At 31.4% G+C, this 72,089-nt stretch overlaps 4 protein-coding genes across 8 annotated transcripts in view; 3 read left to right on the top strand and 1 right to left on the bottom strand.

Annotated features, from left to right (window-relative positions):
- Window positions 1-31,748, bottom strand: part of LOC139512225 (Fanconi anemia group D2 protein-like) — a 109,516-nt gene extending 77,768 nt beyond the window's left edge. For 2 of the 4 annotated variants that reach the window (XM_071299677.1, XM_071299685.1), the window contains exons 1-22: window positions 31,385-31,575; window positions 27,495-27,577; window positions 25,579-25,701; window positions 21,924-21,991; window positions 21,061-21,113; window positions 20,613-20,660; window positions 19,918-19,978; window positions 19,080-19,135; window positions 18,508-18,595; window positions 17,790-18,002; window positions 16,991-17,095; window positions 8,759-8,859; window positions 7,708-7,816; window positions 6,893-7,066; window positions 5,904-6,038; window positions 4,763-4,894; window positions 3,898-4,005; window positions 3,566-3,615; window positions 2,295-2,354; window positions 1,714-1,876; window positions 987-1,063; window positions 431-568 (exon numbers count right to left, since the gene is read on the bottom strand). In XM_071299677.1, the coding sequence (XP_071155778.1) occupies window positions 431-568; window positions 987-1,063; window positions 1,714-1,876; window positions 2,295-2,354; window positions 3,566-3,615; window positions 3,898-4,005; window positions 4,763-4,894; window positions 5,904-6,038; window positions 6,893-7,066; window positions 7,708-7,816; window positions 8,759-8,859; window positions 16,991-17,095; window positions 17,790-18,002; window positions 18,508-18,595; window positions 19,080-19,135; window positions 19,918-19,978; window positions 20,613-20,660; window positions 21,061-21,113; window positions 21,924-21,991; window positions 25,579-25,701; window positions 27,495-27,577; window positions 31,385-31,560 (2,321 nt within the window). In that variant the 5' untranslated portion in view covers window positions 31,561-31,575. Of the gene's footprint in view, window positions 1-430; window positions 569-986; window positions 1,064-1,713; window positions 1,877-2,294; window positions 2,355-3,565; window positions 3,616-3,897; window positions 4,006-4,762; window positions 4,895-5,903; window positions 6,039-6,892; window positions 7,067-7,707; window positions 7,817-8,758; window positions 8,860-16,990; window positions 17,096-17,789; window positions 18,003-18,507; window positions 18,596-19,079; window positions 19,136-19,917; window positions 19,979-20,612; window positions 20,661-21,060; window positions 21,114-21,923; window positions 21,992-25,578; window positions 25,702-27,494; window positions 27,578-31,384; window positions 31,576-31,718 lie in introns of those variants that run through there. The other 2 variants (XM_071299704.1, XM_071299694.1) reach the window with 2 other exon arrangements.
- Window positions 27,773-30,584, top strand: LOC139512253 (uncharacterized). The gene is made up of 2 exons (XM_071299747.1): window positions 27,773-27,903; window positions 28,424-30,584. The coding sequence occupies exon 2, from the start codon at window positions 28,435-28,437 to the stop codon at window positions 30,514-30,516; it is 2,082 nt and encodes a 693-aa protein (XP_071155848.1). The 5' UTR covers window positions 27,773-27,903; window positions 28,424-28,434; the 3' UTR covers window positions 30,517-30,584.
- Window positions 31,749-33,622: 1,874 nt separating the features above from the next.
- LOC139512238 (uncharacterized) lies at window positions 33,623-71,179 on the top strand. 2 transcript variants are annotated; one of them, XM_071299725.1, is made up of 6 exons: window positions 33,623-33,750; window positions 42,917-42,979; window positions 47,880-47,964; window positions 50,780-50,819; window positions 62,597-62,636; window positions 65,905-71,179. In XM_071299725.1, the coding sequence occupies exon 6, from the start codon at window positions 66,041-66,043 to the stop codon at window positions 68,900-68,902; it is 2,862 nt and encodes a 953-aa protein (XP_071155826.1). In that variant the 5' UTR covers window positions 33,623-33,750; window positions 42,917-42,979; window positions 47,880-47,964; window positions 50,780-50,819; window positions 62,597-62,636; window positions 65,905-66,040; the 3' UTR covers window positions 68,903-71,179. The 2 variants fall into 2 exon arrangements, with proteins under 2 accessions (XP_071155826.1, XP_071155835.1); XM_071299734.1 differs by lacking the exons at window positions 33,623-33,750; window positions 42,917-42,979; window positions 47,880-47,964; window positions 50,780-50,819 and adding an exon at window positions 58,349-58,444.
- Window positions 33,746-37,785, top strand: LOC139512235 (uro-adherence factor A-like). The gene has a single exon (XM_071299716.1). It carries the CDS (start codon window positions 33,746-33,748, stop codon window positions 37,667-37,669), a length of 3,924 nt encoding a protein of 1,307 aa, XP_071155817.1. The 3' UTR covers window positions 37,670-37,785.
- Window positions 71,180-72,089: the final 910 nt, after the last annotated feature.

Raw genomic sequence — 72,089 nt, 5'->3', positions numbered from 1 at the left:
ATATCAAAGAATTATTAAAAATGAAATTGGTAGTGTGTTCCTTCCTATATTTTACTAGCCTGATAAATATATATTTTACTCAAAGTCTCATTTCAAAGAGACCCGAAAAAGGAAGTAGATTTCTGTGCAGAAAGGGGAATGAAAAAAATAAAAATAAAAAAGTTAACGATTTAGAGTTCATTAGGATTTTTTCTTTCTTTCTATTTTTCTACTGTAATAGGGACAAAGTCCCCTTATTATTTTTTATTGGAGACAGTTTAAAATATGTGGATGGACATTCATGACTCAGTAAATGTGAACGGTACAAAGTATTGCATGTGTTTTAAGTACATATATTTCAATGAAAAAAGACTTAGATCCAAAGATAAACATTTATCTCTAAATTATGTTAATCTAACTTGACATTTCTTTCAATGTCTAGTTATGTTACCTTTCACTGGAGGAATCCTTAATTGCTGTCTTCTTTTTATCAGCAGCAGATTTTTCTACCAGATGTGACATGTATATTGCAATAGGTTCTTCACTTTCTGGGTCAAGATTATATTGTAGCTCTCCAGAGGTTAAACATCTAAAAATGTACATAATGTAGTCAACAAACTTTTATTTTTGAAAAAAAAATGTTCTTTTTTTATAATCTGATACCAATTATCAATATCTTAATCACAATTTATTCGATATACAATTTATTATATATATTTTATAATCCCAATAAAAAAACTTTTATGCACATACTTTCATTAAATAAACTGCAAATCTTAAGGCCGTCCAAATTATGTTCAAAATTAATTCTTCTCAAATATACATCTGATGTTTTCTATTCTTTGGTCGGGTTGTTGCCTCTTTGACACATTCCTCAATTTTAACATTTGAATATAAATAATATAAGATAATTATGATGTGTATAACTTTAACAATTAGAAATCTTTCTCTCCTTGCTATTGAATGTTTCAGTCACAATAAATGGTAACCAAAAACCCAATACTTACTCCTCCTTTGGAGATTCGTCCACATATAATACAAAATTCCCTTGGAAATCTGATATCACTGTCTCATCTATCCAGGCCTACAAAATGATAACAATGTTAAATAAGAAGTTAATCTCAAAGTTTTACTACAATTAAAACTCTACTAATAAACTGCAAATTACAAACTAATTGGAAAATATTATCATCTACTCAAAGTGTATACACATTTTTTTAAACTTTAATTTTTTTTCAGAGTATAGTGCCACGACACAGATTGAGTTTTGTCCTATCAGTTTTTAAATCCTTTCAAAATTTCCTAATGTCTGTATATATATTAGAAAGACTGAATAGAATGTCCTTATTAGTTGATTCTGCAACTGTTTAAAAAAATCCTAAAATAATTTCTTTACGATATTTTAGAAAATGTAAGGTTATCCTCTCTGAGACATCTGTCAGGAGTCTTCAATCCTTCAAGAGGCTCCTGACTAAATATGCAGAGTAAGATTTGATTTGATTTTTTGTGCTTTTTACACAACTTTTGGTGATGGAATCCGGAGTGTTCAGAGAAAACTATAGACCTTCGATAGGAAAACTGACAATCCTAGTTGATTAAGATTTACGTCAAGTGCACCTACACTTGTGGGGTTCCAACTCACATCCTCAGTATTGACTGGATGGTTATTACAGTAGTAACTACTTAGATCACTCTGCCCTGCAGCATTAGAAGAAGAAGCACTGTTACACAAACCTCTACTTTAGGATCCAGACAACCTTTTTGTATAACATTAGCGAGTTCATCCATGAAAAGAGCAGCTGCCTCTGGTATCCTGTTTATACTGGTTCTTACAAGATTCAATAAGGCTACAACCTGCTTGTATGATTCTTCTGTTAACCCAGACTGTCCATTATTACTGACAAAATAATAAATCTTTTAAGAAACTGTTCATATACTGTATGCAGCTTAACATTAAATGTAAACATTTGCAGGAGTAACATTATTTCAACTAAAAAATCTGGGAATAATGCAGGAACACATGATTAAATTTCACAAGGGATAATCTTTACAGACCTAAAAATAATCCAATTTGTAACATATTTGTTTTCATTCATTATTTTGTAAATAAATTAGGTCATTAATATTTTAGTTTGAACTGTCTTACAGTTTTCATTTTTTCTCATTGTTAAAGGAAAGTATGGTAACCTTAAAGTTGTTTATTTCTGTTTCATTTGTTGTCTTGTGAAGAGTAGTCTCTTTTGAAATCATACCTAATCTTCTTTTTTATAATTAATAGTATAATTTATCAATAAGAAGTGCCACTATTACAATACCTGTTATAGGCTATACTTTTAACAATCATAATAGCACCAATTATACCCATTCTTTTGTACCTGCAAAGAAAACATACAGAAATTATGTTCCTCAACATGAGCTGTATTCATTTAGGATAAACTGAAAAGATTAGCTGACACATTACCCGATTTTAGTATATGCACCTATGTTCATGATCGTTGGTTATAACATTGGGATATCTTTTTTCTTCTTTAAATAGCTCATAATATTAAGGATAAATTGATATAACGCATGATTAGTTCTCATATCCTACTAGTATTAGTGCTCTGCGTCTCATGCTCATCTTCACAGTGTTCAATTTTGACTTTTGAATGTTTTGTGTCCGACGCCAATTCACTCTGCTTTGTGACATTTTTTTGCCTACCTCCTGCACAGAACGGTTTTGGGTAGAAAGAAGCTTGGCTGTAACACTCTTCATGAGTGTCTATGACTTTCATCTGCAAACTACATTTTACACAACTCTTATACTTATCTTCCATTACTTTTTTTTCACTCGATGTCTATCTTTTCTAAGTATCTATAATACTAAGATTACGAGGTCCAATTTGTCAGCCGTCATCACGTAAAAACGATGAATCAAAGAATTCAACTTTATATATAACTAATATAGTACAATGGTGTTGATTAAAAATTACACCACTCTAGGCCCATTTGTTTTCCACTTAATTAATATTGCCAATAATTAAGAAGTTCCGGATCGAGTCCGACACCGATACCAATAGTATATTCACCTGTTACCTATTACCTTATCTGTACGTTCCGCATCTGACAGGCGCACCACCAAACAGTGTATTTAGAATTTAACTGTATACTGTTAAGTAAAAAATACTCCATTCCAGGCCCTTTTGTTTCCCAAATTATTAATATTACCAATAATTGATAGGTTCCAGGTCGACGGGTTCAAACAGAAAGATTTTGAAAGCAGAGAAAACTGTGCACCTTATACATGTTATAATCGGCATCACTTTATCCGATGACAATACCAATACTAAAATAAGGCATACGCATAGTTATATATCAGTCACGGATCCGCGATATCACGGGTGTGTTCTAGTTTTCAATTAATTGTGTGAGGTCAAAATTGTGGTTAGAGGGTAGCCATTTCCTGCTAAAGGGAAATAATTCAAAAGTTGGCGAATGTGTGGGGTTACCAAGGGTGAATTGCAAATGTTTTTTCAGACAGGTATTAAAGTAAAGATATAAACTAATAATATAAAAAAGTCTGACATAATAGTGTAACAATTCTTACTTTGGACTGTTGTTTGAAAGCTGTTTCCTTATAATAATGTGAAGATCATCCTATAAAATAAGAAAATTATCAATGTTTATGATGCAAATATAGGTCTTGAGAGTATATACTTTATCATATTTTTTCACACTTGTCAGTTAATTTTTAATCAGCTAAAAGCCTTGAACACACAAAAGATATAAAGACAATTCACATTCAAATGCTTTACTGATAATTCTAATTCTAACTTTCATTAAAATAAATATGGCTGTTAATTATTGGGAATGTTAAATGTATCCCTGAAAGATGTAATATTCCTCATCGTAAAATTTCTAAATTTAAATGCATGCTACCTGTATCATTCCACCATCGTTGGGGTTTCTGAAAGCCAGGATACTCAACATAGAGTAAAGTTTTCTTATCTGCATAACTGATAAATTATCTAAATAATCTAAAACACCCTGAAATAAATATTTGTTCTAAGTACGGATATCTGTAAAATGAACCATCAAAGTTTTTAAAACCTGAGAAAAAAAAACATTCATGCATACAGGACACAAAAAAAAGAAAGAAACAACAGGCTCGCCTCTCAAAAGATGTAAATGGAGCTTATACTGATTAACATTCTGAAGAAATATAATTTCTGTCATGATTATTTAGTAGGATGTGTTAATGTTTTTGTGAGCCATTCTTTCTTTTTACAACTATTTATTGCACTCAAGGTGTTGTCATACTTATCTGATTTTAATGTTTCAGTGCTCCTTCACATCTTTCCTTGTGGTATAGATGACATGATTGATTGGTGTTTAATGCCACTTCAATCACTATTGAGCTTTTTTCATGGCAATCAGTTTTTATTGGTATAGGAAGTTGTGCCCAGAGAGAACCATGGAATTTCGGTAGGAAAATTGACGATCCTAGTCAATTAAGATTTGAGTCAAGAGCACCTGTCAGGTGCAGGATTGGATTTGAACTAGTAACCTCAAGAGTTGACAGGTAAGTGATACAGTACATCTAGGCCTCCTAAATGCCATAAAGGAAGGATGATACTCATATAATTAGTATAATATTTAAGGACGTAACTTACAAAATTCACACTGAATATATTTTCAATTGAAAAAGTTGTATCATAGATTCATAAAAAAGTTAATGACATGATGAGTGTCAAATGATCACATAAGTTCACACTAGCTCTAGGTCAAGATTTATCAAATTTACCTTTACAAATATTGCAAATGGTGCCATCTTTGTGAGATAATGTTCCACCAGATCAGACAGAATATCTAATGAATGGTCTATTTCACTTTCAAACCCACTGCCAATATGTGTCACCAGGTTTCCTACTATTTCCTATAAAAAGATAATAATTTTGACATAAATATTAAGATATAACAGAAAAAAAATACATATTAAATGTACTAATAATGTATGATTAGTATTTTCGTTTTACAGAACACAATGGTCATGTGACTGCAATCTGACCTGGCTGCTTTCTGTTTAGAATACTCAGAGCTTAGTATAGAGTTTTCTCATTGTTGAAGGCTGTACAATTGCCAATAATTGCTAAAATCAACTTTAATTGAACTTTGATGGACAGTTATCTCATCGGCATTATGCCACATTTTCTTATTTTTATATAGAAGCAAAAATTACCAGTTTTAAAATCTGTGTTGTAAAGAGTGAAACACGATCAAACCCTTGAACTAGGACATACAATGTATACTCTTTTTTAACAAAGTAAACTTTGTTAAACAGACCACATATCTAATCAAAAACAAAATCTTCCTTTTGAGAAGTGAGTAATATGTAATGAATTTTATAGGCCAACTAACAAACAAGGTGATTGAAATATACCATGCTCTCTTTGAGGCTGGTTACTCAAACTAAATAATCTGTTGAATAATGGAACAAAATGCAGAATTACATTAGTGCCCTACAAAATGCAAGAATACTGAATTCAGGCTTGTATAGTCTACAGTACTCTCACCATATTTATTTTCATTTACTTCTGCTATTCAAACTTCTAGTTCAAACTTAAACTCAATTGTTTTTTTTCAGGGATTTTTACTTATTTTTACACTTTTGAAGTGTTCTAGAATCATTTACAAGCCTTTGCAACTTCCATTTGTTGATGGGAAATGATTGAATTTACCGGAGTTTCAATGAATTTTTTTGAACATTTACAAAAAAGGTTTTTTACCTGAATTCTCCTAGCAAAAGGGGATGGCATACAATGTACCAGCACCAACTATACCAAGTCGATAATGGCCTTTCTTAACAATGACAGTATTTCTGGATCATTTGTTTTTAATCTCAGATCAAAATCTTTAATGCAACAGTATCAGTTTTTATAACTTACCTGTTGACAAAATGAATCAAATGCTACAAAGGCTTTTGTGTATAGTGTACATGCTATATACGATACAGCTGGTTCTGGTGATCTCAACAATACTTCTGCTAAGGATAAAATGGAGGGAAAAAACTCTCTTAGCACCTAAAATGAAGCAAACACATGTAGTTTTAGTGATTTCTACATACATTTTTTTTATCTAAAAAAAAGTTATTTACACTTTGGTTATTTAGCTGAGCTTTGTCTCCAATAAAATTTCTGAGGTCATGCAACAATCACTTTTAATAATGATGTAATTTTTTTAATAATCAAGAAGCAACAGATAAAGGGAACTTCTGTGACTTACAGTAATACAAGTGTCAATATGTTTATTTAAAAAAAAATAACAAATTTCTGTCAATGAAATTCATAATTTATTCTGAATAAACAAATAACATGGTAAATCATACATTTTCTCACGTTAAATTTTGAAAATAAATTGTGTTCTCGGTTTCTGATCTCTTCCACAGTTTCTACATTTTCATGGCCCGTTATTTTTTTTATTATCCACAATTGTCATTTACTTTTGTTTTAGCTATCCATATGTAAACAAAAATTAATCTCGACATAAAAATCCTTTTCTTTATTTAAACAAGAACCCAATAATTCTCTCCTTTCGATAAGTAAATTTAAAATATATAAAACATCTACATCAAGTGTTTAAAATTAGAGAATTTACTGATCATGTCTCAAGCACAGAAAATTTTGTACAGAAAATTTTTTGTTTTTGTTGCATGTTATCTGTTATTCATTTACTATCTTTTGATTACAGTCTCTTCAAAAGGTTGTTATTTTGAAACAGAGGAGCAAACATCCATAAGTATATGGCCATTTTAAATATACAATGATATATTAGAGAAGTTGATTTTCTCAAAGTAATAGTGATCAGCAATTACAGCTGAAATGGAATAGTATGAGTACTGTGATCATAATTTCAACTTTCATTTTGTCAATATTACCTCGTTATGATTTGTAAAGATATCTTGAAGTAACACCTCTGTTATACCACCAGCCCTGATCTTGTTTCTGACCAGACTTTCCACTGGTTTCTTCCTGTTTGTAGTGTGAAGAATCAGCAATAAGAATATGTCTATCACTTTATGGTCACCTGGCTGCTTTATTCCATCTATTGCCTAAAAAAGTTAAAATTTATCTTTGATTCAATTGATGAGACATTTTATCTGGAGGATTCAAATTGACAAATTTTTTTTTCTTCAGATTGCTGTGTAAGGGTTCCAAATTATTTGAAGTTAGCAGTAAATAGACAAGGTTCTGACAAAGTATAAAACCATCACCCATATAGCTGGTGTCTTCTAACCCTTTATCAGTTATTTTCTATATATCCTTCTTTTTAACAGCCATTTTCTAGTTTTCATTTGTGACAATAAAGATGCTAATTTACTAGAAAGGATGTTGGTAAAATCATCTGTATTGTTAACACAGGTAAACCTGTGTAATTGGAACCTATACAGAATAATGTTTTCATTAGACAGTGTGAAAGGTATTCAAATTTTCGAAATAATTTTTACTGTGTATACTATAGAAAAGAGTATAATTTTAGCAGGCTTCCTGTTAACAAAGTATTTGCATTAAACATGTTTTATTGTATAAATGGGTTTAAATGTATATGTGACTATTCCTCACACCGAAGTTTTCCATGAATTTGAACTAATTACTACTTCGTTTTTATTATGCAAAAATATCAATCTGATCAAGAATTTGAAATATCTGAAGATTAATAAGATAGCTTTGTTTCTGTGTATTTTTCACCAACCTTGACACAAGCTTCTGCCACACATTTCTGGAATCTAATACTAGATTTAATGGCATCCAAGGTCAAAGCTTCTGCTCCCCTGTTTACATCACCACTTATTCTCTGTAATCTGAAAAACATTCATGTGTTATAAGTTGGCCTTAAAATCGGCACTTAATAAAACTGCTATTGTGATATTTGTTTACTTAATTGATTGATGGTTTAACACTATTTTCAGCACTATTGTACAATTTTGTGGCAGTCAGTTCATACAGCAAGCTCAGGCCTCACGGTCATAAAACTTTCGAGCATGATTTTTGTACTCAGACTCGAAAATCAACCAATCAAATTGCTGGATTTCATGTTTCGAGCATGATTTTTGTGCTCCGAGCACTGAGCAAAGTTTTATGCCTTCAAGGCCAGGTGCCAGGAAAGAACTACTGACCTTGGTAGGAAAAATGACAATCCTAGTCAATTAAGATTGGAGTCAAGCGTGCCCGACATGTGCCTAATTAGAACTCACAACCTCAGTTTTGTCAAGCTATTGATTCAGTTCGACTACTTACACCAATAAGCCACTGAGGGTTGTTTGAAGATATGCCTATAGTAATACATCAGTTTGTATATTTTCCTATTACATTAGATGAAATAACACAACTTATATAATTAATAGTATATTACTGTGGATTCATTTATTTTTATGGGTACCAATTTCGTGAATAGAGGAAAACTTGCATAATTGTGGATATTTGATTTAGTATTTTTTTTCCAAAAGTCTGTGTTTAATCATATATCAAAATTGCAGTTCGTTGGACATTTAAAAATATTGGTTTCCATGTACCCTAAAAATCAATAATAATTAATCCATAGTATATTAAAAGATTCTTAACTTTTCTAAATATTTGAGGAAAATCCTGTAAAAAATATTCAGATAACAATAGATGCAAAAATAAAATAAGGATTTGAAAATAAAACTTGAATAAATCTGTATTTCTTCCAAATGAAACTGACATCTTTACATAGATTGGTACTGCCTCTCTATAATGCATATAATCAATCTGAATAAATCTACCTTTTATCCCTGCTCCTCTGTAAGGACTGGTGAGGTGTAGATGATATTGGAGGTCTAAAAGTTGTACTGAAATCAAGGTTTGCTCGTATTTCTGACACAACCTATAAACAAAGAACAGACTACACAGTATAACATAAATCAAGTCATGCTTAAATATGTTTAGTTGTTTTAGATTTTGAAGTACTTCTATATTCAGAAGAATAAAAATAGAACTTTTTTATATATCTGCAAAGGAAGCACTACTCTGGATTAACTCACATCAAGAATGCTCAAACTTATCATTTGAAAGCCGAGGATAAGGAAATATGAAGAAATATTCATGTATGAAAATTTAAGAGAGAACTATTTTCTGTCAAATTTTCACTAGCTTTTATTTAAAAAAAAAACAAAACAAGGACACTTACCCATTATTTTTTTTCTATGTTTTAGTTATTTTAATTTTGTCAATTTATAACAGTCTTTTGAAAAGCTTGTTATTTTGAAATAGAGGAGAGAACATCCTTATTTTTTTTTATGTTTAACAAATGAGAAAATGTCTTATATGTATTTTCTGTAACTGTTGATGTTTGTGAATGAATATGTTTTATATAAGTGATTGTTTGTAAACCTTTTTTTAAAGAGCTATTGCTTCAATATAAATCTTGTTTGACAGCAGTATATTTGTTCTGTTACTCATCATGGTTAACTCACATACTAAAAATTATCGAAGTCCAACGCCCATAATTTCGGCAAAAATTAGCGAAGCGGAATGAAACTCAAGCTTGATCTGTTACTCATCATGGTTAACTCACATACCAAAAATCAGCCCAAAATCTGAAGGCATTTAGAAAAAAAAGCTGTGTAACTGTGATTTTCAAAAATTTATCGAAGTCCAAAGCCTGTAATTTGGGCAAAAATTAGTGGAGCGGAACAAAACTCAAATTTGATCTGTAACTCATCATGGTTAACTCACATACCAACAAGAGGCTGTCACAACGACAGCAAACCGGATTTATTAACATTTATTTGTGTCCTGGCTATATCACAAGAACCATTACTGATGAATGGTGAAAGTGAAAATCGTCAATATCAAATTTGACCTCCATTTTGTCATCAGTATCAACATATTAAAATTTGAAAAGCTTAGATTGAATGGTTCATGAGTAAATGCAACAACCTGAATGGAAACGCCATTTTACGATCTTTCAAGAACCATAACTCCTGAACGGTAAAAGTCAAAATCGTCATTATTGAACTTGACCTCTATTTTGTCATCAGTAACAACATATTAAAATTTCAAAAGCTTTGGTTGAATGGTTCATGAGAAAATGCACGGACACGACGGGAAAAACCATTTTTCAATCTTTCAAGAACCATAACTCCTGAACGGTAAAAGTCAAAATCGTCATTATTGAACTTGACCTCCATTTTGTCATCAGTAACAGCATATTAAAATTTCAGAAGCTTTGGTAGAACAGTTCATGCATAAATGCACGGACACGACTGGAAACTCCATTTTTCAATCTTTCAAGAACCATAACTCCTGAACGGTAAAAGTCAAATTCATCATTATTGAACTTGACCTCCATTCTTTCATTAGTAACAACATATTAAAATTTGGGAAGCTTTGGTAGAACAGTTCATGCGTAAATGCACGGACAACTCCATTTTCCAATCTTTCAAGAACCATAACTCCTGAACGGTAAAAGTCAAAATCGCCATTATTGAACTTGACCTTTGTATAGTTGTCAGTAATAACATATTAAAATTTTAAAAGCTTTGGTTGAACGGTTCATGAGTTAATGCACGGACAACATTTGATTGCCGCCCGCCCGCCCGCCCGCCCGCCCGACAGCCCGACCGCCCGCCCGCCCGCCCGCCGTACATCCCCAAATCAATAACCGACATTTTTGTCACAAAAATCCGGTTAAAAATCAGTTCAATATCTGAAGGAATTTAAAACTAGAGGTTCTAAAGAGCCTGTGTCTCTCACCTTGGTCTATGTGCATATTAAACAAAGGACACAGATGGATTCATGACAAAATTGTGTTTTGCTGATAGTGATGTGTTTGTAGATCTTACTTTACTGAACATTCTTGGTACTTAGAATTTTCTCTATCTATAATAAACTTGGACCTTTAGATACAGTGAAAAATATTTTGTAAAAATTTACAAAAATTTACCAAATTAGTGAAAATTGTTAAAAATTGAATAAAATGGGCAACAACTCCTTAAGGGGTCAACTGACGATTTTGGTCATGCTGACTTATTTCTAGATTTTACTTAGCTGAACATTATTGCTGTTTACAAGTTATCTCTATCTATAACAATATTCAAGATAATAACCAAAAACAGCAAAATTTCCTTAAAATTACTAATTCAGGGGCAGCAACCCAACAACAGGTTATCCGATTTATCTGAAAATTTCAGGGCAGATAGATCTTGACCTGTTACACAAGTTTACCCCATGTCAGATTTGCTCTAAATGCTTTGGTTTTTGAGTTATAAGCCCAAAACTGCATTTTACCCCTATGTTCTATTTTTAGCCATGGCGGCCATCTTGGATGGTTGGCCGGGTTAGCTGACACATTTTTTAAACAAGATACCCCAATGAAAATTTTGGCCAAGTTTGGTGTAATTTGGCCAAGTAGTTTCAGAGGAGAAGATGTAATAGATTACTAAGATTTACGAAAAATGGTTAAAAATTGACTATTAAGGGCAATAACTCCTAAAGGGGTCAACTGACCATTTCGGTCATGTTGACTTATTTGTAAATCTTTTATTGCTGAACATTATTGCTGTTTACAGTTTATCTCTATCTATAATAATATTCAAGATAATAACCAAAAACAGCAAAATTTCATTAAAATTACTTATTCTGGGGCAGCAACCCAAAACCGGTGTCATATGGTATTTTGAACCCCATGGTAAATTGACCCCGGGGTCAAAATACCGCTATGGTAAATTGAACCCCCCTGTATGGAATATTGAACCCCCATGGTAAATTGAACCCCCCTGTTTTTTTTCATCCTAGATGATTATTAGAACATTATACATTATTCTAAAGCTTACCATAGATTAAAAAATCATTCATACAAGGAGGGGAGGTACATTTTCCATGCTTAATTAAAAGAAATATCTTTGCTTGGTATATAAGTGCTCTGTAGTCTCTACCAACAAAATTTCATTCAAAACACTTATTGACACATTATAACTAGACCATATGTAGCTTAAATGCTTTAATTATTTGTAATTATAACATACGGTAGTTTTGATTTTCCATGGTAAAAAAGGGGGGTCAAAATACCATGGCAAAGTAAAATTTTAAAAATATCTTTTCCAGCAAGTTAAATACATACAAACTACTTTTGGTGTATTCTTATTACATTAAAGAGTTAGAATTGCCAGATTGTTAGAAGTTAAAGGTCTAGAGTTGGGGGTTCAATATACCGCAGGGGGTCAAAATACCATGGCAAAGTAAAATTTTTAAAATATCTTTTCCAGCAAGTTTAATACATACAAACAATTTGTTGGTGTATTCTAACTACATAAAAGAGTTAAAATTGTCAGAATTTTTTGAATTAAAGGTCTAGAGTATGGGATTCAAAATACCGCAGGGGGTCAAAATACCATGGCAAAGTAGCATTTTCAAAATATTTTTTCCAGCAAGTTTAATAAATACAAACTACTTTTTGGTGTATTCTAACTACATAAAAGAGTTAAAATTGCCAGATTGTTAGAAATTAAAGGTCTAGAGTAGGGGGTTCATTATACCGCAGGAGGGTCAAAATATCATGGCAAAGTAAAATTTTCGAAATATCTTTTCTAGCAAGTTAAATACATACAATCTTTTTATTGGTGTGTTCTAACTACATAAAAGAGTTAGAATTGCCAGATTTTTTTTAATTAAAGATAAAGAGTAGGGGGTTCAATATACCGCAGGGGGCAAAACACCATGGCAAAGTAAAATTTTCAAAATATCTTTTCCAGCAAGTTTAATAAATACAAACTACTTTTTGTCGTATTCTAACTACATAATAGAGTTAGAATTGCCAGATTGTTAGAAATTAAAGGTATAGAGTAGGCGGTTCATAATACTGCAGGAGGGTCAAAATACCATGGCAAAGTAAAATTTTCAAAATATCTATTCCAGCAAGTTTAATACATACAAACTACTTGTTGGTGTATTCTAACTACATAAAAGAGTTAAAATTACCAGAACTTTTTGAATTAAAGGTCTAGAGTAGGGGGTTCAAAATACCGCAGGGGGTCATAATACCATGGCAAAGTAAAATTTTCAAAATATCTTTTCCAGCAGGTTTAATAAATACAAACTACTTTTTGGTGTATTCTAACTACATAAAAGAGTTAGAATTGCCGGATTTTTTTTAATTAAAGATCAAGAGTAGGGGGTTCATTATACCGCAGGAGGGTCAAAATACCATGGCAAAGTAACATTTTGAAATGTCTTTTCCAGCAAGTTAAATACATACAAACTTCTTTTTGGTGTATTCTAACTACATAAAAGAGTTAGAATTGCCAGATTTTTTTTAATTAAAGGTCTAGAGTAGGGGATTCAAAATACCGCAGGTGGACAAAATACCATGGCAAAGTAAAATTTTCATAATATCTTTTCCAGCAAGTTTAATACATACAAACAATTTGTTGGTGTATTCTAACTACATAAAAGAGTTAAAATTGCCAGAATTTTTTGAATTAAAGGTCCAGAGTAGGGGTTCCAATATACAGCAGGGGGGTCAAAATACCATGGCAAAATAAAATTTTCAAAATATCTTTTCCAGCAAGTTAAATACATACAAATTCTAACTCCTTAACATAGTTTTAATACTCCAATAAGTAGTTTGTATGTATTTAATATACTGGAAGAGATATTTTGAAAATTTTACTTAGCCATGGTATTTTGAGCCCCCTGCGGTATATTGAACCCCCTACTATAGACCTTGAATTTCAAAAATTCAAAATTCAAGCTATTTTAACACCTTAACATAGATTTAATACTCCAATAAGTGGTTTGTATTTATTTAACATGCTGGAAAAGATATTCTGAAAATTTTACTTTGCCATGGTATTTTGACCCCCCTGCGGTATATTGAACCCCCTACTATAGACCTTGAATTTCAAAAATTCAAAAATTCAAGCTATTCAAAATCCTTTACATAGTTTTAATACTCCAATAAGTAGTTTGTATGTACTTAAGATACTGGAAAATATATTTTGAAATTTTTACTTAGCCATGGTATTTTGACCCCCCTGCGGTATATTGAACCCCCTACTATAGACCTTGAATTTCAAAAATTCAAGCTATTTTAACTCCTTAATATAGTTTTAATACTCTAATAAGTGGTTTGTATGTATTAAACATGCTGGAAAAGATATTTTGAAAATTTTACTTAGCCATGGTATTTTGACCCCCCCCTGCGGTATATTGAACCCCCTACTATAGACCTTGAATTTAAAAAAATCAATCTATTCTAGCTCCTTAGCATAGTTATAATTCTCTAACTAGAACACACCCGCGAAATCGCGGGCATATACAGCTTGTGAACTGTTGCAGGATGATTTTTTGTAAAAGATATTATGTATGGAGAATTACATAGAAGGTATACCTCCCTTTTTCCAAAGTCCAATATTTGTTTCCTTTCTGTTAAATTCAATTATATTCGTGTTTCTGGCCTACGACCACAATTATTTTTCTCCTTTGCTACAATGCTTCTTTTGGTTAAAGTCAAATCAAATTAAAAATTTGCACCGTTTCAAACATGAAATAAATGTGACTGCTTATATATAGACCATTATTAGTCTAAAAAAAATGCTTCTATGACAATTCATCAGTGCTTTTTTTTTTGAGAGCCTTATTAACATGCCAATTGAAGGATTTGAATCATGTATAAATGACTAATACCGACTAAGGCTAATTTGAGGGGTTGTCGATCGGAGGGGTCCTGATCCCGAAATCCCGGGCTTAAAACCATGAAACTGAGATGCAGAATTTAAAGAAATTCATATCCCGAAATCGCAAATATATATTCCCGGATCCCGTAAGGATCCATCCCCAAATCCCGAGCTTAAAAACACTCGATCCCGACGCCCCTAAAAAGGTCCTGCCTCCCTCTAATCTCTACCTTACTTTCATTTTTGCCAAATCACTATTTTCCCTTTTAACAATAAATTGTTATGCCCCAATTATGGAAAAGATATTTTGAAAATTTTACTTAGCCATGGTATTTTGACCCCCCTGCGGTATATTGAACCCCCTACTATAGACCTTAAACTAAAAAAATTCTAGCTATTCTAACTCCTTAACATGGTAATAATACTCCAATGAGTAGTTTGTATGTATTAAATATGCTGGAAAAGATATTTTGAAAATTTTACTTAGCCATGGTATTTTGACCCCCCTGCGGTATATTGAACTCCCTACTATAGACCTTAAACTAAAAAAATTCTAGCTATTCTAACTCCTTTACATGGTTATAATACTCCAATGAGTAGTTTGTATGTATTAAATATGCTGGAAAAGATATTTTGAAATTTTTACTTAGCCATGGTATTTTGACCCCCCTGCGGTACATTGAACCCCCTAATAGTATAGACATTGAATTTCAAAAATTCAATCTATTCTAGACCTTAACCTAGTTATTATACTCCAATAAGTAGTTTGTATGTATTAAATATGCTGGAAAAGATATTTTGAAAATTTTACTTAGCCATGGTATTTTGGGATTTCGATTGCTGGATTCCCTTTATAGGCCCTATATATTTGATTCGAATGCCCCCGAAGACTTCCGTTAGCTATTTGGCAACGGTGAAGTCCGAGAATAAACTGGACCCCTGCTGTTGTTTCACTGTTATCGTGTGCCGAAGTATCAATCAGCGGGTGACCAGTTTAGTCCGAGAACTCGTGTGTACAATGATGTTCCCGATTCAACTACGGAATCGTCCTTTGACATTGACTGTGAACCTGAATTGGTCAGTGAATTAACGGATGAGAAAATAATTATAAAAAGCAAAATGGCTCCACATCGGACATCTCCCAACGACGAGCGTGATTGACGGAGTGGCGTTTGATTTATAAACAAAAATGTAGCAAAACGTCTATCTTCATCTTCTTTTATTTTTACGTTTACATCTAAATCAACACAAAAATAAACTGTCGTCTGTTGTGTCACCTATTATCCCTTTTCAGTATATGCCAAAATTATTTGGTGTCGACTTCCGTTTACCTCTACAATCCGAACACCTGTGAAAACCGAACAAAACGTAAAGTCCCGTGGGTGTTCGGTTTGTACAGGTTTCACTGTATATGGCCCTGACAACCTTATTGCAGGGCCATAAAAATCATGTAGATCAGACTTTGAAGAGTTTAAAGCTGACACCATTGACTGACAAAATCTATCAGTATATAGAGTGGGGTGCGCATATTCGCCGGGGACACAATTTCGCCGTTTTATAATTTTGAGTTGTAAATACTTCAAAAGATGGCTGAAATGGAAGATATGCCGGTAACTAAGATATTTATAACAAATATGATTTTATTTTAAACTACGACAAAATTGCGGCACTTACCGCAAAGGACCGAAAAACGAATAACGATTTTCGGCCAATTTTCTGAATGAATAAAACGATTTCAAAGAAGTATTTCTTAGAAAATCTTTGACTGATTGCCCTAAATTTCAGTCCTGTACACATTTAAAATGTCTGCTATTGCCATCTATAATGAAATTGATTTGAAAAATATTGTTTAAAGCTGCAGTTATTTGGGTTTAAATAGATGTATAAAAACGGTGAATATGTGTCCCCCATTGACAAAACATCAGGCAATTTCAAACACCCTTTAATCTAACTTTTCAGATGATTATTTTCAAACAAACCCCTTTTGAAGCTTAAGAATATTTTGCATTTGAAGTTATCTTCATATAGAAATATCAGTATACTTCAAAAACATATAGACCTCAACATAAACTGTGGAAAACATGGAAAGATATGGCAAAAATGAGCACCCCACTCTACTGTAGAAACATTAATTTTTCATGGGGTTAAAATTCCGTGGTTTTGTCTCTATTTAAGATTTCATGGGGATTTAATTTCGTGGTTTCCAGTATTTGGAAGTGATATTATGTGTAGTTTAAATTTTCATGGGGTTTTAATTTCGTGGATATGTTCTTTCCACGAAATAAACGAAATTAAATCCTTCACGAAAATTTCTGCTTTAACAGTATATTAACTGTTTACCTCTACAGCATCTTGACTATTGACAGACTGTAATAGAAACTTTATTATGACTGGGAGTTCTTCTACCTCGGCAGAATGAAGAGTCTTTAAAACTGTCCCTCTCACCTAGAACAGAAAAACACATTATAGTTTATTTCAATTTCTACTATTTGAAAGTCTTGAACATTGTACAATACAAATTAAAAAAAAATTCTAAAGCAAAATTGTGCAACACAAAAAATGAGCCCACCATATATATGTTCATGTTTTCTATGAAAGAATCATTCAGATTCATCAGGATTCTTCCTTTTGTGAAATATGAAATAAAAATATATTTTATCAAATCAAATTTATTTTTACATTTAAACGGAAAAGTGCTGTTAACTGATATAAAATGCTTTAAATACATTTTTTTTTGTATGTTTGAAAATAATAAAAATTTGATACACTAGATCACAAAATTAATGAATCGTAGTTTCAACAAAAAAAATCTGCACCAGTTACAAACAGGTATCGTAAATTGTATCCTCTCTAGATAGAAAATGTTTTTGTTTTTTACATCATATACTTTCTAAACTTACTAGCTCCTGAAAAATGCAAACAAATTTCTCAAACATTTATATTTCAGGACAGCAGAATTTAAAAAAAATTATAACTTGACACATTTGAGTCACTCTTCTAGTGTTGAAGACAATATGTAGACCTCGGGTTTCTTTTGAATTGTGTTACTAGGTTGCTGTCTCATTGAAGTATATTCCACGTTTCCATTAATCAATTAGTAAGTTGTTTTTTTAAACTGCTAAAGTAATATTATATCTACCTCAGTCAATAATTCTGAAGTAAGGTTGAGATTAGCCAGGGAATCTAGAATGGGAACTGTGAGCTGTGTATTGTGTGAGAGTAAATCTCTTAATGCAGTGGCTACATCCCCGTGTTCTGAATCTTCTACCACCTCTGGTAAACAAGAAATTATCTCCCTTTGTACATCTAGTGTGACGATTCCAATCATCTCTACCATCTTCTCTGTAATTTCCTACAATATAACTAATTATTCTGAATTTATATTGATAAAAAGGTATACTTCAAATGACTCACACTGAAATATGTTAATATTTGTAGAAAATAAGTCAGTGATAGTTTCCATGGAAACTGAAATGAGCGAAACACGAGCAATTTAAGAATTTACCTCCTATTACCTGATTACGGTTGCAAACAAGTTCCTATTCTCATTTCGATTTCAGCACCTGAACACATGTATTTAATATCATGAATATATTGGCATTAAAAGACATTAAAATGGCCGTCATAAAAAGTTGAAATGATGATGTCAAGCCCAAATTAGGTGACTACAAACCTCAATTAATTGCTGAAGAGTTAAATTATATAGAGAAAACGTTTGGAGAGGTTGGAAAGTGATCGTAAGAGACAGGTTCATTTTATTTAGTAGAGCACAGTTGCACTCTTATGACACAAATCTTTTCAATGCATATCAATAACATTAAAGTTTCCTAAGTGGAGATAACAAATGTATATTGTACCTTTCCTGCTAATATTCTGTCTAGCCATCTGAATTGACTCATCAATAATCTTGGTATGTTTACTTTTTCACCATGTTCAAATATAGATCTGAAAAACAATTTAAATAATTGTATACACAAAAAGAATAGTGATTTAAATGAATTTAAAAAAATAAAAATACAATTTGCTTTTAAATGAAAAACAATATTCTAGTATATAGCGAGCACATTTTTTAAACCTGCTTTCTAAATTATGTTTTAACATCTTTTAACATTTTATTCACACAATAATTGTCAAAGTTCTATTATATAGATATAAGGAGATGAAGTATGGAGTGCTAATGAGACAACTCTCCATCGAAGCAATAATTTGTAAAAGTAAACCATTGTAGGTCAAAGTACATTTTTCAACATAGAGAACATAGAGTCTTGGCTCATACCACCACAGCAAGTGAGCCCCAAAAACGACTATTGTACAACCCTTCATACAGGAAAGCCAATGGTCCAATCAAAATAACCAAGAAACGAGAAACAATTATGAACCGCATCAACAAACGACAACCACTGAACATCAGGTAGTTGGTCTAACTTACTGGTCATCTTCTGTAAATTCTGCCAATTTTTCTAGTAAGCAATGCATTAGTTTGGTCTGAAAATAGAATAACACAGTTTTAAGTAAAAAAACAAAACAGAGGTAAATATCTTAGCTAAAATAAAAAAATAAAAATGGTGTTTAATTTCTCTTCCTATAAAAGAGTTGGAGCAAGTTTTAGTGCTTTCTATCAAAGAAGAATTCAACAGACACATGAGAGCAACTGGTGAAAAAGGTTGTCTTTATATAGAGAATGTACAATTTACAGATGCCGGGAACACAAAAAGATAACAAATATCAAGCTATAACATTTTAATATTAAAAGGTAAAACATTGTGTACTTTGGATTCACTTTTTATGGACATGACATGTTGTTTCATCAATGTTTTATTTTGGTGGTTTTGTCATTTCTCTTCAAAGAATAATGCCATTTATTTGCTTTTCTCTCAATATTAAGAAATTAGTGTTTTGCTTTTCTCTTGAAAATTAATTTCATCCTATAAATTCAAATTAATCCACAATATAATGTACGATTTACAGAGTATCTAATTGTGCTAATAACTAGATGTAACATATATAAAAATACTATTAACAGTACAAGCTGTATATGTGTGCTGCTCAAACATGGCTATTTAGCATCAGAATAACAAGTTTGTTTTCTTTTAACACACATCAAATTCTTTTAAAGAAATCCTATGGCTATGGATGTTTTCTTAAAATTTTTTCAATAGACATCATTTAAATTATTTTCTGTATATTCAACATGTATCTTGTTTTTATTCTGTTTAATCTTAATAATCAACTTGCTTGACATCTACAAACCATTTAAATAAATTTACCTGTATTAAATCAACTCCAAGAAGCAATCTGACTAAACAGTCTTGATGAACACTTCTTGCACTAGAAATACAAAAGAAAACTAACAATGATTTTTTTTATGTGAACCAACCTACTTTTCACAGATACATTTCAGCCCCAACTAGCAGACTTTGCAGCTATTTTTTCCTGATTTTCTAACATAATCCATGTAAGAGACAATTTAAGTGTGGCATTTTCATGACAATTTATGTGCATGCCATTTCTAGTTCAGAAAATTGTGTTAACAAACAACCAACTGAAATTTGTTGGTATGTCCAAGTGATTCTAAAGTAGTATTAAACCTTTTAAAGACAGTAGCGCTATCATGAAACAATTACCAATATGCATATGCTTCATAGTGGAATACATGTTTTTTATAACCCAAGTTGATATAAGTTTATTTAATAGAGTCACCATGTTTTTTTTTTATTATAAACTACATCTCAAAAATTGTGGATTCCTTTTTCGTTAAAGCAAATTGAAATTTTGATTTATGAATATCTTCTTTTTTAAAATTCCACAATTCTTTATTTCATATACATTATGCCATGCAATAAATATGAAATATCATTCAACAAATACACTGCTGAATTATTTGAAGCAAGTCAATTGTGACCTAAGAATGGCCTGAGGAGTTATCTAAGTTGAGATATTATCCATGTAAGTTAAGATTTACCTGTCACATTCTGATGCTGTAAATGTAGGAACCAGGCTGTTGTGTAATCTGAAAATAATAATCAGTATCATCAAGACAACAAGATTAACAATGTCTCCAGTTTTTCACTAAAAAAATCATTTTTTTATAACTGAAATTTAAACAAATAAAATATTTATTGAATATAATAGAATTTGGCTTGCCTAAAATGATAAAGGTTTCATGTGAAAATATCAAGCATTGCTGATCTTAGATGAATTTAAGCTATCTTTAATTGTACTACTAAAACTAGATATAAATGGTATTCATTACATGTGTTGAAGTCTTAAAACTTTGCTCAGTGCTCAGGGCACAAAAATCATGTTCGGAACATGAAATCCAACATTTTGATTGGATGATTTTGGAGTATGAGTACAAAAAACTGACTTGAAAGTTTTATGACTTCAAGGCTGTTAAGGTTGTCAAGTACCTCTTTTGGTCCTCAATATATTCTTGGAATCCTTCCACAAATTCATCTAAAACCTTAAATGATAGAAATTTTAACAGCACATATACACGATATATATATATAATTGTATTTATATTCAATTTTATTTTGACTTAAAGAAGGAAAATGTGATGTTAGAATGTGTTTCCTTTATTTTGTTACTTTTTTCTAAAATAGCATCTTTGCTTAAAATTTGTACTGGAATCACCTAAAGTTAGTTTGTATTTTTGTTATTATCATCAAACACATAATCATCTTAAGTCAGGTTACAACCTCTTTTCCTTGAATATGACCAACTGCAAGTGGATTTTTCAAAGGATTTGTTCATAAATGAGCAACAAGACAGGTGCCACATCTGCTTACCCTTCCAGAGCACCTGAGATCACCCACGACTTTTGATAGGGTTCGTGTTGCTCAGTTTTTTCATGTTATGATTTGTGTACTGTTGTTTGTCTTTTTGTCCTTTTCTTTTTTTGTCATGGCGTTATTTTCTACTTATGACTTAGAATGTTACTTTAGTATCTTTTGCCTCTCTTTTTAATTTTTACATGATTTGTATGAAATGCAATTTGCTCGTAAAATTGCATTTCAATGTATTCTTTTTTCGCTTTTTTTATTTTCTTTCATTTGTAATAAATAATTTTCCTTTCTTTTATTGGAATTAGTAAACATGAATAATAATTTACCTACTGCAAGCATATCAAAATTACTTAAAAATTTGCAAAATTAATAATAATCAGATAATTAAGTTATATATGGTGCAAATATTTAATAAGAAAAATGTCCTTTGCACATAGAGCAGGTAATATAAATATCTTCCTAAATCAAACTTTCAACAAGTTTACCTCTGGATAACTTTCATGTCTTTTTAATGAAACTTGGAGATTTCTCTGGAATACTGCTTGGTCAAAGCCTAAATAAAAATCATAAAAAATTATCCTATTTCTAAAATGATCAGCTAGAAACTAATGATCATGATGATGATATATCATGTCAGTTAAATTTTCTAATTTGTATGTATGATTACATTGGTAAAACAGTTTCAAAGATATATTTTTTCAGTCATAAGATAAACAGTAACAAGAATGTGTCCCCAGTACACGGATGCCCCATCCGCACTATCATTTTCTATGTTCAGTGGACTGTGAAAATGGGGTTAAATCTCTAATTTGGAATTAAAATTAGTAAGATCATATCATACAGAACATATGTACTAAGTTTCAAGTTGATTAGACTTCAACTTCATCAAAAACTACCTCGACCAAAAACTGTAACCTGAAGTGGGACAGACGGACGAACGAACGGACGGACGGACGAACGGACGCACAGACCAGAAAACATAATGCCCATAAATGGGGCATAAAAACTACCATTGTATCCAGAAATACAATGAATAGCAAATTCACTTATTGTTTAAAACTTTTGTCAGGTGAAACTGTTGTACAGTTGGAAAGCAAGTCCTTGGAAACGTCCGTTGTCGTCAAGCTTTATCAGCAACAATAGCAGGGGGAATTAATTAGGTGGCGCTACAGTCGTCCGTAACGTCAAAAAGTCCGCCAAATCAATCGGCTAAAAGATTGACGTTTAAAGTATTTTTTGCAACTTGTCATGCTTTTATTACAATTAAATTTTAAAATTTGTAGGTTTTGTGACCAATATAATTTCTTTACGACATACAAACATTACAAAAAATAGCTTGTTATTGCTATTCCTCTATCCTGTCCGTTCTAAAAAAAAATAGCCATCTTTTTTGTTCGCCAAAAAAATTGATTTTTTCTAATTTGACGTTTGCGTATCCAAATACAGAAAAGAACGGTTATAATCTTAAATGAAACCGGGAAACCTATTTCAAATTTATACACTGTTTTGAAGCCATCATTTTTTACTTTTATACATCAATTTTAGTGACCACCAGCCATGTCAATTCTTATCTGGTTTTAGCTACGTTTCTACTTCAAAACAGTAAAGTTTAGCTTCTTTTCATTGTACCTGTTTCAAAGTGCTCTAAAATACTGATTTTATTAAAGACATGAATGAAATTTTGATTAAAAGTTGTGGATTTTCACAATTCCATACGATACTTGTATTTTAAAGTAACTAAAACCCCTTTTGATCCCCTACACAAATTGACGGTGACATTGTTTTCTTTTTTCAACATACGTCATGTAACGTTTAACAAAATTTGTGTCAGGGTCATGTGCATAGTAAAAATTTACACATTGTAAAAGTGAAACAACAAACAAAGATCTTCTTTATTGCGTTTAAAGCTAAACGTCTTGGAAAATTCCGACAAATCTGACAAATTATTGATAGCCTACTGTATGGATGGACAAAAGCACAAAAATAGCAATAGAAAATGCATTGCAAAGAAAATTCTGTAGGAAAAAAGAATTTAGGAGTTTATTCATATCTAGATGTGTTCTTACAAAATTGAATTTATTCAAATGGCAAATTCTTGTCAAATTTAAGCATCTTTGATCATTATTGAAGTAAAATGCACAAAATTTGTCCCACCAGTTTCATTTCATTTCCTATTACTAGTATTCAGGTAAAGTATATATACAATACTTTGTTTATAAATATGTAATTATTTAAAGAAGCTGATACAGCAATTTGTTCAAGAGGAGAAGCCCCATTTTTTCCAAAAAGGTTACTTTCATAATCTATAAAATACCCTGAGAAATAAGACAAAGGGCTACTGTGCAAGCTAATCTAATAGTTTAATTTTACAATAATAATGATTCTGAAATTCAAAATTGTGTCACTTTCACTTATAATTTAAAGCATATGTTTTACAGAACTTCTGTCAATATTTTTGGTATAAAACTTATAAATCCCTTTTTTGTATTTTACTGTTCAACTAAGAAACATAGGATTGAGCTGTTTAAAGGCTCTCTTAATTTGAAGAAATTTGTTGTGACTCTTGGTCACACTTTATAGAATATAAAATATATATGATCAGTACTATTTATTTAATAATTATATCAATTTTCAGAAAGATTATTGAAATTGTATAAACTATGTTTTATTGCATTAAATATAATCAGAAATGTTTAAAAAAAATTCTGGTAGGAATGATCCCACATATAAAAATTACATGTAGTATATTTCATCCGCCAGATCTAATTTCTTTCAATATAGCTAGGTTTTTAATTTTACATGTAGGTGTCATTATCCACATTTCTGAATTGGTTTTTTTTTTACTGCAGTAATATTTTGTCTTTTAATATTTACATTTAGTCCTTCTCTGGAAAATAGGGGGAAGTATCTCTTCTTTATATTATCATAACATAGTTATAAATCGAGTTTCGTTTATTTTCTTTCTAATTTTTGCAAAGTAAACTCCTTTTTTAATTTTTATGCATTTTGCACAGGGTTTTTATTTTTGACTGGTGATATTAAGGGGAGATAACCACTTGCACAAATCGGCATAAAAACCACCGCTTCGGTTTGAAATCAATTTGACGTTTGCGTATCCAACATTCTATTGCCGAGATATTCATATCGAGTGTTTGTCTTAATGAGATGCTTTATTAAATTTAAATTCAGCCCATCATTTTTAGTTTCCTCGTAAATATTTAGATTTTTCGCTCAGGAGACTTGACAATTTTCACCCAAACTCCAAGTTTGCAGATAAAATAAAGAATAAAGGACTTTGATTTGATGTGTGAGCTTTGACAAGAATAAACTATGGATACTCAAGATTAGTTAGGTTAATAAGTTTTTATTACGACAATAGTATTCAGCGAGTTAAAATGAGGTTTGTCTCATCCGTTTTTTTACTGAATTTTCAAGGTCACATGACTCTATTGTTGCTGATAAATTTGGGGTCAAACCGTGACCTGCTTTCCAACTGTGTAGTAACTTGAAATTTACGTTATTTTATCATTAGAAAATTTGAAGGTTTAAGCTTCATAAGAATCATAAGAATCAGTATGGATTTCTTTATTAAATTAGACCAGTTAAAAAATCCTATATTCATAGATAATCTTATAAAATTGAGAATGGAAATGGGGAATGTGTCAAAGAGACAACAACCCGACCAAAGAGCAGAAAACAGCTGAAGGCCATCAAAGGGTTTTCAATTCAGCGAGAAAATCCCGCACCCCAAGGCGTGCTTCAGATGGCCCCTAAACATAAATAAAAGACCAATTTCCTCAGTGTAATGCCTTTAATTATTTCTTAAATACAAGACAAACTTTCTGAGAGTATGCGTTTACAAATATTTTCTTGAATTTCAAAGTTGGTTTACAAATAGCGAGGTTGTTTAAATGTACAAGAAATGGGATCAGTATCTTTTTTGAATATCAACATTGGAATATGACAAACAGAAGTACACACATGGTTTTTAAAGTTTTTTTTATTTGTCATTTGGAAAACATGTATAGAGATGTGATAATCTAACTGGACTATTAATGAAAGTGTATTTTGCTGATATATAATTTCTTGATGATAAACATTCCTTTTAAACTTCCAATACATTTTTTAAAATATAGTTACCCAGTGAATTAGGTTTATTTCCCTTCATTAATGTCAGTCCTGCTTTGTTCACTAATTCACAAAATGTAGAATTGTTTTGATATATATCTTCATCCTCACTGCCTTTTCTTTTCTTTTGGCCACCTAGAAATTCAACATAAAATGTCATTCAAATATAAAATGTATACAGATCATGTAGATGTTATAAACAGACTACGGTTGTGCAGAATTGTCAGTATGATTCATATACATTTGTTTCTTCTTAACATGTTAAAACTCAATAAATAGAGAGTGTGTCCATGGAATACAGATGATGCACGAGAATGCTTTTATATAACATTATAAACAGACATAATGAAAGAATGATAAAAGTGATGCAACCTAAATTCAAACTGACTTTACTGTATCTGTATTTTGTGGTAATAAGCATTAATTGACAGTTTAATTGTTTAACATGATAAAACTAAATAAATAGAGACACTCTCTATTTATTTAGTTTTATCATTTAAACAATGCTTATTGCCACAATGATGTCAAAGAATGCTTGCATAAAACTTTATAAAGAGACATAACTAAAGAATGATAAAAGTGACACAATCTAAATTCAAACTGTATCAGTGTATTGTGGTAATAAGCATTGTGTACAAGTTTCACTGCTGCGACGAGGGCATACAAACTTGTTAATTCTAAACATGTCAAAACTAAAATATTGTAGTAAATGACCAGAGAGAGAGAGAGATGAACAAATTGTTCAGTTCCCTAAAATTTTAACAATATTCCATGAAGAGAATCAAGTCAGAATCCTGTAATTCGGTGGTTTTCAGTGATCAGTCTACCATATTTGTTTTTCTTTTACTGTTTTTTTTACATAAATCAGGAGTTTTTTTCGTTCGAATTGTTGGCACTTTTTATAGCTAACAAATGTACTATATGATAATGGTTTTGCTCATTGTTGAATTAAGGCTATACTATAACCTACACTGTATGATTTGTTTTATCTACGTCACCTGGTGTATAATTGATAGTTGTCTCATTGGCATGCATACATGTACCACATATTTCTATAATGTAAAATGAATCCTCCATTTTACATATTAACCCTTTGAAGTATTTCACAAGACAAAACATAAATATTGCACATTGTAATTAAAGACACAGATAATATTTTTGATCTATATCAAAATATATAAGTGTAAATTCAGAAATTTTTGCGATATTTTTTGTTGTTGTGAAAATTACTACAGGATGTTTCACCAAAACTAAAAACTCACATTTCAATAAAAAATTTTGTAGCATTATTTGTATAAAGCACAACAATGACAAATGAATGAATCCACATTTAGGTTCATTAACAATTGAATTACATGCATATCTGGATATCAAATTGAAATTTAACCCAGGTGAAATCAATTTTATTCAGTGATTTGAGAAATGAACCAATGAGAAATTAAATGTTCAACAAATAACAAATTTTCTATATGCTTGATTGCAGACTTCAGCAAAACTGAAATTAAATATCCACAAATATGTAGGATCTCATTAATCAAGTATATTGGTACAAGAAAATAAATGACTCCACACAAATATGGTCAAAAATCTTAAATGGGAAAGCCTAGAAGAACAGAAACTAACAAATTTTTCTTCCCAAGGACCATCAGGGATTGGAACAACCTATACCAACATCAGCCAACACAGTTGAGGGATTCATAGCTGCCCTAAACATGCTAAAGGCATGCTCTGAAAGTTAGTAGACAGTTCCAGTTGTACATGATATTAATTGTATCATATTGCGAACATTTCAAATGTAAATAGCCAAGAGAGAACTTTCTGTGTTGCCTGACACTGCATTAAGTTTCAGTCGGAACCAATTAAATTCAGTTTGGAATCCAGTCCTTAATTGGAACAAGGTGAAGAAGCTATGTATGTACATGTAATACCTTTAATCTTTTCATCCCCATGTTCTCCACTAGTCTTCCTTTTCTTAGAAAAAACAGAATTTCTTTCTGCCACCATGCTGAATCTGAAATGGATTTCTTTATTATAATGAACAAACAAACAAAGCATTAGGCATCCATTTCTAACTTTGCAACTAGAGTACATAAACACAATAAAATTTATCAAAAATATACACAATTATTTACCACAGACACTTGTTTTCTATCCATGGCAAGATGATATATACTGCCTTCTCCTCATTCCGGTGTATCCCTGATTCCGGTGTAATGTTAAATTGCGGGTATTTGTTGAACTAAAAGCGCGTGCAAGGGTCAGGGGTTATAGGTTACAGACAACTGGTGCATCGCTGTCATCAAGAAATGTAAATACGTCAAACAGTCTTCATTACAGGTAAATATATATATATTAGCGCACGATAGTATGATTTCCATAATTCCCAAATTCATGCATATGCCATAAAATTTCAAGCCATCTAAAAATATTGAATAATCATCCCAAATCGATTTATTGTTATTGATTTCTCGTCTGCCATTTGCAAGGCGTCCTAAACAACAGTCACGTGATGATACAGCCTCGATATGACTCTGAAAAATCTATGGAAAGCCTGATTAACAAAAATGAACACTTTTACAGTTTATTTTAGAAAAAAGTTATTAATCTCGTTTTTATGTTTATGAAACTATTTATGCTGATTGAATTTAATAAAAATTAATAATTATGAATATGAAGAACATATTACTGTGATTAAAGGACAAAATGCTTGCACAATAATTATTAAAAGAAATGTGCTTTATAATTAATTGAAGGTATAAATAAGGGGGGGGGGGGGGATGAAAATATTTTTTTCAAACTGAATTTAAGATTTTACTGATCTTTTGTAAATGTTTATGACTATTCATTTTTATTACAGATATTTTTACAATGAAGAAAAAGCAGTATGATCCAAATGCGTTGAAATTTGCCTATGATGCTGTACAAAATGGAATGTCTGTTTACAAAGCTGCAAAAAACTATGGTATTCCAGAAAGCACGCTTAGAGATAGGACACTTGGTTTGGTTTCTGTGGATGGGAGATGCTCCAATTACCTTTTTGATGAGTCTACAGAGAAAAAAATGGTGGACCACATTGCACATATGGCCAGCATTGGTTATGGTTATTCAAGAATAGATGTCATTTATCTAGCTACTGATTTAGCTGTGTTTATGGGCAAGAGAAAACCTCAAGAGGATATATTGAGCAACAAATGGTATTACTCTTTTATGAAAAGATGGCCAAATCTAACTATTAGTAAACCACAGAAATTATCCATGCAGAGAGCTAGATGTGCATCAAAGGAGACACTATCTAACTATTACAAAGAGTTGGGCACTATTATGACCAAAAACAATCTGCATGAACAGCCACACAAAATATTTAATATGGATGAGAGTGCTCTACAAACTGAACATAGCCCAGGTAAAATTGTTCATGACATTGTTGTTAAGCCCCAGTCTGTCACATCGCCAAGATCTGCAAATGTCACTATAATTGGTGCTGGCAATGCAATTGGAAATGCTGTTCCACCTTATTATGTATTTCCGGGTGTTAAATTTGACAGGGCTCTACTTCTTGATGGGACTCCACCTGGTTCTGATGGCCAATGCAGTAAATCTGGATGGTCTAACAGTGAAATATTCAAAATGTACCTGGAAAAGCATTTTCTCAAGTATGTATCACATGATGTCTCTGGCACTCCTCTTCTTATATTGTTTGATGGCCACCGCTCACATGTGAGCTTAACTTTGCAAGATTGGGCTGAATCAAAGAACATCATTCTTTTCATACTTCCACCACACTGTAGCCACATTTTACAGCCATTAGATATAGGGTGTTTTGGACCATTAAAGGCTTGTTACAACCGGGAGGCACAGTTGTTTATGAGAAAAAATCCAGGATGTAAAATTACAAGGTATAACATAGGACAAATGTCTTGTTCTCCCTACCAGAAAGGTCTATCTGCACAGAACTTGATATCATCTTTTAGGAAAAGTGGGATATATCCTTTTAACCCAAAAGCTGTTGACACCAGCGAACTTGCTCCAGCTACAATTTACCCCACAGCTACATCAGATGAAGCAAGTACAATGAATAATACACAAATTTCACAAGAAGATGACAACACTTCCTCTCAGCAATTTAACAAAGCTGCCACTCTGACGATACAACAATTCGAAGCTTCATCATCAGCCCAAAAGGAACAAGATATCTCATCAGATCAAGATGAATCAAATAGTCAACCTTTGCTTACTCTAGTTCCTCCTGAAAGCAGGTACTCTGATGACATTCAAATATATACCGCAGAACCAATAATTGAATTGAACACATCAAACAACTCTTCGAATATAACCACATGTACAGTAAACAGTTCTACATCCGGATTCCTGCTAAAAAGAAATGTTGTTTCAGTTGAAAAGACAGAAAAGAAAAGGAAACACTTCACAATCACAGGAAATTTAGGAAAAAAGAAAAACATGGATCATCTGAATCAGTCAAAAAAGAAAGGAACTTTTAAACCACCCTATAAAAAAGCAGAGCCTAAGACAGTTGAAAAGGAAACTAGAAATCAAAACAAAGCAGGAAAAGATACCAAAAAGAAGGCACCTGTAAAAAGAAAAAGTTCAACTGTGATGGAAAAAAATGAAAAAAAAATTAAATTATCAGAGGATGATGTTAATGCAGGTCTTGGTACATCTGGTTTAAACAAGGATAAAGGAGGACCAATATGTCTTGAGAATTCATTTAGTGACAGTGATGAAACCGATGATGACGACGGTGAAACTTGCTGTGTTTGTAATAAGAAATCTCCCTCAGAGATCAGACAACTAGCAGGAATTGTGTTTGTCAAATGGGCACAATGTGACAATGATAACTGCCGTCACTGGACACATCTCCAATTCTGTAGTGATGTTAGAGTCTTGCGGAGAGGGGATACTTTCTTTTGTCCACACTGTAAAGAACAGTAAACTGTCCAATATACAGAACATTATTCCAAAAACTGTTATTCTGATTAAAAAAAAAAACAACAAACAATAGATTTTGAACTGTTTAATATTAATGTAATTTTTCTATTTATTCAGTTAAAGTAGATTTTCAAAAAGTGAAACTTTGTGAAATATTTTTTTCCCACTATTGACATCAAAATAGAATTATTAAAATAATTTCCACAAAAGAGTGAAAGTAAAACAAAAATTTGAATGAGAATTTTTTTTTTTTTATAAATTTAGAAAAAAAATCTTGCATATATTGGACTTTTCAACATTTTTCATCTTGTCAAAAATAATTTGTGTATTTGTCCTAAATAAAATCGTGTTTTGCTGATCTGTACTTCTTTACTAGAATATTAGCGTTATTTGATGCACAAAATAAGGTGCATTAGTGTTCCAAGTTGTCCTCCATACTATATTTTACCTTTGCACCGGAAAGAGGTTAATAGCAAAAACAATGATGGGTGGTGATCACCGATTTTCAATCATTTATTAAACTGATAAAACTTGACAAATGGGTAACATATTATGCATCATTGAAGAGCTAAATAACTGAATTTTATTTATTTCAATCATATTTGTTCCGTTTAGTTCGAAAAATGCGTTTGGAATAATGATTAACATTTTGACCACCGGAATGGGGTTAACCCAGTATATCTATCCCTATATATATTCCTCGTAATTACCCTCCCTTTTTCACAATCAATTCATTTGAATGTGGACATATAGTTAAACACCCCTTTTATCTTTAGTTGGACCCCCTTTAAAAACGGCTGGATTCGCCCCTGATTTGATAGGAACGCATACATCAAAACACAAAAAGGGGGGGGGGGCTTGGTCTATTTACACTTTTGGTATTATTGCCTCAGGGTCTTTCTCAACATCAGAATGTATAAATCCAAAGAATCTTAACAAATAACCTCGCCGCTGAGAACAGCAATATAATAATATAATGTGAAAACAATGAGATGATATCTTCGATGTCACTTGTTTTCCTTTTTTACATTTCCCGCCAAATGTCATTTCCGGTTTATCGTACTTTTTGAAAACACCACAGAAAAGGAATGAAAAGCTTGGTTACTCGATTATAAACACATTATCTACAAATTTTACATTGTAACAACATTCAAACACATAGAAATAAAGCCCTTATGGACAATTAAGAGTGTAAGTTTACTTACTAAAATTTCATAAACTCAAACTTTGCGGGAAAAAGAAGTCACAAATCAAAACGGAATGGATTAGTATTTATTTCCGACTAAAGTTTAGTGACAAATTATATTTTGTACATGTTCAGGAAAGAAAACAAAAATAAAACTGAAATGCAACATCAAAAACTTGAGACAGTAATGACACTATGGCTGAGATACACACAGGAACCTGTGGCTGATCCAGATTTCAGAAATGTTCATATGGGAGGGTCGTAATGGGGATTATGGGGGTACCTTCATGACGAATAACAGTAAATACTTACTAAATGACGTTAAGGATAATTTTTGGTGTGTGATGATAAAATGTACACTTTCTTTTAGAAGATAAAAGCATCGACTGATTTTGACAAATCACTTTAATTTTTTTTAAAAAGGATGGTTACGATATTTACGATAATTATTTGAGACCTCTGACGAATTATGATAAGGATATTTTGACGAGTCACGGTAAAATTTTATCCAATTGATGCAAACGGTACACAAAAAGAGACTGTTTGACACCTGACGTAAAGGGCATTAGTACCCTCATAAGGGGGCTCATTATAATGACTGCCTAATATAAGTGTAAGAGGGAACCTGCTTCTGTCGTGCTTTAGTTGTGAGTTACATGTAAGATCAGTTAAGAAAGTCATATTTCCAGTTTAAACACAAGTTGTGTTGCCAGTTACAATTGATGGTCGAGTTATCCAGTTATTGGTACAATTGTTGAGTTGCCAGTTGAAAAAGTGGAATTACAAATTAAATTTCAAGATTGAGTCCAGTTATGAATATAGCTAGAGCCTAGAATTTAAAAAGTTGAGAAGTCGGGTAGAGAGTTAAAACATTTCTGTAGTTTAAGTTGAGAGTTAACATGGTTAAGAAAGTCCAAAATGTATAAAAAATAAATGACTTAATTGTATCATAATGGTATTAATTCTTCTTCTTTCCAGTTATATTTAATATTATTTAACATTATTAGTTACATAGTGTGCTAGTGCCTTAATACGGTATATATGGGGTCAGTAAATTCCATATGGGGTGAGAGCATCCATCCATCCATTGTTGAATGGAGTATGTTTCTCAGAATCTAAGATACTATTAGCAATAAATTAACTATTTGGGGTGCATGATCGTGCATGGAATAATTACAAAGTGTAAATTTCATTTGACTTTGACCACATTTTCATGGGTTTTTTTGTAAGGTCTGTTTGCAGATGCTGCAAACAATAGGTTAAATTTTCTAGTATATTTGGTGTATCCGGTATGTAATGATTGATTGTAAGGATTGTTTACCTGACCATATCGTTTTAGGTTAAAAACTATATGCCCTGAGATTTTTACTCGAATCAGACAGCCTGTTGTTGAATTGTTGCTCCTGAATTGGTAATTTTAAGAGTCAAATAGAATTAAACTTGGCCACAATTTTCAATAGGGTACCGGTATCTTAATTGAAAAAATACGTCTGATGACCCTGTCCACATGGCTGCCATTGCTAAAAAAAGAACATAGGGGTTTACTTTAGAAATCTTAAAGGAAAATTGTAAAAAAAAGCAAATTCAAATGATCACATCTTGAAAACTAGTTTAGATAATGATAAGGGGTCTACAGTAGCTATTGTACGTCTAGTTTCTAGTGGGATGACCTGCTTTTAATTCAACAACTGGGCCAAATTAAACCAAACTTGGCGTCATTATTGGGGTATTCAATACTATTTATTATGATTTAAACCTTACTATCATACATGATTTCCAAAACTACAGTTTATACAGGTGAGTGACACAGGCTCTTGAGAGCATCTAGTTTTTAATCTAGAAAAATGTTTACATATACATGTATGTTCAGAAGAAATTTAATTTAATTTTTTAAATACTTTCAGATAAAAAACAGAAGCAGACCTACTATTGATAATGTACATTGATGTTACTGTTATATCTGAGAAAGGACTAAATTCATGGACAGAGAATTGAAGTACAGAATTGGTTTTAGTCAGTGTCAGAGTGGCATAGAAATGCTTAACAATGTGGTATGTAAAACTTTTTGGACTTACTCTCCTGTCTTTATGTAGTGGACCAGGACAGAATGTATATTCTTATCACTACTCAGGGAAAAATGTTATTATTACACGGTCTATTAGAGCAGCAGTCAATATATCAGAACAAGACACTTTAGGAACTGGTAGAAGGTCTGAACATGAGATAGAACAAGATTCAAAAGTTATTTCATCAACAGCTGCATCCATACCAGAATCCACTCCTGAAGGTGAATCTGTACAAGAATCTACTCTTGAAGTTGAATCCATACTTAAATCCATTCCTGATGGTGAATCAGTACCTGATTCCACTCTTGAAGATGAAATAGAATCAGAATCCATTCCTGATGGTGAACCAATACCAGAATCCACTCCTAAAGGTGAACCAATACCAGAATCCACTATTGCAGGTAAATCAGGACCTGAGTCCATTCCTGAAGGTGAACCAATACCAGAGTCCACTATTGCAGGTAAATCAGGACCAGAATCCATTCCTGAAGGTGAACCAATACCAGAGTCCATTCCTGAAGGTGTACGAATACCAAAGTCCGTTTCTGAAGGTGAACCAATACCAGAGTCCGTTTTTGAAGGTGAACAAATACCAGAGTCCATTCCTGATGGTGAACCAATACTAGAATCCACTATTGAAGGTGAAACAATACCAAAATCTACTATTAAAGGTGAACCAATATCAAAATCTACTATTAAAGGTGAACCAATACCAGAGTCCATTTCTGAAGGTGAACCAATACCAGAGTCCATTTCTGAAGGTGAACCAATACCAGAATCTACTGTTAAAGGTGAATCAATACCAGAATCTGCTATTAAAGGTGAACCAATACCCGAGTCCATTCCTGAAGGTGAACCAATACCAGAATCTGCTATTAAAGGTGAACCAATACCAGAATCTGCTATTGAAGGTGAACCAATACCAGAATCTACTATTAAAGGTGAACCAATACCAGAATCCACTGTTGAAGGTGAACCAATACCCGAGTCCATTCCTGAAGGTGAACCAATACCAGAATCTGCTATTAAAGGTGAACCAATACCAGAATATGCTATTGAAGGTGAACCAATACCAGAATCTACTATTAAAGGTGAACCAATGCCAGAATCCACTGTTGAAGGTGAACCAATACCAAAATCCACTATTGAAGGTGAACCAATACCAAAATCTACTATTAAAGGTGAACCAATACCAGAGTCCATTCTTGAAGGTGAACCAATACTAGAATCTTCTATTAGAGGTGAATCAGTACCAGAATCCATTCCTGTAGGTGAACCAATACCAAGCTCCACAATTGACGGTGAAACAGTAGCAGAATCCATTCCAGTAGGTGAATTATCACCAGAATCCATTCCTAAAGGTGAATCAATACCAGAATCCATTCCTGAAGGTGAATCAACACCAGAATCCACTCTTGCAGGAAAATCAATATCAGAATCCATTCCTGGAGGTGAACCACAACCAAAATCCACTATTGACGGTGAAACAGTACCAGAATTCATTCCAGTAGGTGAATCATCACCAGCATCCATTCCTGAAGGTGAATCAATACCAGAATCCACTCTTGCAGGAAAATCATTATCAGAATCCATTCCTAGAGGTAAAGCAATACCAAAATCCTCTATTGACAGTGAAACAGTACCAGAATCCATTCCTGAAGGTGAATCAGTATCAGAATCCATTCCTGGAGGTGAACCAATACCAGGATCCATTCCAGTAGGTGAATCATCACCAAAATCCATTCCTGAAGGTGAACCAACACCAGAATCCATTCCTGAAGGTGAACCAATACCAGAATCCATTCCTGAAGGTGAACCAATACCAGAATCCACTATTGACGATGAAACAGTACCAGAATCCATTCCAGTAGGTGAATCATCACCAGAATCTATTCCTGAAGGTGAATCAATACCAGAATTCATTCCTGAAGGTGAATCAATACCACAATCCATTCCATTAGGTGAATCATCACCAGAATCTATTCCTGAAGGTGAATCATTACCAAAATCCATTCCTGAAGGTGTATCAATACCAGAATCCATTCCAGTAGGTGAATCATCACCAGAACCTACTCTTGAAAGGGAATTAGTATCCAAATCCATTTCTAAAGGTGAATCAGTACCAGAATCTACTCTTGAAGTTGAATCCATACTAGAATCATTTCATGAAGGTGAATCAGTACCAGAATCCCCTCTTGATGGTGAATCAGTACCAGAATCCCCTTTTGATGATGAATCAGTACCAGAATCCATTCCTGAAGGTGAATCAGTACCAGAATTTGAACCTAAAGGTCACTTTGCTGAGCCTATTCCAGATTGGGATGTTGCTATGAAACAGTACAAATGGGGATGGGATTTTTTGGTCTATTTATTTGGAATAATGTTCCTTTTACTTGGATCTTACAATGTATTTAATATTGTTCGTTTACTACCAATGCAACATTTATTCAGTCGGAATTACTTTGTGATGTTAAATATTTTGATTGCCGTCATAGCTATCTTGAGAGGATTATATCTTTTAATTGATGCACAAAACAGAAATGAGACATTTCCCATAATACTTAATTACTTCCTGTACAGTACAGCATTTCCATGTTTGACGTCTGCTTTTAGTATCTTGTTTTATGCATTGTTACTGGCAACCAAAGTCCAGGTGCTTTCAACAAAAATACAGAAACTTACAGTTCTTATTGGGATAATTATTTTTCATTTTGGGTTGTCAATAGTTACTGACATTATTGTTGGGTTATTTGCCAGAGCACAGGTATTAATGTTAATCTGTCAGCTTTTCTACATTGTATGGGGAACAATTTTATTTGCTGGATTTTTATACATATTCACAAAGTTGAGAAAAGCAGCAATTCGTCGTTCAAAAATTTCCATTCACAGAGGACACACAGACAGATTTACATATCAAACTAGAAGGACGGCTGTAAGAAGAAATGTTATATCTGTTTCAAGTGACTATACTTCTAGAAAAATAAAGAGAGGAAAAAAGACTAAATATAATTTGAATACCTCAGTGAAAATTACTCTGATAGCAGCAATTCTTGGACTGGTATGTGTTCTGCTGGAAATATATGGAATATTTGGTGTATATAAGATTCAGATTGATAATCATTCTCCTGAACCATGGCCTTATTTTTCATACCAGTTTCTTTTACGATTGGTTGAATTTTGTATGTGTTTTTTAATGGTATATGTAACTACACAGTCTGTTAATTTCCAAAGAACAAGTTGGCATGATATTGTCGAAAGAGCTTATGAAACTTTTGGATGTAGTTGCTGTACTCATCAGCAAAATGAAACAAAGAGCTTTGAATTCATATCACCGGCATTAGATGTGAATAATAACATTGACAAAAATCATGAATGGGTAACACCTAAGTTTCATGAAAAAAATAAAAAGGAAAAACCAAGTTTACATGCAAGATTCAAAGAACGCTTTGTTAATGGATTTGGAAGGTCAAGGTCATCATTAACAACCAATCTGCCAGATCTGGTTCATGGTGCTGTCATTCAAGAAAAAAGAAATGCTAGCATTGATCTTAGTAACACTTGTGTTGAAATCCATGAAGAATCTCAAAATAATTCTATTTTCATCATAGAAATGGAATTCAATGTGAAGGACATTGAGGCAATCAAATGTGATTTCCCAATGAAAAGAACTCAAACAGGTGACATTACATCAATTGACGAAATTAGTTTTGTCACTTCTGAAACTTTTGGAAGCAATTTGAATTTGTCTGCTGTGAGCTTGATGGAAAGTATGGAAATTGAATTAAAACAAGCATTTGGAAGAAGTTTTGGACAAACTAGTTTACACAAGTCTGCTTCTGACAACTCCCGCACAGTTGGTCTTGACGGTTCAGGATTAAAAGATTTTAACAGTGAATCTGCATAATAAGAACTGATTATTAAAATTCTGATGAACATTCTTAATTGTTAGATACATGTATTTTTCATAAGTTTGGAAGATGAAAAGAAACCTTTTGTAAAATATTGTTAGAAAAAGATAATTTTTCCTTTGAGTTTGCCAGCCTGATAGCATGTTTGATTTTTGTCTACATGTATGATGCTTCAGCCTCGGTGACATATCACTTCTATGTAGATTATGTTCTCTCATTTAACATTTATTCTTTAAGAAAATTTTGCATAATTTAAATGTTAAAGCTTTATTGTGTCTGTGATAAGGTCTGTATATGATGTTAAGTCAATGATATTTGGTATGCAGTTGTTAAGCCATGTCTCATTTTGAAATTAATATTTTCCCTTGATCCTCAGTCAATTCAAGGAATTGGAAAGTATTGCATAATTTACATTATCTGTTGCCAAATTGATCATATCTGAAGAATTACAAACAGTCTTGTTGAAATATCGCTGTTTTTCAACAGTTTATTTCAGTGAGGATGTATAAAAGGAATAAATTAAAATCCGTTATTTTCCATTTTCTATTTTCAACTCCTATAAAACTTATTATTTTCCAATTTATTTTGGTGTATTATATTTAGATAATTAGTAAATAAAAGGCATATTATTTAGTAAATTTACATTATTATTCTGTATTATGTATATTTTTTTGTGTAGTTTGAAATATTTTATTTTCTATATTCAATATTATGCTGTTATAAATTGTGTATAATTAAGATTAGTTAGTAATTCAAAATAGTATAGAAAGGGAGATAAATCTAGTTTTTTTAATATTTTATCAAGTGGGGGATTTTTTCTCTCATTTGTTTGGAATGTTAAAGCAATGGTTTCTAGGTTGAAGTAGCCTTTATCAGAAAAGCAAGTTGTTAGAATCCATATGACAAACAGAACTAAGAAATAAATTGTTTTTTTTTTTAATACTTTTTAATATTTGTCAACAACTTGCCTGTAAAAAAGTATGAAACATACCGGTATATATTTTGGGTGTAATTGACTTATTGTATTTGGTTAGAAGTAGTAAACTATAATTTTGCTGTTGATATGTCATTACTTATATAGCAATGTATATATATGATCTGTAAAGTGGTGCTTCCTTCATAATAATTGTGGTTTTTTTTAGAATATATTTATAAAACTATACTGTTATTTTGAAGGTTTTGTGATTACTATCTGTTGATTTGTATATAAATTGGTGCTGACAGGGTAATTGTATTTTTGAGAATATTTATTTTTATTAAAAAGTTTTGTTTTGTAATTTTTGGTTTTGTATAACAAAAGATTTAAGAACAATGAAAAGGTTGAAAACATTTTGAAGAAAGAAAAGTATAAATAATCTCCCCTTAAATTAATAGAACAATTACAATAAAGTTTTGCAGAATTACTACACTGTTACATTTCAATAGACGTATTTACACTTGTATACAAATTTGTTACCCATTACATAAAATCACAGGCTCCCGTAAACCTTGACATCATAATTCCAAACATTTGACGTCACAATTAAAAAGTGATTTTTGCTTTAAGTCTAAAAATGATTCGGAGGCAAAATACTCAAAAGAGTAAATACATTTATTCTAAACCTTATACTCAACAGTAGGAGTGAAGGCTGTTTTGCATTCATCTTGTCTGTATGTTTCTCTGTTCATTGTTAAAAGAAATATTCCTTCACCCTATTCACTGGTACATGTACTACTGAACAAAATACTTTGTAATTGGATGAAGCTGGACAGTGATGAGTTGTAACGAGTTCTTGTCAGCTGATAAGTTGAAATGTTCAAAATCTATGGAAAGCTTTAAACAAGGTTGGAATTCTGCGTGAAAGTTCAAGGTTACGTACAATTTTATTTTAATATTGCATATAATCATTAGTTTCCTTTTTAACTGAATTTTATATATTTTATGATTCAAGTACTTATTGAATTCAAGCTGATTCTTCACATAATTCTTCACCTCTTAGAAAATGTATCGCAAATATGATTGGATGTTTATGTTGAATTAAGGTCATGAAAATCATAGGGATCAGCTTATTTGTAATGGCAGATATCATTTCAAAGAAGATAGATATCATTTATGCAAAAATCTGCTAATTTTTGTAATACTTCAGATTAAAGACTGTTTGATAAAAGTTGCACATGATATTAACAGGAAATGTCGTTAAACATATTTTATCTATGTGTCATTTCACATATCAGTTCAGTTATATCAGGTTAAACTTTTGGTATGAATTTCCTTAAAGAACAAACAATCAACATATATTTTTTAATGTTTATGTTTTTGTGGAGATTGGAGATATACATCAATGTACCAGCAACCAAATGAAACAACAAAATCTCATCTAAAAGTCAACACATGGTCTTCAACAAGTGTTCACTAATACTGTACAATAATAAGTGTTTTATGTAAGAGGGTAATGTTCATCTGACTTTTCATATTGTTATGTGGTCCATCCTTTTAAATATTCTATATTCTTACCATAATTTGCAGTATGGTAATAATGATAATGAAAGACAAAATGTCAGGTTGTTTTAAAGCAATAAAGTTAAGAATGGAAAGGATGAATGTGTCAAAGAGACAACAATAGACCAAAGAGCAGAAAACAATGGAAGGCCACAAATTGGTCTTAAACATAGCAAGAAAATACAGAACCCTGAGGCAGGCTTTAGCAGGCCCCTCAACAAAAATTTCATTTTTTAGCTCACCTGGCCCATAGGGATAAGTGAGCTTTTCCCATCACTTGGCATCCGGCGTCTGGTGTCCGTCGTTAACTTTTACAAAAATCTTCTCCTCTGAAACTACTGGGCCAAATTAAACCAAACTTGACCACAATCATCATTGGGGTGTCTAGTTTAAAAAATGTGTGGCCTGACCCCGCCAACCAACCAAGATGGCCATCAAGGTGAGCAGTTTTTGGCTTATAACTCAAAAACCAAAGCATTTAGAGCAAATCTGATATGGGGTAAAAATGTTTATCAAGTTAAGATCTAGGACTATCTGCCCTGAAATTTTCAGATGAATCGGACAACCCATTGCTGTTTTTGGTTATTATCTTGAATATTATTATCGATAGAGAAAAACTGTAAACAGCAATAATGTTCAGCAAAGTAAGATTTACAAATAAGTCAACATGACCGAAATGGTCAGTTGACCCCTTTAGGAGTTATTGCCCTTTTTAGTCAATTTTTAACTATTTTTCGTAAATCTTAGTAATCTATTACAAAAATCTTCTTCTCTGAAAATACTTGGCCACATTAATCCAAACTTGGCCACAATCATCTTTGGTGTATTTAGTTTAAAAAATGTGTGGCTTGACCCGGCCAACCAACCAAGATGGCCGTTATGGTTAAAAATAGAACAGGGGTGAAATGTAGATTTTGGCTTATATCCCTGAAACCAAAGCATTTAGAGCAAATCTGACATGGGGTAAAATTGTTCATCAAGTGAAAATCTATCTGCCCTGAAACTTTCAGATGAATCCAACAACCAGTTGTTGGGTTGCTGCCCCGAAATAAGTAATTTGAAGGAAATTTTGCAGATTTTGGTTATTATCTTGAATATTATTATAGAAAGTGATAAACTGTAAACAGCAATAATGTTCAGCAAAGTAAGATCTACAAATAAGTCAACATGACCAAAATTATCAGTTGACCCCTTGAGGAGTTATTGCCCTTTATAGACAATTTTGACCAATTTTTCATAAATTTTTGTAATCTTATACAAAACTCTTTTCCTCTGAAACTACTGGGCCAAATTTAACCAAACTTGGCCACAATCATTATTGGGGTATCTAGTTTAAAAATGTGTGGCGTGATCCGGCCAACCAACCAAGATGGCCACCATGACTAAAAATAGAACATAGAGGTGAAATGTAGATTTTGGCTTATATCTCTGAAACCAAAGCATTTAGAGGAAATCTGACATGGGGTAAAATTGTTCATCAAGTGAAAATCTATCTGCCCTGAAACTTTCAGATGAATCCAACAACCAGTTGTTGGGTTGCTGCCCCGAAATAAGTAATTTGAAGGAAATTTTGCAGATTTTGGTTATTATCTTGAATATTATTATAGATAGAGATAAACTGTAAACAGCAATAATGTTCAGCAAAATAAGATCTACAAATAAGTCACATGACCAAAATTGACAATTGACCCCTTTAGGAGTTATTGCCCTTTATAGTGAATTGTTAAAACAATATTTATAAATTTTTGTTAATTTTTGTTAATTTTTAGGAAATATTTCCCACTGTAATTACTGGTCCAAGTTCATTTAGATAGAGATAATTGTAGCAACAAGAATGTTCAGTAAAGAAAGATCTACAAATACATCACCAAAACACCATTTTGTCATGAATTTATCTGTGTCCATTGTTAATATGCACATAGACCAAGGTGAACGCAGGCTCTTGAGAGCCTCTAGTTTTTTTGTGTACTAGTTCAGTGAAAAAGGGCGTCATAAATTTGTATTAAACTCCAAAACATATAAATGAACTTAAATTGAAAAAAATATAAGCCTAACAAAGACCAGAGGCTCCTTCATGGGAACAGATGCAAAAAAAGTGTCGGGTTAAACATGTTTCGTGATATCTCAACCCTCCCCTATACCTCTAGCCAATGTAGAAAGGCATTGGCAAATATAACTTGGTATACCCAATTTTGTATGGATTGCTTATTGATCTATAAAATCTGTAGTGAATGTATAGGGTTCAGGGACTGCAGTCAATTAAGTTTCTTCATAGATAAAACTATTCATATTTATTTTAGAACAACTGTCACATTGGTATTTCATATAATCACATTCCTTGTATCCATACAAACAAGTATTGTTAGGATCTTTAAATTAATCTAGGGGGAAAATGTGCATAAAAGATTTAGATGCACAAAAACTGATGCTACGCACTAATAAAAATTCTTTTAATATCAAACAAAGTGATTTAGATTCTTTCACTAATTTGAATTACATGGTTTCATATTTTCTCAGTATGAGTATTTAATATTTTGGAAATAGTCCAGTTCACTGCGTTTTACTATGATTGTAGCATTACACCTTCACTGAATGGTTTAACCTTTGCACAATTTTGCATGAATTGTTTGTATTCCATTGTTATATCACAGGTGTAGAAGCCATCATGGCTGTAATGAAGCATGGTAATCGTGTCTGCTTACTTGATCATATCTAAAGGGAGATAATTGCATGATCATTACCTGCTAATTCAAATCTCTTGCAGTGCAAATCTACATTGATAATTTGGAATGAATGAATGTTTGAGGTAGATTAATTTCTCTCAAATGTAAGTATATAGTATATTTTAATACCAAAAGAGCTTATTAGTAATTGGTTAATTTTACATGAAAAAAAAGTGTGTTTTTTTTCTTCAAAAAATGTCATAAAAAATTAAAAAATTAAATTTTCTAAACATTAAAATGTAAAGTTTAAATAAAAAAGAACTTATTAAGTGGATAAAAAAAACTATTTTATTATTTATTTTCTATAAAAAGTGGCAATTGGTTTGAATTGACATGGTACTATCAGTGACAGATCCAGAAATTTTCAAAAGTGGGGCCCACTGACTGCCTAAGAGGGGGCCAACTCCAAACGTGCTTCATTGATTCCCTATACATTTGTATAATCAAACAATTTTTTTCCAGAAAAGTGGGGGCCTGGGCCCTCCCCCTTTAATCCACCTCTGACTGATCGAGTAACACATTTTATCATGAACTATAATCTGTTATTCTTTTAGAAAAGACAAGAACCTCAATATGTTCTTTAACATTGTAAGTTATATGATAAAAAAATATACAACGTTATTCTGCATGGTTTAAAGTCTCTTGAAAATTAATGGATTAGACATTGATATTGCTGGGAAGTGTCTAAATTTACTTCAACTGAAATTTAAGATAAAAGATTAAGATCTTTTATTTAAGCCAGTGATAAATGTTTGTTGTTAGTTAAAAATGTTGGTCACACAGGGGTTAAGTGGTATAAGTAGTTCATGTTCAGTGATCACTAGCTTTCAACAATGAGTTGAGGACTCAGGTTGAACCCTGCCTTTGGCAAGGTGCATGGGTCTATCCAGTTTTTCTGCTAACGGTCGTCTGTTCTTGCTGACTGTACTCTCACTGGTTTTCTCAACCAATAAAAGCTGCCTGCAAAAAAAAAAAAGGAAAGAATGCAGAATGTGGCTTTAAATACCAGCAATCAATCAACCTATAAAAATATGAGCTGGTGAAAATTGGTTTTATCATAGATGTAATACCCATTATTACATCTATGGTTTTATGAACCGAAAAAGAATAAATTTGCTCTCAGTGGAATATGTCTCCTTATAGGAGAAATTTATTTTTTGAAGTCTTCCATTCCCATGCATAGGGGTCTTAAATATAATAATAGTGCAACTGAAATGAATTTATGATTAAAAGATTACTTTTTAGCTCACCTGGCCCGAAGGGCCAAGTGAGCTTTTGCCATCACTTTGCGTCCGGCGTCCGTCGTCCTGCGTCCGTCGTCGTCCTGCGTCCGTCGTCGTCCGTCGTCGTCCTGCGTCCGTCGTCGTTAACTTTTACAAAAATCTTCTCCTCTGAAACTACTAAGCCAAATTTAATCAAACTTGGCCACAATCATCATTGGGGTATCTAGTTTAAAAAATGTGTCCGGTGACCCCGCCAACCAACCAAGATGGCCGCCATGGCTAAAAATAGAACATAGGGGTAAAATGCAGTTTTTGGCTTATAACTCAAAAACCAAAGCATTTAGAGCAAATCTGACAGGGGTAAAATTGTTTATCAGGTCAAGATCTATCTGCCCAGAAATTTTCAGATGAATCGGACAACCCGTTGATGGGTTGCTGCCCCTGAATTGGTAATTTTATGGAAATTTTGCTGTTTTTGGTTATTATCTTGCATATTATTATAGATAGAGATAAACTGTAGACAGCAATAATGTTCAGCAAAGTAAGATTTACAAATAAGTCAACATGACCGAAATGGTCAGTTGACCCCTTAAGAAGTTATTGCCCTTTATAGTCAATTTTTAACCATTTTTCGTAAATCGTAGTAATCTTTTACAAAAATCTTCTCCTCTGAAACTACTGGGCTAAATTAATCCAAACTTGGCCACAATCATCTTTGGGGTATGTAGTTCAAAAAATGTGTCCGGTGACCCGGCCATCCAACCAAGATGGCTGCCACGGCTAAATATAGGACATAGGGGTAAAATGCAGTTTTTGGCTTATAACTAAAAAATCAAAGCATTTAGAGCAAATCTGACATGGGGTAAAATTGTTTATCAGGTCAAGATCTATCTGCCCAGAAATTTTCAGATGAATCGGACAACCCGTTGATGGGTTGCTGCCCCTGAATTGGTAATTTTATGGAAATTTTGCTGTTTTTGGTTATTATCTTGAATATTATTATAGATAGAGATAAACTGTAAACAGCAATAATGTTCAGCAAAGTAAGATTTACAAATAAGTCAACCTGACCGAAATGGTCAGTTGACCCCTTAAGGAGTTATTGCCCTTTATAGTCAATTTTTAACCATTTTTCGTAAATCTTAGTGATCTTTTACAAAAATCTTCTCCTCTGAAACTACTTGGCTAAATTAATCCAAACTTGGCCACAATCATCTTTGGGGTATGTAGTTTAAAAAATGTGTCCAGTGACCCGGCCATCCAACCAAGATGGCTGCCATGGCTAAATATAGGACATAGGGGTAAAATGCAGTTTTTGGCTTATAACTCAAAAATCAAAGCATTTAGAGCAAATATGACGGAGTGAAATTGTTTATCATGTCAAGATCTATCTGCCCTGAAATTTTCAGATGGATCCGACAATCGGTTGTTGGGTTGCTGCCCCATAATTGGTAATTTTAAGAAAATTTTGACGTTTTTTGTTATTATCTTGAATATTATTATAGATAGAGATAAACTGTAAACAGCAATAATGTACAGCAAAGTAAGACCTAAAGATAAGTCAAACATGACAAAAATGGTCAGTTGACCCCCTAAGGAGTTATTGTCCTTTATAGTCAATTTTTAACAATTTTCATAAAATTTGTAAATTTTTACTAACATTTTCCACTGAAACTACTGGGCCAAGATCATTATAGATAGAGATAATTGTAAGGAGCAAGAATGTTCAGTAAAGTAAGATGTACAAACACATCACCATCACCTAAACACAATTTTGTCATGAATCCATCTGCTTCCTTTGTTTAATATTCACATATACCAAGGTGAGCGACACAGGCTCTTTAGAGCCTCTAGTTTTTTTATAGAAGCGATACATTTCAAGTGAAAGACTGGCATAGATAAGATTTCGTATTCTGACTGAGTCCCATAGAAAATAATAAAATAAATTAAAAATTAAAAATTACAAGGCTTTCTTGGTTTAATATTTAAATTTTCAAAGGTTCTTGGTTTGATTTTTAAATTTTCAATGGTTTTTGTCGAGCCTGCAACTTTTGTTGCAGAAAGCTCGACAAAGGGATAGTGATCCGGCGGTGGCTACGGCGGCGGTGTTAGCTCACTTCTTAAAAGCTATATATTTTAGAAGGTGGAAGACCTGGATGCTTCATATTTTGTATATAGATGCCTCATGTTACGAAGTTTCCGTCAGTCACATGTCCATTGTCCTTGACCCCCTTTTCATGGTTCAGTGACCACTTGAAAAAAAAGTTCAGATTTTTTGTAATGTTAAATTCTCTCTAACTATAAGTAATAGGATAACTATATTTAGTATGTGTATACCTTGCAAGGTCCTCATGCCCGTCAGACAGTTTTCACTTGACCTCAACCTCATTTCATGGATCAGTGAACAAGGTTAAGTTTTGGTGGTCAAGTCCATATCTCAGATACTATAAGCAATAGGACTAGTATATTTGGTGTATGGAAGGACTGTAAGGTGTACATATCCAACTGGCAGTTGTCATCTGACCTTGACCTCATTTTCATGGTTCAGTGGTTATAGCTAAGTTTTTGTGTTTTGGTCTGTTTTTCTCATACTTTATGCAATAGGTTTACTATATTTGTTGTATGGAATAATTGTAAGGTGTACATGTCTTTGGGCAGATGTCATCTGACCTTGACCTCATTTTCATGGTTCAGTGGTCAAAGTTAAGTTTTTGAGTTTTGGTCTTTTTATCTAATACTATATGTCATAGGTCAACAATATTTGGTGCATGGAAATATTTTATGATCTATATGTCAGTCGTGCAGGTTTTATTTGACCTTGACCTGGTTTTCACGGTTCATTGCTCAGTGTTAAGTTTTTTGTTTTGGTCTATTTTCTTAAACTATAAGCAATAGGTCAGCTATATTTGTTGTATGGAAGCATTGTTAGCTGTACATGTCTGCCTGGTATATGATTCATCTGACCTTGACCTCATTTTCATGGTTCATTGATCAATGTTTAGTTTTCTTGGTTAATGTTAAGTTTATGTGACAGTCGTAATAAAGCTTTCTATTTACGACTATCAACATAATATCAATGATTAGTAAAGAAGGCTAGACATTTCAGTGTGTGCACTCTTGTTTCTTCTTTAAAAAAAACATTTTAAGGGTGAAACTTTTTATTATCAAAACTTGGAGCAAGGCTTTTATAGTTAAAGAAAGTGTTAAGTCACTGCAGAAATCCTGATCTGAGCATGAATGTATATCATAAATGTATGTCATCAGTGATAAAGATTTTCAGCTATTTATTCCCAAAGCAGGAGAAATATGCCACCATTTAAAAACATAGTTTTTTTTACAATGAGACATTTTATTTTATTACCCAGTTTATTTTTAAAGGCAGAAACAGTGGGCCGATTTTTATCGACTGCATCAAGACAAATATTTATATCCAGAAGACATTTAACAACAATTTTTCATTTTTTGTACAGAGTGCATGAGTACATCATCGCAACTCTAATCAACTTAAACAGAAACATTTGTCTAATTACTGTTAACATTACGATATCTTGTATTTATACATTTATTGATAAAAATCAGCATCTTTATTCATAAATTATTCAAAGATCTTACTCATATTTTTATACCAATCTAGATAAGAAGGGATAATTCTAAAGTAATAATTGTAATATTTTATCTTAATATTTTCATAAATCCTCAATAAATTAGAAAGATTTATAAGAATAATTGACTTGAATGACAGTGTGCTTGTTTCTGATGAACTGATTATTTTTACATTAAGTATAACACATTAGATAGTGGTTTAATGGTCAAGAGGTGTAAAGATCTGTCTTGGTCAGCTGGAACTTAATCATCATCTGTTCAAGGTATGTATCACAGTAATTGGCTATAAGCTTTTTATATTTGTTTGTTTTAGTGGGTTTTTTTTTTCTTCACTTCAAGGCAAAAATATTGGTAAGATGTAACTGAAATGAAAAAAATGGTCATTGTTAAATTTGAAAAGATTTCTCATGTTTGTCTTGCATAATTTAGCAAAGCAACTGGTACTGTGGATTCATTTGTTTTCATGGATTGAGGAAAATTGTATTAGATTTGGTGGTTTACAAAGCCTATAGAAAAATTGCTATTTGTTAAACATTTAATTTTGTGGTTAACCTTTATCCACAAAATCCGCCAAAAAAAATATAGTATCCGAGGAATAATAATTAATCCACAGCTAGTATATTGTTTTCATGTATTTGAAGAAATTATTTATATGAAATTATGGCACCTTACTGTAGAAAACTGACTTATTCAATCAACAATATTAAACATTTATGTTGTTTAGTTCTTGTTAATTATCTATAACTCTACCAGCTTGTCAAATCCAAAGCTTTTCATACATTTACACCTGGTGTTCTTTGATGAGAGGAATCTTGCTTTGTGGACATACTTATGTCAGGAATTTCGGTATTTACTAGTTTATGTGTTTCAAACAGAGAATCTTTAATATTACCTGACATTTACTTATATTTTCTGTTAGTAATGAGCACTTTTTCTTGATTGGAGAATATTAAACTGAGTGCAGAGTTATGCAAATATCAATCGGGAGAATGGCCAAATTTTATTTGTAATTTTGAATTTAAAACTGCATGTCCCTACTTTATACTGAAAAATAAGAAATGTTGAAATATTCTAACTTCATTTGGTTTCTCAAGATATTTTAAAGTGGTTGCTGTTGATATTTCATATTTGAAAGGAAGCAAATTTGGTTGAAACCTTTTTTGGCTAAAAAGTGTGGACAGCAAATCTAACATGCAGACATTCTATATTCTATTCGAAGGAGTTAAATTGACATTTTTGAACATGTTTACTCAAAATAACAGTTAGTATTAAGATTTAAAACTGTCATGACTGATTTGAGATCTGTTACGTAATTGTGTGCTTTAAATCCCCCATGAAGAGTTTCAAAAGCTGGCAGGTATGACATTCACACAACTCTATTTTTTTCTTTCCAGTTCTGACACAATGTAAATCAGATTTGGGTTCTACAAATATATCCCAACTTAAAACCATGGATTTCATCACATGCCAGTCTATTGAACTTCTATCATATATAAAGTCTTAATCCTTGTGAGCTAATCCCAATTGACACATAAAGAGATAGGAGATGGTTAGTTTTGTGATAGTGTGAATAAGTTAATTATATCCCTATCTAGCAGAGCAAAAGCTTATTAACAAACAACAATAGTCAAATCTTCTTAATAGATTAGATATATTCATTGATGTATAGTAAATAAAAAACCTTTTTGGCATTGGATTTATCAGAAAATTTGCTTTCTTTTTCTTTGTTTGAGATTAAAATGTGCAATATATGATACATGGGGTTGAGTTAATTGTATCAAATTCAGAATGAGAGATAATAAACAAAATTACTGTAGACGTAGAAATTTAATATTGAGAGCATTTATTAATGCAAATGTTGACGGACTGATGAAATTCAAAAGAAGATGTGGATAATGATTGTAGGCCAATGATAATTAAGTGACCAAATGACACAGAAATTAATAACTATAGGTCACCATACAGCCTTCAACAATGAGCAAAGACTATGAAATAGAATTAAAAATTGAAGTTGTATGCCTGGTCACATTTTGATAGAACTTTTGGTTGATTTCTTTGTTTTTCTACATTATGCTGTACAATGCTAAATGCACATCAGATACCATCATTAACGAGAAAATTACAAATCTTTAAGGTTTGGAAAATGATCAAAAATTGTAATGTAATTAGGGTTATATAACGGTTGAATTGTCGAAAGGAAATCATTTACTACATGTAAATCACATGGCATCTGTTATTAAATTATGTTATGTTTAAGAAATCAAATTTTTTGCCAAAACGACTAAATAATATTATGAATTCATGTTTTGTTAAAATGGAATACTACTAAGTGTTCTTTTATGTTAGTTGTAAAAGATATTGATTATAAATTTCTAAAAACCAGATAAGTTTTATTGTTCAGTGTTTTTTGTGGCATTCATTGATATACACCCTGTAGATATATTTTATTGAAATATCAGTTATGCAGTGTTTACATTTATTCTTTGTAGATAATTGTACAAAAAAGTATTTTATTATGCCATAGTGGTATTATATAATTATAAAAGAATGCAATAAGGGTATCGATATTTTGATAATGGTGCCAAGGAAATGATCTAAAATTAGATTTTCTGGTAATTACATTTCGGCTCTTTGAAAGTAGATAAAATTCTTCACCTTTAAAAGTGTTTTGTTGCTTTGGGTCAGTAAAGTCTTATGTCTTTAGTACTGATGTCTATGTATTAAGTACATTTATTTTTGATCTAATTAATCTATAAAGTTTTTTCCATAAAGTTTACTATAATGTGAAAGGGTTTTGGTGTAAAAACTGAAATGATAGCTAGTAAGTTAACCTGATGTACCACAATAATTACATTAGAATTACATATTACATTTTAGAATATATATATATATATATATATATATATATATATATATATATATATATATATATATATATATATATATATTATATATGTATTCATTTAGCATAGGTATGTAAATTGAATAGCTGACATCCATGTATAGTGTTTATCACCTTGAATATTGTATTCAATGGGATTTTTTAATTCAACATTACTGAATTTGATTATATTTCAGAAAGATAAAGAAGATTTTTCTATCAGGAAGAAACAAAACTGTAAGTATTTTTGTTGTTGAACAAACAATTACCGGTATATTTAATAGGAAATGGATTTGATATGAATAGATTTCTTTGTAACTAAGTAAGTAAACAGAACCAAATTTGGATAGAGAAAAAAAAAATCAGAGGATTGGTGATAGAGAAAAAAAATTGGAAGTTCAATGTGAAAAATACTACACTGTAGGTCAGTCAAGAAATGAATTTTGAATGAAAACTTGATATGAATCAAGGGGGTATAAAATTGGTCATAGTGACCTACATTTGTGTAGAATACTGTAATACATCTAGTGTTATGATAGTTTCCAACAAAAATGTAGGTCATCCTTATACACCTAGTGGTATGATAGTCATCAAAAAACGAAGGTCACTGTTGTACACCTAGTGATATGATAGTTGTCAACAAATGTAGGTAACTGTTAAACACCTAGTGAGATGAAAGTAATCAACAAATTAGGTCACTCAGTTATATACCTAGTGATATGATAGTTATCAACAAATGTAGGTCACTGTTATACACCTAGTGATATGATAATTATCAACAAATCTAGGTCACTGTTATACACTTAATGATGTGATAGTTGTCAACAAATGTAGGTCACTGTTATACACCTAGTGAGATGATAGTAATCAACAAATGTAGGTCACTGTTATACACCTAGTGAGATGATAGTAATCAACAAATGTAGGTCACTGTTATACACCTAGTGAGATGATAGTAATCAACAAATGCAGGTCACTGTTATATACTAGTGAGATGATAGTTCTGCAGTTACTATGCTTGATAGGTAAGCAATATGAGTTGCATGGAGTACATGTCTATTTAAATAGATTAATGTATGTCATATAGGCTTGACCTCATTTCTTTACTTCAGCTGTAGAGTTAAATTTTAAAGATGAAGACTGTTTCTTGGTAATAAAATATACATGATAGATCAACAATATGTGATTTGTTGATTGGTTTTCCTGAAACATGCATGTGACTGTCTAGAAGTCAACAACATTATTTGGTGTATGAATTGTATGTCCTGAGTATACGACTCTGTGGCATTAACCTCATTTCAGGCTCAAATTGTTGGGGTCAAGTTTTCAGGATGTAGTGATTTCTTTGGTAACTATACATGCTTGGTCAACAGTGATTGATATGCAGAGTGGTTTGGATAGAGTATTTTTAATTTTGTCATATATATATATATATACCATATATCCATGGCATAATTTTCATGCTGCAGTGGTCAAGTAAAGGTTTATGGGGGAGGTATATTCCACATGATGTTTTCAATACAATATAAGGTCAACATTGGCTGTGATTGCTACCTGAGTAATTTCTATTTCAACAACTGTTGGTTTTTTTAAAAGACATCCTGATAAAATTTAGAATTGAATTGCTGATTTTACATATAGCTCACTTAGCTATCCTGGTAATATAAGGATAACATTTGTTTACTTGTCGCTCGACTTGTCGTCCTGAAATACAATGTATAAAAGTGATAGAAATATGAATACTAGGGGTAGTCATTTGAGGCATTTTAATAGAAAGAGAGATCCCAGTATTCACTGGTGGTTAAGGATTAGTAACCAGGGATAAAAATTAATTTAATTGTTTATTCATATATTCATCATCTGACCTTTTATTATGGAGCAATACAGTGTCTATTGTCATGTCCACTTGTAGTGGACAATCTCTATAAATCTCCTGCTGCAATTCCTCCTTATTTCTATCTTGACCAGGCAGTGACCTTAGCATTGTAATTAACTGTTTTTCTAGTGGAAACCATTGTTTTGATTAAAGTAATTTTATGCTTTGTTAGTTTGTAGCTTCTGAATATTTGGATGTTTTGTGTTGGTTTTTTGTTGTTGTAGTCTGTTCAGATCCTTTGTGTAAATTGTTGAAACTGGTCGTATGAATTTGATATGTCTTATTCTTGTTGTAAGGTTATACATGTATAGTTAAATTAATGCAAATTCAATTACATGTATACAACTGGGACTAACACATGGATATTATATATATATATATTGGTCCTAGTATGTATTAACAATATGTCTAAACTGTCTAAGCATTTGTCTTTGTCAATTTTCATATATTTTATTACAGACTTGATTTTTTGAAAGGCTTGGAGTAGCTAAATTGATAAGTTTCATGTTGGTAAAATAAATAAGTTTAATCATATATGTACTTAACATTTTCTCTATAAATATTAGCTAGATTACAAAAAAAAAGTAAAATAAACATTTTCTATTATAAATGACTTTGAGATTAATAGAAGAAAAATTGCTAACTAAACAGTTCTAGGCAAAAAAAAATGCTACATAAATAAATTAGATGCATAACAATGCTACTGTGTAAATAGAATTACTCAGATAGAATACAATATTTTGACTGAATAATGAATAAAATATGAACCATTAATTCACTTAACCTGACAATGATTTCTTAAGTGTAAATTAAATTTGCATGTTCTTTGATCAGACAGTTAAAGTGTTAAAAATGTGTTTATTTAATTTTGAATCACTTGACCTTAACCTGCATAAACTTAAGTACTAACCGTTTATCACATGCATAAACAGGAAGTCTACAATAAAATAGCGCTAAGGAGGAATTACTGCAAGTAAGTTGTTTTCTAATGTTTAAAAATGATTTCTTTTCATCATGTCGCACATTCACCTGGTAATAATTTAAAATCAAGAACAATGATCTTTTGGCTACACTAGGGTTTTGTTTGCTAAAGGGAGCTTACAGTGAAATTTTTAGAAACTTCACATCTTCATCCTAACCTGGGGTCTGTTTTAGTTCTTGGAAAGCTTCTATTTCTGTAACAAAGAATTTGATAAGGAATTAAACAACACATCTCATAGTTCACAGGAGTTTCATTATCTTCATATTGACTGGTACTTTCCACGTTTCTAGGTGGTACTTTTCAATTTATTCCATGAATATCTTATATAAAAATTCCTCCATTTAGGCGGTACTTGTCAATAGCATAGGAAGGTAAAAGTACCTCCTCCTTATGAATGGCCTGAGTTCACATTTGAAATTTTGCATCTTCGAGCCCTATATTACAGTTACTGCAAAGCTGAAAGGTAATAATTTGAAATTATGAAAAATGATCTTTTGGCTCAGGGTTTAGTATGCTGAAGGAGCTTTCGGTGAATGTATTAGAAACTTCACATCCTCATCTAACCCTGGAGCTCTATTATGATTCTTGGAAAGTTTCTATTTCTGTAACAAAGAGGTTGAGGTCAGGAAATAAATAAAACATCTTATAGTTCACATTTTAAATTTATAATCTGAGGGACCTAAATTGGTAGCAGAATGGTCCAAATAAATGTTTTTAAACAATAGACTAAATTCCTTATTAATATACTTCACAACTTTCATTTGCAGTCAGCAATATTTGCTCTTTTACTTAATACACAATATTTAAAAAAAATAAATGAATATATATTTATAAAAAAAAATCAAATATTATCAATTATAATAATATATATGGCTAAAGAAATATTCTAGGTGAACACCTACCTTTCAGTAACTTGCCTGATCACTCCTATTTCAGGAGTAGTGGATGGCTAAAGAAATAGCCTACATGGACACCTACCTTTCAGTTTATTCATCCGATCACTCCTATTTCAGGAGTAGTGGTCTTGTTCTTGTCATTTCCTTAAATGAGTTTGTTTATTTTAGGTCAACTTATCTTTTGTTGCCTTCAAATCTATAATTTGGATAAAGACCGTTTTTAATGTTGAGTCATTAACAAAAATGTCAAGTAGATTGTGTAGATAATATTTGGTGACATATAGTAAAGAATAGTTTAACATTAAAAATACCAGTAGACGTGTTCTGAGGGAACCTAGTCAGTATGATGGAGGCACACTCTTACGTCACTAACTCCCTTAAAAAGGCTTGTTCTTCTAATAAAAGGAATTAAATTTATAAATGTAAGCATCATTGATATTTGTATCACAACTTATTGGATAGCAGACATGCTGAGATTGTCTTGCTTAAAGGGTCTAGGTTTTTTGTTTCACTAGCACATAAAAAAACTTATTTCCATGCAACATTCTTAGTTGTTATTTCTTTTATCAGCAATTAATTCTGTTGGTTTTCTCCTCATTTCATGGTCTACCTCAAGGTATTTGAAAAAGTAGGAATGTAGTATCATCAAAATCTATGCCTGAAATTTGCAAAGCTTTATTGTATTATAGAAGTATTTTCTACAAGTTTTATATGAGAACTTAAATATTTAATGACTAACTCCTATATTGCTGCAATGTCATTAGAAATTTTGATAAAAAAGAATTATAATATTAAAACATGTTTGTATTTACAAAAGCCTACAATCATGAACAATCTGCAAAAATAATAAAATTTGGAAATCCCTTTATTCATTTGGTGCATGTTTAATTGTGATTTTATATGAGGCCAAATAAAAATATATGTGTGGTTCCAGTAACCCTACCGTCCCTACTTTTTCGGCTTAAAAATAGCCTACCCTAAAGATTTTATTGTCATTTTTCATTAAGCACTGTTAAAGTCAGAATGTTGCTCCCATAGACTCAATGTAAAAAAAAACCCATAAAATAAAAAAAAAATCCCTACCTACCTACCCTAACTTTTTTTCAGATGTAACTGGAACCACAGATACTTTTTTATTTGGCCTGATGAAAAGGGATACAGTCTGATGAACCTGTTAAGTGTGACAGAAAAGGAATTACTCATTTAAGTAATATTTCATAAAGTCTGTAAGAGTTAGATTGGCACCAAACTTACCCTGCATGCCTTGAACTAGTGACATTTACATAACATAGCCATAAGTTAATGGTATTTAGAATATAAATTTTTTAGGCTTATATCTAGATCAGTTAGTTTAAGATTGAAATAAAAGATATCAGAGTCGAGATACAGAGAACAAAGTTGATGTCTGTTTCCCAAATAGATCTTACATCATTTGGAATGTTTACATCATCAAAGGTCAACAGGTCAATGTTTTTATATCTAAGTCACTGGGTAAAGAAAATATAGAAATCTGTAGCCTACTTCAGGTAGCATAATGTGTCAGTGAACTCAGTTAGTAAAGGGAACTAATAAAGAGGGTGTAGGCTGACATATTATGTGGAAAGTTATATATAATGTTCATAAATTGAATAGATCAGTTAGATTTCAGTAGAATGGAGAAAAAAGTTGAAAGTTTAAAAAATATTATGCGGGAAAATCTTCCAAAAAAAATTTTTGAGTGAAAACTGAATTAATCTTTGCTTTTACTGCGCATGGGTATTAGCCATTAAACTCTTAATAAAACACAACCAGCTAGGTATGGAATATTGCTTTTCTGACTAAAACAGAAAAGGAACATTTTGGAGTAATGTAGTGCTGTCAAATAATATTATAAAATGAAACTTTTTGCAATATTATTATATATCATTTTCTAAAACTTTTGAATAAAGGCTTTATGAAAATATAGATAACAACCTTAATGCTTGAAGTCTCATTTCAAATGTTTTCATAATGGAAAAATGCAATGTAGGGAGTTGTAACATTGGCAATCATACCACATCTTCTATTTTATAATTATAATTTTAAGATATATAATTTTGTACAATTTATTTAAGCATACCTGGCAGTCTCCTTTTTGCCAGTAAGAAGCTGTAATTGCAAAAAATACCTCCTGAGAAAATATATTTTTGGGCAAAGGTTGCACTCTATATCATGTGTCTGCATTTAATCGTGTGACAACCTGTCAGAGTGTGTACAATTTTTAGAATTTTACTGTTATTTCATGGCAGAGCCATAAAAAGGAAATACTTTAGCAATGAATGTGTTTTAAGTTAAAAGGCAAATTGATACTTGAAATGCTTAAAAGAATACTAAAATATTATGATAATAAATGTTTATAATGTAATATGACTATTAACACAGCTTTGTACTAGACTGACACACTGAGCCAAATTTTAAACTGCTAATCTGTAAGATGACATGTCACCTTACCCAGACAAATTATTCTGACTCCAAGCAGACCAGTCTTTGCTCTTACATTGCTCCTTAATACTATGTGCTAAGCGGAGAAGCAGCAAATTTTAAAGTCTTTCATACAATAAATGAATCCTCTGGTTAGACATGTTCTGGTCTACATTGCCCAACTACAATACAGGATGTGTATTGAATGACATCCCTCTACTATTTTGAATAAGATCTTTTCATATATATGGCCCAAGGATTTCTAATTTGCAAGTTCAAGTTTCGCATGATTAATTGAAGTGAACAAGTTAATGATAGACCTTGATTGTTATTGAGATGAGTTCAGAATGAAGAATTGATATGCATTCTAAGTAAATTACAGCTTTTGATATTATACTAGGGATTAAGATATTATGGTGCATTGTGTGCACACTATGGAATTCATTTAACCGTAAATATATCTGGATTTAACTTTTTTTTTTAATGAATCAAGCGGTGTATAGGTAAAGTAATATATATTTGACATAAAGGGGGGGGGGGGGGGGGGGGGGAATGTGGAAACATAAACATTATTAAAGAAAGTAATTCTAACACTCTCACATTAGATATAACACAAAGATGTCGAAGAATTTTTAAGATAGAGAGTAAAATTTGACAAAATTCATAAAATGTACTTTTCTTGGATGGTTAAGTTTTTTGTCACCGTAGATTATATAAAGTTGAAATTGTAGGGACCAACCACCCTAATTGGATAAAATAATCCATTATGGAATAAAAGTGTAAAAATGTTTTAAAAAAATGCATTTTAAAAGAAGAAAGGCATCAACAGTTTCAGATAACAGAATATTGTTAAACACATTGATATTTTGGAAGATAACAATTTTTTGGGCCAATCAACCAATAATAATGTTTCTAGTAAAGTTATTTACTATAGGTTTCTACTATTGATCAAACAAATTCACTATTTTGTATTTTAGCTGTAAATTTATATCCTGTTCACACTTTTTGAAAGAGTATGAAAGGTGTCTTAAATTTTCAAAGCAGTTCAAATTCAGTGCAAAGAAAGTAACCTGTAGGTTCTGCTCCAAATGTTTCCACATATTTGTACACCCCTTTTTAATGTTTGGGTTAAAGTGTTCTGGTGAAGGTTTATCCTAAGAAAATCACTCTGGAAGCATGAACTTTATAAGGTAGTCTGAGTTAATGAAATTATCTAATTATTTTTTTTTTCTATTTTTTTTTCAACCATTCCATATACAGTATCAATCTGTAGTACATGTGTACTTGAAAATTATGAACCAATTAAATAAATGTATAGAGACTTTGACCCCTCAAAATCGGTAAACAGGATAACATTTAATTTGGTTGAAGTTAAATTAAAAGTGAGAAATATCCTTAGAATTAGCCATCGATTGTGTACAAATATTACATAACAAAAACAACAACAGTCATGTTTTAGTATAAAGATGGTGTGGGAGGTCATGGGTGACTTATCAAAGTGTTACTTCACTTTTAAATCAATTTTCAATTATTTTATTCACGATAGATTAATGACTAATAACAGGAGTTGCTCACTAATGGGATTAACTGTTTTCCTATTGGTTAATTCCGGTTTACCTAATATAACTTTTAGCTTTAAATAATTTAGGAAGTAAGCATATAGAAAAAGGTACAGTTATATATGTATATGTTGATATAATTATAAAAATTGAATTTATTTTTGTCTTTGTGAAATTCAGAATAACTATCAGGTCCGTTAGGAAACCAACTCCCTTTTAAATCACTGAAAATTACTAAATGTATAGAGTATCAAGTCATTTCAGTTTCTGAACAGATTGAAAATTGTTTTTTTCTTTTCTGATTTTAAAGTTTTTTCTGGTATTCTGAACACCTCAGATTTTTAAAAGTGAACCTGTGATACTTCTTTAAAAAAAAAATCAGGCATTATAGTCTATTTGAAGTAGGCTTTTAAACTTAACCGTTAGGTTTGAACATATAAATAATTTAGATCCTTTCATTTATTTACCATATTGAACTCGTATCTTATAAAAAGTATAGATTGGTGGGCCTAGAATCACAATTATGTGTCTGAGCAGGGTTACATATCTTCCATAAGACTGTTACCTTGTGAACTGACATGTTAAAAATCTTAGCTCAGTGTGTCAGTCTAGTATAAAGCAAGGTTCAAAGTTCTTGTCCTGAATATGCTTTGATAACTCTGTAAAATCAGCAGCACGTTTTAATGACATTGTGTTCATGAGGGAATATTAAGCTTCTCAATGATCAAAATAAGTGTTTGTCAAACTGCAATATAACCAGTGTAATTTTTCTGATTAAACAGTTGGTTCAAATTTTTTGAAATTTTTATATTTTTGTCAAAGGGTCAAAGTAAATACTTTATCAAAATTTTAAGAAAAGAAAACGAGCCAAATTAATTTTAGTTATAGTGTTAGGTACCACCTTAAGCACTTCCATCCATCATCTTAATTTTTTATAATGTATCAGTGATACGACACTAATATCTAATATCACTTCACAATATCTTTCAATTGCAAGAATATAAAGGCTCATGTTGGTCACTTTTGTCTACACCACAGCTTACAATTCACACTTGAGTGATTTGTAAGTTAGCTTTGAAGACTGTTTTGTTTCTTAAGAAATAACCTATGCATGCTATGGGTACATATATCAATGAAATGTTAGCTATTACATTAGCCTAATTTAGTCTAAAGCTATTTAGTAACAGTTTATGTCGTTGTGACCAACATTTTTCTTATATAAATTTAATTTTAAAAAGTTTTAACTGGTGCAGAGTGTAAATTCCTAAATACTTTTCTGATGACATTTATGGGATTCTGATAAAAACAACTAATATATTCATGTTCATTTAAAGTACATCATAAACCATTAAAATATTTGAACTAAGCTGTATCAGTTTTTATGTGTTTTGCTTGCAGGTATTGGAGAGACAGTTGAACACCCATTGTATTGACAAAGTCATGGTCTATTAATCCTTCAAATGACAAGGTGTATTTCTAGAGAATTTTAGTACACAAATATCACAAAAATATATCAGGGTAGGTTGTCCTGCTTTAAGGTAAAATTTTATATTTAGATGTCAAAGTAAAGAAATACTTATCTAGTTTTATAGTTTTAAATTTAATACTTTGAAAACTTTAATCTGTTTAGTTAATTTAAATGCTGTTTTAAAAATAAATAAGCTAAAACTAAAATAATATAGAGATGTTAATGTAATCTCATTCTTAATGCAGGAGTTTACTCTCTTCTAAAAAGATCTACAGGAAATTTTCTGCTATACATGTCATTTGTTTATTTCATATTTGTTGTTTTCCTAATTTAGGCTTCAATATAAAAAAGAAGATGTGGTATGAATGCCAATAAGACAACTCTCCACTAGAGACCACATGACACAGAAATTAACAACTATAGGTCACCTTACGGCCTTCAATAATGAGCAAAGCCTAAACCACAGTCAGCTTTAAAAGGCCCTGAAATAAGAAATGTAAAACATTTCAAACAAGATAACTAACGGCCTAATTTATGTACAAAAAATGAATGAAAACAAATATGTAACACTTAAACAAACTACTACTTTGTAAACTGATGCTCTGCACAATTTTTTGGAATTGAGACTGTGAAGGAATTAGTTGTATAGCATATCATAAATTTTAAATATTGAAACATCTTGGGTTTATATCATATTTTGAAATATATATACTGAATTGAAAGGTTTTTTTCTTCATATGTGCATGCATACATGCAAGGCATTTTATTCAGGAAATAAAAATGAACATATATTTATTTATTAAGCTTCCTCATATTTATAATAAAGTAACTTTATATCTGATTATTCTTTACTTAAAATATTAGTTGATAAAAATGGATAAATTTAAGGTAAATAGATAAGGTATAAAATAAAACCAGGACAACTTTTAAGTGTTTTAAACCAAAATTGTAAAATATAATAAAAATTATAATATTTACGTGAGGATTAAGGAATTATGTAAAACTGTCACGTTTTTATGGTGTTAAAATTTATACCAATAAAAGGATATTTACAATGTAATAAGTTAATCAGGAAATATGTTTTTCACCAAAGAATGACCATTTTATATGTTATTTAATGCTTATTTAATTTTCTTTATGTATAAAAAAAAAAAGTTACTTTTTTTGTTAAAAACAATAAACAGCTGTAAATTAAATCAAATGAACATGGAAAGTTGTCAGATTGATTGATTAGGCAGGAAACAATTAGCCAAGGTGAAAAATGAGGATAAACTTCACATTTTTTTTTTCAACACCTGCAAATAACAATGGCCAAAATATATTAGTATGGACAAAAGGTTAATGAATGATGATTTTTCATTATGGTTGATTTATGGCTATAGTGGGATTTAGTATAGTATGGTAGTTATTTCAATTTTCTGTACTTTCTTCAGGTTGTGATTACTATTATAGTGTTATTAACTGGCTGTTTCTGTATTGGCACTGGTAAAGATTCAAGGTTTGCTGTATTGGCCTCGAGACACGTAGGGTCGAGGGCCAATACAGCTGACCGAGAATCTATACCAGTGCCAATACAGAAACAGCCAGCTAATAACACTTTTATTAAATGATTATAAGAAAATTAAAAACTGTAATCAATAAAGGGCCAATACAGCTTTTTTCCCGCCTTTTTCTGTATTGGCCCGTATTGGCCCTGTTTTTCTTTAAAAAAACGTGATCAATACAGGGCCAATACAGCTTTTTTTCCGTTTTTTTTTTAATTGGCCCTGTTCAAAGAGCAATATTAAATCTTGATTTATATTGAGAGTGAAAAGTTTGCAGTATTGCACATGCTGATTTTTACGTATTAGGGCTTATTTGCTCATATCATTTAATAAAACACTGTAGTCTCTGCTTCAGTAAATAGTGAGGAGGGGGGTTAGGACCTTTATTGGGACTTCAGGATTGTGTGTTTTTAAGCTCAGGATTTTGGGAATGATCCTTTCGTGGATTTGGGAATTTTGGGATGTCTGGATTTAAGATTTTAATGTTTTTAAGTCCAGGATTTAGGGATCAGGACCTCTCCAACACCCCCACCCCACCCCATCCCCTCTCATGGCAGGTGAAAAAGAAAAAACATTTTTTTTTACACAAAAAAAATAATAATTTTAAAGTTTGAGTTTATTTCTGATGTCACTTGACAGATAGACCAGCATGATATTTCTGTGCAGTTTACCAAAAAAGAATCCTTTTAAAGTGTCCCTACATGTTATGATGTATTATGAATCTCTTTGAGAACATATTGTGAAAATTTAACTTGTTATAAATATGTGGTATTTTACAAATTGCTGAGGTCAAATCTATTTACCCGTATATATATGGTAGTTAATATATCGGATTTTGTCACATATTTCAAGAAATTTGAGAATCTTGGAGGATCCACCTAAAAAAATGTGGGTCTAATTTTAATTATAATTCAGCGATAATACAAATGGAATTTCAGTTCATAGTCCCTCCCAAAACAAAGCCTTTATTTTTCTGTCTTTCCCACATACCTTCAGTACATGAAGAATAAAAACAAAATAAAAATGTCACATCTCTTTTCCTTGTACATACTATTACCCAGACTATGATGTAAATATTTTAATTTGTGATTGACAGATTGAGAGTAACATTATGTCAGGCCCATCAACCTTACACAACATCACTCAAGCATAACTGTAAGGTCAGCCAGTAAACATTTGTAACTTGTCATAGTAAATATTTTGACACTGTTATATGGATATTTTTTTACATAGTTATGTTTTTCTTACAGGATTTCATTTAGAGCTGACTTAAAGTGAAAAAATCTAAGGGTAAGTTTATAAAAAAATATTTACCATTTAAATATTTAATTATTTTTTTTTGCTTTAAAAAGAGGGGGCAAAAGATACAAGAGGAATATCAAACTCATAGATTGAAAATAAACTGACCGCCATGGCTTAAAAAAAAAGACAAACAGACAAATAAAAGTACACAAGATACAACATAAAAAACTAAAGACTAAGCAACATGTACCCCACCAAAAACTGGGGGTGATATCAGGTGCTCTGGAAGGGTCTGCAGATCCTCTTCAACATATGGCACCTGTCATGTTGCTCAAGTTATTACAAACTCGGTAAATTTTACCCTTTTTTGGTAGGAAAGAACAGTTTTTAACCTTTTTAGACCTTTATGATAATTTACACAGATTAGGGTACTTAACTAACACGTCAGATGCTTAATTCCTTCTTAAACTAAATCACATGTGAATCTTGGTACATCTGTTCTCTGAAACAAAGATATAAACTCAGATATTGTAGTTGAAAGTGCAGACCTTAGAAGACCATGTGTAAAAATAAATAAATATTTGTTGAAACAAGTTTATGGTTTGATTGTTTTCCATTCGATTGTCACTGGTTGCAACAATTTTTTGTTTTCTGTTTTTTTCATTGATTGAAAAAGTAAAATCATCCTATGAATCGAAAGAACTATATTTGAACATAGTATGTCATTTAAAACCATAACAGACACTTTTTATCATCATAATTACAAAGGGTACAAAAAATTACATTTTCAACGGGCATAGGGTCTGTTGTTTCCTCAAACCACTCTTGCTTCCTCTCCCAATAAAAACTGGCTGCAATAATATAGCTGCTTACAGTGGTGTTATAGATCACATGAATAAATCAATCAATAAGATTTAAAAAAAAATCCATTTTAAGATTAAAAAAATTAATCTATATTTTAGTGGGGGAAATATTGTATTCTTCAATTTGCAGTGATTATTTTAATATGATTACGTACTGCTAATCAATTAGTGCCCCATAGGTCAGACGAATATTAAAAAGGTTTTTATAAGCAATTATTACAGAAATATTGATAATTTTGATTATGATAATTTTGATTATTAAATATTGACACCACCCTAATTATGTATGATTCCCTGGTAATTAAGATAAATGACCACAAGACTTCTCACAGCTGGTGGCAATTGACCTAAGCTGGACATTCTATTCAATGATCATATGATTGGACAATTAATTCAGACATTTTTTAAGTAGTTTGACACTTTTTTAAGAAGCTTGATGATTATCACCAGAGGCAGAAATAATGTAAATATTTTGTATTTGCTACCAGTACTCTTTCCTGTTTTTATTTCCTGTAAAAAGTTCATCCATTGAAAAAAATATCAGGTATGTCAACATCACAAATTTAATCTTTGATTCAAGATCGAGAGAATTTTTTAAGCAACTTGGTACTCATATTTTTCAATGTCAATTTTTTGTTAGAAAAGTGTATTCTAAAAGTTTTTAGTTTTATTCCACATTTTTTTCAACAGTAAATTGACAAAGGACCCTTATGATTTTTAAAAGGCCAAAATACTGAAATGAACATACCTAAATTTTGATCATGCAATTTAAACATTTATACAGTAATACAGTTGTTTGAAAATGATTATGCTATCACAAAAACTTAATTAGTGTTGGTAGCTTTCAATTTTCCATATTTATTGCTATATTACATGACTTGTTACAGTTTATAAAGTTCTTTGTCAATGAGAAGGTCAAATGACCACAAGAAAGGAAGTAAATATATGTGTTTTTAGTCAGTTATGATTAAAAAAAAATGGATTGATTTTAGTCAATATACAAAAAATAAAATAGTGATAGGTTCTTGCTGTATTTTTTTTCTTCTTCTTAAACAAATAGATAGAAATGAAATCAGCATCTTTGATAAACATTTTTACAAGTCAAGATAAAACCCATCCTTTTTCCTAATCAACAAAACTGTCACATTTTTGACACATTTTATAACAACTATGTTCTAGTAACATGTATTGAAATGAAATATAAGGAGACATGAAGTCACTATGAACCAGCAGATTTTGTTTTGAATAGAGATAAGCTCTGTCTAAGTTGCAGCTTTTTAATAAACTGATTTTATTTCAAATAATGGGTCTCTTCCTAAGTTACTTCCCCTTATCTTTAAAAAAAACATTAGTAATTAGAGTGTGGTTTCTGTATTTAACTTCACAGTTAAAAAAATGATACCTATTTATCATAAGATCTCATATCTAAACATACATTATGACCCCTTAATCTAGGATTATTGAAACAGGAACCACACATTACTACAGGAAGTTCGTAGGTGATTAAAATCAGTTAAATGAATACTAAATGTACTCATACAAAAAGATTTTTACGTTTGACACATAAAAACTTGGCACTTTTTTATCCTGCAATGTAATTTTATCACTTTGCTTAAAATTTACATGAACACAAAAAAGGTAAAGTTACATTATGTTAACATAAAGTAGGATTCTTAATGTGAAAAAAACCTACTAGTATTCAAAGTTGTGTTATATCAAGTTTTTGATACAATTTTTATATTATTTTAGTTGAAAAATAAGTGATACAGTATATTAATCTGTGACCAGTAAAGTATAATTTATATAATTGGAAAACAAATGTTCAAAAAGTATATTGCACTAATCTATACATTTCCAACATACTTATATTGGAAATTTGATGTCAGTAGTTGTTTCAAAACAGACATGTTATGTATCTTACTCCAGAGTATACGTAATTTGATTTGAAATATTCAAATCAAATTAATTATACTTTGGATTGATTACAATGTATACAAACAATACAAAAAGGCAACCAATAGACATCTCAATGTCAACATACAGTCTTCATCAATGGACCATTGTCTACACATGTACTATATGTCACACTCTAAATTGCCAGAGGTTTACAAAACAGTCTCCATCAAGTCCAAATTCTGGTTGGTTTGCTTTTCGATATTAGCTACATATGGTGCCAAGAACTGTTCCATGAAATATTGATATTTGAAATATGATATTTTACTATAGCATGTATTGTGTAACATTTGTTTTTGATTGATTGCTCCCTATAATATTGAATTTTAAACATTTGCGGAATAATGTAAAATCAAATACAATATGATCCAGTATATTAGATGACATTAATTTAGATTGAAACATTATTCACTGAATAGTAAATTTATGAAATTATTGCATATTGAAACTCAATTACCCAAAGCTTCTGTATGTATTGATAAAGTTTCTTAATTTTTCAGAATCTACCAACAACTTGAACAATTCATGTGAAGAAACCTGAATAAGAAAACTTACACTGTGGAGAAAATTGAAATTATGACGAAACTTCGGATCTTATACCAGGAGAAAATATCATAGTATCTTAATCAAAATACAATGCGTCAGAAAAAGACAATCGTACCTCTATGTATTGGAATATTTGGATTTTTGCTATTTGTGGTCAGTGGCGTAATTTACTGCCAGTCATTTAAACCTAGTTACATTAATGAAGCATTTGATAGACACGTAAGGTTTAAGAGAGATGTGAGTAAAGAAAATTCCGCCAAAATTCTTGATTTTGAAAATGTCCACATCAGGAACGTTCAGCAAAATTTTTCTGGGAATTATACAAGCGATTCAAATGACTTTTCTACAACTGTAAGTAAAAGTGAAGACATTTTGAATGCTAAATCTTCAAATGAACCTATTGCTGAACCAGAAACTACACCTGAGTCGTCAGCACAATCTATAAATAACACTGACACTGTGTTGTATATAAATAGTACAACTGAACCTAAGTCAGAACCAGAAACAACTTCTGAACCTGAATCCGAACCAGAAACCTCATCTGAACCTAAATCAGAACCAGAAACTACATCTGAACCTAAGTCAGAACCTGACACTTCATCTGAACCTAAATCAGAACCAGAAACTACACCTGAGTCATCAGCACAACCTATAAATAATAGTAAAACTGTATTGTATATAAATAGTACAACTGAACCTAAGTCAGAACCAGAAACTACATCTGAACCTAAGTCAGAACCAGAAACAACTTCTGAACCTAAGTCAGAACCAGAAATTACATCTGAACCTAAGTCAGAACCTGAAACAACTTCTGAACCTGAATCAGAACCTGAAACAACTTCTGAACCTAAGTCAGAACCAGAAACTACATCTGAACCTAAGTCAGAACCAGAAACAACATCTGAACCTCAATCAGAACCAGAAACGACTTCTGAACCTAAGTCAGAACCAGAAACTACATCTGAACTTAAGTCAGAACCAGAAACAACTTCTGAACCTAAGTCAGAACCTGAAGCTACATCTGAACCTGAATCAGAACCAGAAACTACATCTGAACCTGAATCAGAACCAGAAACCACTTCTGAACCTGAATCAGAACCAGAAACCACTTCTGAACCTGAATCAGAACCTGAAGCTACATCTGAACCTGAATCAGAACCTGAAACTACATCTGAACCTGAATCAGAACCTGAAACTACATCTGAACCAGAACCAGAAACTGAACCTGAATCTGAATCTTTTCCTGAACCTGTTCCAAAATGGGACCTAGCTATGAAGGAATACAAGTGGGGATGGGACTTTCTTGTATACTTATTTGGTGTAATATTCTTACTTCTTGGATTATACAGTGTTTATAATATTATACGATTGTGGCGTATCGAACATTTACTCAGTAGGAACTATTTTGTGACATTAAATGTTTTAGTTACACTTCAGTGTTTGTTGAGAGGACTGTACCTTGTGATAGATGCTCACAACAGAAATGGTACATTTCCCGTGATTGTGAACTATTTTCTCTACAGTACTGCCTATCCATGCTTGACATCTGCTTTCAGTATTTTATTCTATGCCCTGTTGCTGGCAACAAGGGTTCAAGTGGTTTCTACGAGGATACAGAAACTTTCGTTACTTATTGGAATTATAACATTTCATTTTGCACTGTCCATCGCTACATCTGTTATAGTTGGATTATTCTTCAGTGCTCAAGTATTGCTATTAGTATGTCAATTTTTCTATGTCATTTGGGGAACTGTTTTATTCATAGGATATTTTCATATATTCAACAAATTAAGATTAGCAGCTATGTTTCGAAATAAAAACTCAGCAAGTATATACAAAGCAAGTTTTGCAAGTAAAGATGGCAAAACTAATGGTAGATCTATGAAGAAGAAAAGTAAAAATAGATACACTTTAAATACATCGGTGAAAATAACATTTGCTGCTGCTATTTTTGGATTACTTTGTGTAATGTTAGAAGTGTATGGAATATTCGGCGTTTATAGACTTTATATTGATAGCCACATTCCAGAGCCATGGCCATTCTTTTCTTATCAGTTTTTGTTACGATTTGTCGAATTTTTGATGTGTTGCCTCATGGTATACGTTGCATCACAACCAATTATGGTCCGTAGAAGAAGCTCAAATAAAACATTTTCTACTGTTACTGGAATGTTCAAACGTTTATTTTGTGTTCCTCAGGAAGAAAAATTAATTGACTCAGAACCTAGTTCTGCAGCAAACTCTCATGCTATAGCGCTTAGTGATGATTTCGACAAGAAACATACTGTAGTGAATTTTGATATCAAAAATGAAGAAAAACATTGTCCATTGAAAAAAGAACAATCTCATCTTGTAATAAGGGATGGTGTTGTCAGATTTAAAGCTGAAGATGATAGTGTGACTGGTTCCGAAGTTGGAACCAGTTTACCAGATTTAATACATGGAACTATGATTAATGAAAAACGCAATTCTGTTTCTAGTGATACAGGTATTTCTAACAAAGGATATAACATGTATAAAGAGAATGCCGTAGAAAGTGCACAAAAACTTCATCGTTGTGATACAGAACCAACAGAAAATTTTAAACGCAGCATAGACTTTGAAAAAATGAGTGTTGGTACTTTTGGTACTGATATAACAAGACCATTATCCTCTATAAATTTGACTCATAGTTTAGAGTGGGAATTTGAACAGGCATATGAAAGAAGCTTTATACATAATTCAGGATCTACAAGAAGCTTGCCAAGTGATCTCTCAGCTTGTAGTTCAGGAAATTGCAACAGTTTACTTTTAAAAGAGGTTTCACCTCTTCAGAACAGAAGTAATTCAATGTTTTCATATGAAGAATCTGAGGCAGCCATTTATAATGATTCTTCATCCAAAAAGCCTTTAATCAAAAAGTCAAATGAATCTCCAACAGACAGAAATCTTGATGATGATACTAAATTATGATTTATATTTTATAGCAGATAATCAATTTAAATGTGTTCATATTTGTTAGATACTTGTATAAGGCCTTACCGTATATGATTTTAGTGTCATCTCTCTGCAGTGTTCATCTTTTGTCTGGTCTTCTCATATTTTCATTTTGCATGATGAAGGACAATCATACATCTATGATTTTGTAGAAAATTAAAACTTGATATGGCAAAAATGTTCTGCTATTATACAATTAATGATAAACCATTCATGGTGCCAGAACTCTTTTCTCATGTATATTGAAACAGATTTTTAAGAAATCTTAATTTCTATACATTAAGCATTGATTCTTTTTTTTTTTGTTCAGTTGATTAAATTTCTCCACATCTGCTTTGAAAGAATAAATAGACAATGTTAAGTTTTTAATTTTGTGTATGCCAATTAGTGATTGAACATTTACTGATTATAAATTTTCCCACTTAAGAGAAATAAGAGTATTATTTTTCTCTCAAATCATATTGGTGCTACAATTGTTATTTGCTTAAGCATTTTTGTTAAGAACAAAAATAAAAGAAATTGGAAAATTTATAATCTCCCTTTTGTACTGATGAAAAGATACCGAAGATTTATCTCCCTTTAGTAAAAATAAAAAAGAAATAAATGATTATCTCCGCTCATCTGATCAAATGCTTATTCTACATCTGATCATAGCAGATATTATATATATATTATTTAGATTTGATAAGATAATGCAAATAAGATAGTTTTCAAATATTGTAATTCAATTGCATGTATTGTATAAAAACATACAAGTATCTCAATATATGTAGTTATTATGTACTAGTCAACAAGAGAATTTTTGTTTATTGCCTATATAATTAGTAAAAACTACCGGTATAAACTATGTACCCCTTAATTTGATCTGACCAGCAAAGTGAGCAAACCTGGATGCTTCAAAAATAAGAATTTATTTAAGTTGTGCATAATTAATTCGTAATCAATGTGAATTAGTAGGAGAAACTTATTTACCATATTTTTTGTAAAATTTAACTTACTTTAAAATTGACAAATGGTAAGAATTTGCTGTAAACAAGGCAACACCATTGTTCATAAAGAAATAGAAAGGCATCTAGAGGTACAGTGACCTATATATAGTTGTTCTGGGTCGTTTGGTCTCTTGTGGAGAGTTGGGTCATTTGGCAATCATGCCACATCTTCTTTTTCATATACACAATGTTACATGTCAAGCTTAAGGTTTTAATTTTTTGTGTTTTTATTTAATTACTCTGAATTCATATCATTTATGAGGTACTCATTTTTGCTATGATTTTATTGGGTATGTTTGCAACAGATTTAAGCTTTCAGTAAACACTGATTTCCTATAAGCTTGTTTCTAAACATGTTAAAAGCATCAAATATGTTATCAACCAAACATGTATTTCCTCAATCACGTATACTTCAGGGACTGAAATTGAATTGCAATTAAGATTAAAATGTACTTGTGATTCACAAATGTGTTACCTTCTAATTTAGTACATATGTATACATTTTTTTTAAAAGTTTTGTATACAATCTCTTTGTAATCCATCAATTTGTTTATTTTCTTATATAAGTTTTATATTACAAGTATATTTTTGGAATTTTATGATCTTTATCTTTATAATTTCACGACCCATTTATCATATTCCTCTGCCCTTGACCATGTTGACAGCTAAATTTCAGTAATTCTAATATTCAAATTTGAAAAACTAACAGTCATGACAGTCTAGTGAGGTGAAATATAGTATCACATTTGTTCAGTGGTAGTACCTATAATTACTTGTCAGTTATTTTTTTTTTGCAAACAAAATTCTTTTAAAACATTGAAACTCGGCTAAATTAAGAATATTTCAGAGTATATTTAAATCATCATCAGGAATAAATTTCCATCTATTAAACATAAATTACTGTTGATTCATAAATTCATGCAATGTAATCATGGTAATACTACTTGTTTAGGATCTTAAAAATCTAAACTTGATTCATAAATTTTGATAGCATTATTTGCATATATATTGACATCACAATAGTTTTACTTCACATTTTTGTACATTGTTCAATGATGCAATAACAAGTTTGTGCAAATGTTTCTGATTTTACGATAAGAATTTTACCACAAAGATTTTGATGAATCCATGATTTTTTAGAATTCACTGATACAAGGCTAATTTGGCCTTTTGTTTTTTTTCCTTATTACTATTTATTTGGTGCTGATATTTAAGTTTATATTTTTATTATTGTTTACATGAAATAAAATTGTATGAAGAATAATAGACTCTTATAACTACAACAATTAGGAGATAACTGTATTGTATTTTAAGCTCCGACGGCATCAATTGATGATTTGATGGTCGCAAATTAAGTTTACTGGCAACACGTTAGTGGAGACAGTAAACAGGTATATGCGACCATCAAATCACCAATTGATGCCATCGGAGCTTAAAATACAATATTGTTATCTCCATTCTAATGAAACTGACAGAAAACAACTTTAAATTATATATCATCTGCGCTTGCATGTACGTTCCATAGCATCAATTATCAATTGATGCCATGAAAATGAGTGACGTTATCCAATCAAAATGAAAGTTACAAACCTTGTTGTATTAGAATGTATTACTTTTACTATTACTATTAACAAAATGACATATGTGGTATCGTTACTGAGACAGCACTTAAACAAAACATATTTATTTTATTTTAAACAATATTTAGAGAGAAACATCCTTTCCTTCACAAAAGACAGGGTTAAGCCTTCACTCTTCTTGAGTCAAAAAAGGTTGTGAATAATTTGAACAAAAGAAAACATATATCTGCCATTATGGCATTATTACCAAATTTTCAAAATTTCTAAGAACATTAACTTTTTATGATGCAAATTAAACCATGGGCAAGGTTCCTGATTTTGGATAGGCTCGTCAGGGTTAAAGTATTTCTTTGAGATGTGAACCTTATTAGGAGATTTACATCAGGCATCTTAAAGAACATACACAAAAAAAATGGTATGTGAAATACACTTAACCCTTAAACAATGGTATAAAAGGTAAGAAAAACACAAGTATAAAGTACTTTAACTTACTTTTTTAACTTACCAGATACTTACTGTTGCTACTGTTAAAAATCAGATGACTGCTTTGTTTCAACATATTTCCTAATAGGATTTCCATGATTTTTCACAAGG

This window comes from Mytilus edulis, chromosome 1 (genome assembly GCF_963676685.1).
Source record: "Mytilus edulis chromosome 1, xbMytEdul2.2, whole genome shotgun sequence".
Lineage (NCBI taxonomy): Eukaryota > Metazoa > Mollusca > Bivalvia > Mytilida > Mytilidae > Mytilus > Mytilus edulis.
The sequence above is the reverse complement of the archived record's forward strand: the minus strand, read 5'-3'. Positions and strand labels throughout refer to the sequence as shown.

Coding starts and splice junctions, on each gene's coding strand:
- LOC139512253 (XM_071299747.1), top strand. CDS start 28,435: ATGAAGAAAAAGCAGTATGATCCAAATGCGTTGAAATTTGCCTATGAT.
- LOC139512235 (XM_071299716.1), top strand. CDS start 33,746: ATGTGGTATGTAAAACTTTTTGGACTTACTCTCCTGTCTTTATGTAGT.
- LOC139512238 (XM_071299725.1), top strand. CDS start 66,041: ATGCGTCAGAAAAAGACAATCGTACCTCTATGTATTGGAATATTTGGA.